The sequence below is a fragment of the Camelina sativa genome, chromosome 11, assembly GCF_030686135.1.
Source record: "Camelina sativa cultivar CO46 ecotype springtype chromosome 11, ASM3068613v1".
NCBI classification, from domain to species: domain Eukaryota; kingdom Viridiplantae; phylum Streptophyta; class Magnoliopsida; order Brassicales; family Brassicaceae; genus Camelina; species Camelina sativa.
In genome coordinates, this window is record NC_141890.1 from 8,388,312 (window position 1) to 8,442,157 (window position 53,846).

Sequence of the window (53,846 nt, forward strand, 5' to 3'; positions counted from 1 at the left end):
CCAATTTAATAGCATAGATAAATAAAATCACTTAAAATCTGTTTTTCTTAAAACTTTTAAGGAAAATGTTTTTTTGGAAGGATGGATGGCAAATTAACTAGTTTTTGCAAAATCGAAAACCAAAAAAATAATATGCGGCCGTTCAAACAGTTTGATTGGTGGAGGGAAAGGCCGATTCACGTGAAGGCCCATTAAAGCGAAGCCCAATTTTAAACGGTACATATACGGCGGCGTTGGGATGTCATCTTCCTTAAATTTAGGAATTTCGGAGCCCTAGTCGATATCGAGATCCAACCAAACCAACTACTCTGCATATATCTCTCTCAGGTAAAATTCTCGCTCCTTTCATCTTACGTTTCTTAGGAAGTTCATGGAATAGATAGAACCCTACAGAGTATATGAAAAATTGTATTTGCGATCGAAAAATTTATCGACTGATTGCACAATAGATAGATCTGTACAAGTTGTATATATACTTTGCCCGCAGGTATCTGTATATGCGGTTACGGCGGCCGTGTCAATCTATTTCTCCGAATTCTTGTCTGATCGATATCGATATTTGATTCCAGATTTGTGATCTATCGATATTTAAAAAGTTGTATTAGACCTAGATTTGAATTTTAGTTTTTTTTTTTGCTTTTAGGTTTAAAGTCTTTGATTCTTGAATGATGGAGGCTCCTCCAAACAAGGAGATAGCGTCGGCCCCTGTATCGGTCTTCTGGGACATGAAGAGGTGTCCGGTTCCCGATGGCTATGATGCTCGTCGGGTGGGTCCATGTATTAAACGGACTTTGAGGAAGCAAGGCTACTCCGGTCCTATCACCATCACTGCCGTTGGCTCACTAGCAAAGGTCCCTCGTGACATCCTTGAAGAGGTCACTTCCACTGGAAGCTCTCTTACGCACTCCCCCTACAGTTAGTATCTCCTCATCCTTTTTAATCATTCCCAATTGCTAGAGTTAAGGTATATAATCAGAGAGAGAGTCTTAATTCTCTTTTTGTTTCTCAAACAGGTGAAAAGGACATGGTTTCTCTTTTCCTGTCTCTTGATTTTGAGATTGAGAGTGAACCGCCATCTTCTATTATGGTCATATCCCGTCCATCAGCCGCCACTCCTTTTAACTTCTCTCCTCATCTTCGCAAGCTACGTCGGTCTGGATACAATTCTATTTTCCCGTATCCATATGATTCTCCTCAAGAAGCTCATCCACTCATGCAAAGCGGCTCTGGAATAGCTTTCTTCTGGCAGGTAAGTGTGTGTGTGTTTTTGTGTTTGTCCTCATCTCTGTCTCTCTCTCTCTCTCTCTCAGTCTTGTTGAATTCTTGTTTCTTTTTTGTCCACAGATCCAGGGGAACTTGATGAGGAAGATAAGTGCACTGAAACGGGTGAACTTGCCACCTGGCTTTGCACTGTGTGCTGTCGCATTGAGGACCCAGGTCCTGCTGGCCTAGGCATTACTGGCCGAGGCGTTGATAATTTCATCACGCATCTCTCTACTCGAGAACATGAAGTCAAGGTAATTAAGCATCCTAGCCAAGTTTTTTCATTGTCTCATCTTTGACTCAATCAAACTAGCAATGCTCTTATCCCAACTAGTGTTTCCCTTTTCTCACTTGTGGTTTTGTTTGCCTAAAATTTGACCCCATATGTTGACTTTTTCCACTTGATGTTCATTTGTTTTTCAATCAGCTTTACCTATGGTTTCCCCCCAGTGACTCTTACGTCCACGAGGAACTCAAGGGGTTCAAGGAGGAGTACCAGGGGTTCGACGAGGAGGACGAGGAAGCCAGAGTTGAGGCTCCTCTTGTTTCTTTTCAGACGCCCATGGTGTGGATGAGGAAAACCAGCAGGGATGCATACTCGTACAACAAGGAAGCGGTTGAAGCCGGAGTTGTGGCTCCCCTTGACTCTTTTCGGGTGAATCCTACAACCATGGTGAGTGAAGAAGCAACCAATTAATTGCCTGTTCTAGTATCTCAAAACGTTGAGATGTCTAATCATTTGGAATCCCGGTGTTTTGTTGATGAATACTAAAACATTGTAGGTTTAAGAGAGAAAGCACAAGAAGATGAGTGCGTGTGAAGAAGAAAGAAGAGGAGGAGGAGTGCATGGCCCCTAGTGCTTTTTCTTCTTTTCTATTGCCTTTCGTATTGTGAATGCTTTGTTTATGTCGCGTTAAAACTTATACTATAACTTAAGCTTATTTTTCATGTCTCGTTCTTTTTTTGAGATCGGACCGGATAGTAAGTTTCAGATGATCAATAAGGTGACAGTTCATTATTCACCTTACAATATGGTTATACATTAATTGACAAATGAATTCGTTTACTAAGATTATGATTATGAAATGGTATCTATTGCATCCGTATTGAAATGGAATCTTCACGACGACTGAGATTTTGAAATTACTAGGAAGAGAGAGAGAGAGAGAGAGAGTGACTAGAGTAGACCTAGAAGAATGAGCACAAAATCAATGGCGTCCGCTGAAGACCTCCGTCTTCTCGCACTCATCGACTCCGCTTTCTCCGATTACCTACTCTATCATCATCAACAACTTCCCGGAATAAAAAACAAGACCGAGCAACCACCGTTCGAGCCCTAGCTAAGCAATTCCTTCCTTTCCTCAACAAATCGATTTCGCTGCTGCCGAAACGCCTCTCCGTCGCGAAATCTGATGACGGAGCTCGCGAATCCGCCTTGGGTTTGTTCCACGTTTATGAGCTTTCGATTGCTTTAGAATTGGTCTCCGCGCAGTTAGCTTGTAAGCCTCATACCGTTCAGTCTCAGAGGCTGCGGATGATTTATTGTCTCGATGTTTGGGGTTTGTATGAGAATGTTTATGCTGAAGGGTTTACGGTTCTGGAGAAGCTAAGAGGCGGCTCTGATTGCAAATACCGGAAGTCCCGGTTGTTACCTGAGGTTCATGATGGTGAGGCGGAGCTGGCTTTGGTCGTTGTTGATGCGGTGAATGCCATTATTAAGGCTGTGGCAATGTGTCAGCACTTAGAAGATAAGCGGTGTAGGAAAGTCCTTCTTTTGCTCGAGGAGGTTACACCCTGGTTTAGGTCAGTGTGGGTCTCTTCTTTGATTATTAGATCAATGCTGCTTCCATTTTCCACCAGTATTTTGAATTTTTCTTTCAAGAGATAGCACAACCTGAAATTTTGTTACTGTGTAGGGTCTTAGATGCTAAGGCGAGTGAAAAGTTGCACAGAGGGATCGTGGCAAGTATGGGTTAAAGAGGCTGAGCATTTCGATGAGGATTTGGTGCTGTCTTTCTGCGACTTAACTGTGAAAGAACACTATAAATCTGCATTGTCAAAAGATCGAATTTATAAGGTTGCTTTTGTCCTTTGATGTCTTTCTTTCTTTCTTGCTGCGGCTTTTCTTTTACATGCTTTCATCTGATATATAGTTAAATCTGTTCCCTGTTTCCAGTTTGCTCGCGAGGTGCTTTCTGTTCTGTTCGGATTGAAGTATAGAAAAATGTCAGTGATCATTGACATTTCAATGGCTTTGTTGCGCAGCTTAACTTGCCAATTTGAGGTTTGCGCGAATTCCTTGCATCTTGATTATCTACCGACTTGTGTACATCAAGTAACTATTTCCACGAAATTTTTTCCATACATTCTAGTGTCACCTGCTCTAGCTTCTCAGTTGATGTTCTACCGCAAACTTGCAATGCCTTATAACACTGCTTCTTTTTTTGTTCAATTTCCTGAACATGCGATCGATCATAAATCTAACTTAGTAATCGAACATCTTTCTTTTCAGATCAGTGCCCATGTAGTTGAAGTTGTAATTGCTAGTCCATGGATCCGATCTCAAGAACTCAAGAACTCAAGTATCTAATTGCGACGCTTTACAATATCGGTATCGTATTGTACAGAGATAAGGAGCTAAATAAGGTGGAGTACATGCTTTTTAGCGCTTATAAATTTTCTGTGCAAGCAAGACTAGAATAAAAGATCTGGTTTTGCGTTACTTGTGCGGACCTTTGCATCTAAATGGTACATTCTTTTACTTCTTTTCCTCATGGTACATTTTATCGAGTAAGTGTTCTACTTTGCAGGCGTGTGAGGCGCTTGAGCTGAATTCCAAGGCATCATGGAGATGTGTTGAACTACATTGTCAGATGTTTGTAAATCAGTCTAGTTCATCTGATACTGACTTGTCAGAAGATGCCATTATGGATTTTGTGGGCGAAGCATGTAAGAGGTGTGCAATCTACCTGGATATACTCCAGCAATGTAGCAGATGTAAGATTAGACAGAGTATTGTTCATATTCTAGAAAATTGGTTGTCAGCTGAACATCTGATTAGAAGGTTACAAGGCCCTGAGGCAATTGTTAAGCAGTGGGTTAAGGTAAATTTTTGATGAAGTACCTTTATACAAATTTTTGAATTACAAGTATCTGAGTCTGTGCTATCAACAGATAGAACGGGAATGTCACACGAATCTGGATGCGGCTGATTCTTGTACAACTTTGTACTCACTGTTATTATCTTCTCCAAAAAAGTCAAAGCGTGGTATCGGAAAAATCCTAGAGCATGTTCGGATCCTAACAACCTTTCAGTTTATGTTTGAATAAAAGTTTGCGCATGTTCTAACTTGACGGGGCATGCTACTAGAAATTCCCTTGGATACTTAATTGGTGAATGTACCTTTACCTATAAAATTGGCGATCCTGATTTGTTTTTAATTTTATTTTCTCTTTTCTATAAATGCTTGCAGGAGCTTATTGCCAATGAAAAAATGTTCTCATTAAGTTCAAATCTAGGTCAAGTAACGCGAATCACGATAGCAGATATCCTTTTGAAGGATGTTTATGTCACTGAGGATATGCATATAGAGAGAGCAAGAATCTTAATATGGAAAGCACGAATGACAAGGACATCTGGAACTGAACATCTAAATGAGTGCATTTGTTTACTGTCAGAAGCAATATCTATACTGGTATATGTCTTCGTACCTTCACAATTAATAGCTCATTAATGGCTTGTATATTTAGTGAACTAATTTCGTATGTATGAAAGCAGGATGAGGTACATCATGGGCCAAACAAAGAGGGTACTCCATCTTCTCACATGTTACCTATTGCGTATTGCTTGAGGGCTTTCTGTACCCAGGAAGCTGAGCCAAACTCGAAGGTGCAAATGCTTATTGCATAGCTTCTAATCATTGACAGTTTATCTTTCAGTTGGTGAATTGTGTTTCACTGTTTACTTAATCTTTCTTGAAACATTTTGCCTCGTCCCTTTTGCGCAGAAAGTTTTTCAAGATATTAGAACTTCACTAAATCTCTGGCTGAGGATTCTTAGCCTAGATGATAGTGGGGACAGTCTACCAACAGAGAACATAATTCCGTTACTGTATAATATGACTGATTTGATGTCAGTGAAGGTAACATTTTTCCTATTATCTAGCTGCACTATGTTTTTTGAGTGGCATACTTTATAGTGCGTTCTTCATATCTATCTGTCCATTGATTACTTTTTTTCCATCTCCAGGGATGTACAGAGCTCCATCATCATATATACCAGCTGATTTTCAGATTGTTTAAGTGGAAGAATGTCAAATTGGAGGTCTGCCTTGCAATGCTGTGGGACTGTAGAAGGCTTAGTCATGCCTTATGCCTTTCCCCCATAAGTGTTACCTTTATCCGGACCTTATCAGAGAATTGTGGTGACAAATCTACATGCATTCATTTCTGGATAGATTGCTTGAAAGATTCAAAAGCAAAGTTAATTGGGTTCCAGCAGAACTTCCATGATTTACATAATAATTTCTTGCGTGCCTCCAATAAAGACGAAGGCCCCTTTCAATCAGACATCACAACTGATGATATTAAAGATGCAGCTTCAGAACTCATTTCAAGTGTAAGAAAGTTAACTCATGTTGAATTTTGTCCTCTCAAAACAATATCTATGGGGATTATCCAAATTTTGCTAATGAATGTCACTGCAGGCTTCACTCTCTGGTACTTCATCTTTTGTAGCTGCATATCTCTATTATGATCTCTGTGAAAGGCTCATATCATTTGGAAAAATTTCTGAGGAAACGTAGTTATACATATATTACATCTATTGCCTCAAAAGTTTTATTGTGAATTACTGCCAGTTTCATTGTTATAATCTCTTGAGTTGATGGTCAACCATTTTCTCTTACAGGCTCTTTCATATGCAAAAGAAGCCTATAGGATACGGACTCTTATACTTCACCAGAAATTTAAGTATTCAGCTGAGAAGCAGTTCGAAAAACACAACGACGCTGGAAAAATATCAAAGATGCGGACTTTTGGCATAAAAAACTTCCAAGTCTACAGCTGGGTAGCAACTGATTTTTGGCCATGTGGAAATTTTCTCTGGGACGTCAATTGCTGCTACCTAAGTCCTTGGAGTGTACTCCAATGTTATTTGGAAAGCACCCTTCAGGTTCTGTTTCTGTTCAAACTTTCTAGTCTAGCTGGGTCCCATCAGTTCTCTGTTTCTCAATTTGGTTTCTGGTGTGCAGGTTGGAATTCTTAATGATCTAATAGGGAATGGACTGGAGGCAGAAACCAGTCTATCATGGGGAAAAGCCATTTCATGCTCGCAAAGTCTATTCCCTTTTGCAGTCGCATTTTCTTTTTTTGAATTTAATGTTAAATTATATTCAAAAGAAAAATAAAACGTTTTTACAACTTGTGCAACATAGTTTGAAGAATAAATGTGTTGAAAAAATTAGAATAGATAAGAGGTGTTAGGCTCGAGAGTACATCCAGAGTTGAAACCCTTCATCATATCGCCGATCCCCCATTAAACCTATGGCAAGAAGCTGGTCTCTGACCTGCCTATCAACCCACGCAATGATGGTGTCCGCAGGCTTCGGTGGCTCACCATGCCTACGACCATTTCGTTCCCTCCAGACCGTATAAACCACTACTTGGAATAAGTAGCGGATTAGAAAACTTTCCACCAGCTGAAGATTCGAGGTAGATATGTGAGCAAGAAGGAGAGACCAATCCGTGGTATAAAATGTCTGCAGCAGGCCTTTAGCGAGAGCAGACCACACAGTCGAGACAAACGGACAAGCAAAGAAGAGATGATCCCGTGTTTCTAAAGTAAGCTGACAGAAAACACAAAGTCCCGCTGCTTGCCCATTCCACGCAACCATACGAGCACCAGTTGACAACCGATCCAGAACCGCCAGCCAGACACAAAATGAGTACTTAGGCGTTGCATGACCAAACTATATTCCCTGATGCCATGACACCGTGCTTGATGTAGTACGAGTATGGTTCCAAGTGTCACGAGTTGAAAACTTATGTCGATAAACATCATTTTTCCCTCTCCAGAGTACTCTATCCTCCTGCTCCTGACGTTGCTGCCACTTAAGTAACAGACTATCCTCTATGCTATTGAGATGGTCTGCTCGGTGCCGCCTAGACCGACGGCAAGACCACGCCGCTGCCACAGAGCTCTGCCAGCTGATCCCCAAATCTAGAACACCTCTGTTCCCTACCACATCAGCAAGCGTACCCAAGCCTGACCAATTATCGAACCAAAAAGATGTGTTTTCCCCATTCCCAATCTCCACTTTACAGAAAGACTTTGCAAGATCACGGTACTTTAAGAGTTTTACCCATATCCACGAACCCAGACTTGTAGTATTCTTGATTGACCAGAAGGAATCCTGCTTCAGCAGATTTGCAGAAACCCATTGAACCCATAGAGAGCCTTAGGATGGATGGATGGGAGCCTTAGGATCCTCTTGATTCTCTTCCCTAGACTGCGGAACAGAGACCCCAACCTCCTGCTGATCAACATCCCCTTGAACCTCTACAGAATACTGGTTGGCATCCTCTGCCTCCCGAAGAACAGAGTAAGAGTTCTTTAGCAGCGAACCTGCTCCTAAATCCGACAGCTCCTTCTGCTTAATAGGACTAACCCTGCCAGCTGATTTCGGCGTAATCCATTCATTTGTCACAGTGACTTCTCCTGAAGCCATGTTAGTCGCACCCTGAGGCACCCCTAACAGACTCACAGAGCCGGGAACTAGAGGCTCTGCTGTCAAACTCTCAGAAGCAGGGATCAGAGTCGCAGTAATGAGAGCCGGAAGCACCACCTCCCTCTTAGAGCCAAGAGCTGAAGGAGGAAAAGAGGATTGAGGCTCAGTAATCCTGATGGTAGGGGCCATTGATTTAGTTTGTGGAGAGGGATCTGCCCCGGGAGACAAACACGTAGTGCTAAGATGTCCCCAGCGATGACAGTTAGAACAACGAGGTGGGAGCCAAGGATAACTGTACAGAACAGTAGTTTCAACTTCTCCCTCCTCCTCACCCGAGATGATGTACTCTCGAGGCAAAGCCTTTGTGAGATCCGCTTTCACCATGATTTGAGCTTCATCAAAACTAACACACTCGTCAGTGTTGGAATGCAACCGAATCGGCTCCCCTACTGCACTCGCAAGAAACTCCAAACCCTTCTCTGTAAACAAAGTGGGTGGAACGTTCTTGAGCTTGACCCATAATGAAACTGATTGCATAGCTGGCTGAGTCTCCTCAGTAAAGGGAGACCATTTTGAGACAATCATAGGTAGATCCGCAATGTTCCACATGCCACGACTCAACACCCTATGCCACAAACCCTCACTTCGTATCCGGAACTTGACTGTAGACTCATTCACAGCATAAACGTCAATCAATGATGTACGATCCCCAAGCCTCCAGATCTTATTTACTATCATATGAATCTTGCCAACATGAGGAGCCTTTGCGTCTGCAAATTTCCCCACCAGAAAATCCTCCCACAAGGGCTTTGCGTCCTCAAAGACCTCCCGCGGTACGACAACCTTCGACTTTCCATCGACCTCCGAAACTGGAAACTTTTGTTTAGTAAACATTCGTTTTTGTGCAGCTTGCAGAAAGGTTCGCTTTCCAGTAGGAGCCCCCACCACAGGCTGTTGCAACGACACTGCCTTAGAACCCTTAGAACCCTCTTTTACTTGACTGCCCTCCGACGAGACTTCCACAACCTTCTCAGAGATCCCTTCTCCATGATCTCCCTCCTTTTCGCCCCCGCCCTCCACCGGAAGACGGCTCGGGGAAACCGCCGACGGCACCATACGTGACAAGAACGCAAGAAACCCTAATCGCCTCTTTTATCGCCTTTCCTTATTTAAATTTTCCTTTTTAACAGTAAACCCAAAAACCCAATCTTTGCAGTCGCATTTTCTTCTGCCTTAGGTATGAAACTACTCCTTTATTCAATGGGTATAGTCTTTTCTTTTAGGTTTCCTTAATCATTTTGTTAATAAGCTGCTTGATTTGTTTTCTTTCTTCTTTCATTTCTCAAGGAAATCTTTACTACAAAAAGCAGTGTCTGGGTCTGGCAGAAAAGGAACTCCAAAATGCAAAGGAGATATTAATTGCTAATCAGCGAGTTTTTTCGTGCGTCAAGTGCAAACTGAAGTTGGAAGTTACATTGGATAAACAACTTGGAGACATATCTCGGAAAAAATTTGATAGAGTTTCCCAGACAGATGGATTCTTGCATGCTGAAAGCTTGTTTAGTACTGCCCTGGGAAAAGTCTGTTGCTCAGCATGGAAAAGCTGCATCGGATCACATGGGGAAGAAATTGCTGAGGAAATAGTGATTGATAGAAATGGAGGGGAAGTTTTATTTAGGACATAAATTAAGTAAAACAAAACTCAATATAAAGGAGCCTACAGGAAACCGAGCCTCCAGAAGGGGTCGAAGAGCTATCCCAACTTGTTTGTCAAAGGACAAGGATTTGATATCTGAGCCAACGTCAAGGTTGACTCGATCTATGCGTCAGTCACTTAAAGAGCAATGCCAAAACCTTTCCAATGTGCCTGAAGTTATGTCAAATAACTCTAACTTCTGTGATAGATCTGATGGTACTAGGGGTGAAAGGGTGTTCTTGGACACAAAAAATGCATTCCTTGGCTTTTGCATTTGCTACCAAGAAAAATGTGAGCAGTGCCTCTCCGAAGAGGCAACATGATCTGGGTCTCTCAACAATTTAGTGAGTTTGAAATGGGAACTCTGCCATAGGAAGCTTGCGTCCTCAATACTTGTTAGCCTTGGTATGCTTTAATTCCTTATGCATCTGCTCACTTAAATGTGCATATGAAGTTTAGCCTTTTGACATTTTCCTGTTGAAACAATCTAATAGCTTAATAGTTAAGATGACAACTGAGATCCAGTAACCTTTTGATTCATCCATTGTCGATAAAAAAGTAATGGGTATGAAAACCCTTGAGTGAGTTTCGAGGCCAAATGAGTTTGATCATATTCTCCCTTTCCATGCTTTTGTTTTATGTTCTGACCATTCTCATGTTGTTCATGAAAATTGTGTTGGCTATGAATCTTTGCTAGAAGATGAGTATCTCTGCTTACAGTTTTAGTTTTCCAATTCAGGAAAATGTTTGGCAGACTCTGGGAGAGTTCATCTAGCTCATGAGGCTTTACTGCATAGTATTTCTGTTTTATTTAAAAGCAACTGGTCCAGCCACAACCAGCCTTCTGTCAGTCAGCTGCTGGAGTTTATTAGGAAAGAAGTTGCAAGAGATGTATTCGCTGTTGATCGTGCAGTAATACTATACAACTTATGCTGGTTGAATTTGCGGAATACCACTGCAGGGAGAGTAGGTATGTGAGACATATATCGGTTGTATACCACTTGGCCATGTAAAACATCATATGCTAAATTGATTAAGTATGCTCTTTAGAACTGTGTACTAATCATCCTTCTTAACCTCTTAATTTTTACCTTTAATAGGTCTATTTGCTGTGATCTATCTCATATTCCTTTCACAAAACTGGTGTCATGGTTAATGTTAGCAGTTGTACTCAGCAGAGAGGTTCCAATATTATTTCAAAAGGTAAAAGCTTGGGTTGTTCAACAGTAACCTGTCCTTGCCTATTTTCTTTCAATCTTAAAATCATTATTGTTTGGTATAAAACTGTTTTTTTGTCCCTGATAGGTTTCAAGATTGCTTGCCTCTTTATATCTGCTTTCTTCATCGAGTACTGAATTCTCATTCGAATATGATGGAAATGAGCTGTCAGCAAGTCATTGGGTCTCATTTTTCCATCAAGCCTCGCTTGGTACCCATATCAGTTACCATTTCATTTCAAGTTTGAGCGGAAAACACATATCACGGTGCCTCTCAGATAAAGAGGTAACGGAGGTAGGTTGGATACATTTTTTCAGCTTCTCAATTTGTGGATTGACCTCAGTGTTATTGATGATATTTTGACGTAGTTATTGATTGCTTTTTTCAAAGTAGTTGTTCCATCTTCTATCTGACAGCTTTTATTTTCAGTGCACAGAGGCTACTTGCTCGAGCTGCATGGTTCCTGAGGATTTGGACTTACCCAGGTATGAGGTAATTTAACTTAAGCAACCAGGCATGCTTTATAATTTTCTGCTGGCTGACTCTGTTTCTCCTTACTCTCCACTGTAGGCTTGCTCCTGACCGTACTGAAGATCTTGTACAATTTGCTAAAGAATTTTTCATCAATCTTCCAAGCTCAACAATCATCTGCATTAGTTTGCTTGGAGGTGGTTTAAACCAACTGTTACAGGAGCTAATGCACATTCGTTCACCTGTTTGTGCCTGGGTGCTCATATCACGCCTAAACCCAGAAAGCCAACCGGTTGCCACACTTCTACCTGTAGATTCAATTTTAGAAGGTAATATGAACTGCATACTTGTTGATCAATGGCGTTTATATGTTGTACTCATGATCTCATTGATTCACTAGACATGTCAGATGACAGTGCAAATCGTAGCTCTACGGGAGCGACTCAAGTCGAGAGTTTTAAAGGGCCCTGGCTTTGTCCATGGGGTGCCACCGTGGTTGATGAGGTAGCTCCAGAATTTAAATCAATATTGGAGGAAAGCTACGCATCATCTTCTACTCCTAGAGAAGACACAACAGAGAGTAGATGCCTGTGGTGGAAAAAGAGAAAGAAACTTGATCATCGCCTGGGAATATTTCTAAGGTATGATGGCTCTCTTTTTATAACACGTGCACATGTCTGTCTATTTTACTGGGTAAGGGTCTGCATTTGTGTCAGTGTAAATAACATCAGATAACCATTTTTTTTGTTCTAGGAATCTAGAAGCTTCCTGGCTGGGTCCCTGGAGGTGTCTGCTTCTTGGAGAATGGTCGAACTACAAATTGCCTGACTCAGTGCACAGAAAGCTGGTGAATAATCTCTAAGTCCAAGTGCAAAATGGAAGTAAATGAGATGCTTTTGAAAGTTATTCTTGGTGGTGGTACGGAAAACTTAAAAGGAGAAGCATGTGTTGCTCAGCTTTCTTTAAGAGATGGTTGCTATGTAGGTAGAGGGGGATATCTTTACGAAGAAGATAGCTGTAAAACTCCTACTGCTGCGTCTAAGATATCTGAAAGTAGGCATGAATTGGCCTTAAAACTGATACATGACGCAGCAGCCAAACTAGGGCAACAAGACGAACAAGAAAACAGAGAACCTATCATTCTTGTGTTAGATCCCGAGGTTCAGGTTCGTCAATTATATCCTTATCATTTTCCTGCACATGAATTAGAAAGTTTGACTCGTTGGTTTATCCATAGCGATTCTTGCTGAAAAACATAGATCTTTCTCGTGAAGACTGCTGCTAATTCATGCATGATATAAAATATTGGGTTCGACGAATATGAAATTTTAAGCTATTGGTCTGATGATTAAGCTGTTAATGCAAATTTAACTAACCTTCTGATTTTGCTTAGATGCTTCCTTGGGAGAATATTCCAATACTAAGGAAACAAGAGGTGTACCGCATGCCTTCTGTAGGTTGCATATCTGCTGTGCTAAAGAAGCGCAGTCTCCAAGGAGAGCCAGCAAGATCTCATCTTGATTCCTTCCCTCTTATTGATCCGCTAGATTCATTTTACTTGTTGAATCCTGGTGGTGATCTCCCCGAAACACAAGACATGTTTGAGAGTTGGTTCAGAGATCAAAACTTTGAGGTAACATACAAAAGCATATACCAAACCTTATTGTGATGCTTTGTTTTCAAACTTCCATGATTGTGTATACTTTCAGGGGAAAGCTGGATCAGAACCAAGTGCTACAGAGTTGACAGAAGCATTAGAAAATCATGATCTCTTTCTTTACTTTGGTCATGGAAGTGGTATGATTCTTCTAGCACTTCGGATTTATTAACCGTTTTTGGTGCAATCTTCGTTTACTTGAGATTGATTTCTAAAAGATCCTCTACCTTTCATGATACGGCAGGAGCACAGTATATACCGAAGCGTGAAATAGAGAAGCTAGATAACTGTTCTGCAACTTTCTTGATGGAGGGATGCAATAGTGGTTCACTATGGCTAAAAGGCTGTTACATTCCAGAAGGCATACCACTCTCTTATCTCCTAGGTGGATCTCCAGCCATTGTGGCGACTTTATGGGACGTAACACAGACCGAGACATTGATCGGTTTGGGAAAGCTTTGTTGGAAGCATGGTTGCAAGAGAGGTCAGATTCTTCATCAGAGGGTGGTTGTAGCCAGTGTGTGTGAGTCATTAGCTAACGAACTCGCAGCCATGAATCTAAAAGGAAACAACACCAGCAAGAGGTCAAGAATACCGTCTTCGCGGAACAAGCCAGCTCAGTCAGATGTTGATGATGGGTCAGGGAAGAAGATTGAGTGCAACCACAAGCAGAGACGTAAAATCGGTTCATTTATAGCCGCAGCTCGAGATGCGTGCACGCAACACTTGATTGGGGCTGCACCGGTCTGTTATGGTGTACCAACAGGTATCACAAGGAAAAAAGGAATCGATTCTCTTCTTCCTTCTTCATCGTGTTAGTTTGGTTAGAGAGCATTTCCTAATAAGTCCATTCTTAACTTGGAATCCCCATTGTCTGGTCATATAACGATTTTGAGGGATATATATTTAGGACTTGGGAGTTAGGACTTTTTAATCATAGGATCATATGACAACACAAGAGACGAGAAGAAAAGAGACTCTAGAGATATATGTTTTCATCCCTTCTTTGATATAACAAATTGTAAAAATAAATCACATGGTGCACTTCGAATTTTATGTTATATAAGTGTTAGTAATTTACGATCAATTTCTGCGTATTTCAGACATTACTTGTTCATTTTATATCATCATTTTGACATGAATATAATTTTTGTTTTCTATCTTTGCATAAAGGAAAGAGGGCAGTTCAAACTGTTAACAGAACTGATTCCACTGTAGTAAAGTATTCTCAAACATATATAAACTGATTCTATTTTAATTGAATAATTTACATCTGTAAGACTAACATACTAACATATGACAAAAGAGAAACAAACCATCAAATTCAAAAACCATCTAATTTACCTATCTTCTCTACATATAAGTAAATAACCTTTATCATGGTAGAGAAGTGATAGTTGCGGTACAAGACACAAAGTTCATCTTCGTTAAGCTCATCTTCCAAGTTAAAGAGCCTGGAGGAAATGAAAGATCAATAATTATTAAGATATAATTAGCCAATGACAGAACATCTTCGTAAGCAAACAACACAATCACGCACCCCTCCCAAGTTAACTGACTGGCATTATCTTCAAGAATTCTTTGATCAATTCACCTGAAAATTCAACCATGGTGAAGTTTTCTTGATCAACTTAGGAAATGTATGGAGTTATTTTTATCCACAATAGATATAAAAATGCATGTGTATGAGCTTACCCTCTTTTTGCGTGAGCCCATTTACATCTGAGGATTCAGACAAAGCCTCCTCTACTTCATAAGAGTCTCTGTGAGTATCAAAACCAGGCGCTTCCTTTTCAGATAATGTCAAGGCTCTTAACAAGGCTTCTTCTTCTTCAATATCTCCCTTTCCCAATCTACCATGCTCTGCAGACGCAGTAACCAACACAGCAATATCAACAGAGCTTTCTTCACTACTTTTACTGCTTGGAGCCTTAACAGTCTGTGTATCCAAGGCAGTCAGCTCAGTCATTAGAGCATCATAAGTTCTGCCTCCAATTGCAGTAGCGATTTCCGAATCCTGGAGGTATAAGCAGAGGAAAAGCAATCATATTTTAAAACTTTTCCAATACTAAAGAATTGAAAGATAAGAACAACAATCAAAATGATGTACCTCAGGATCAACTATCCATCCATGATAGAAAGGAATACCAAGTGTTCCAAACAAAGCAAGCACAGGTGTAACCACAAAATCCTTAATGCTGCAAACAAGTAAAAAACATTATGATATAGGAGATTAAACAAAAATTTGTAACATATTTACAGAAAAAAAAGGGATTAACCTCTCGAATTTAATATCGACATTTATTCCCTTTGCAAGGCGTCTGAGGAGCTCAACATCAATACACTCATAATCATTTCTCTGCCATGAGAAACAAAACTAGAAGTTAAATCCTCTCACACTTGTAAACCAGAACGACACTGTTCTGAGGCTAATGAACATAAACAGGAAAGAAGTGAAGAAGTAAGTCAAGGATTATTACTTCACAGAGTACGTCGGCCACATGATTCAGCAAATCATCTTCAGATACATCCCCACACACTTGTGATTTTTCATACAACCCCACACACTTGTGATTTTTCAACATATTTATTATGAGTTAATGTTTGGTATCAGGAGTGTAATTGTAAGATTTGTTTGAAAACTTAGGGAATGGCAGAAATAGCAAGAGAGAGCTTAAACTTGGGGTCTAGCTTGGACGATGTAAATATGGCCACCTTTGACAACACCTTCGATGTCTTGAGGAGAACCATAGAGCGTCTCTATCACATTTCCAGCTTCTGCAATTGTTGAGAACAAGCGCATTTGAAAGGCTTTGTCCACTATTAGTGGCTCCCTTGAGTAATCCACCACTACTTCCTCTGCTTCATCCATTATCACACTGCAGCAATTACACCCTTTTTCAGCTTTTGAGTTCCGAAAAAAAAAAAGACTGAAAACAGAGAAACACACATAAACAAACCTGTCGTAAAGTCCAGCGCCTGCGTTTCCCTCGAGATCCTCATTGTTTGAGTCTGACCGGAATATGATTGAGGGTTTAGAATACAGAGCTATCCTCTTACTTGGGTAGCTGATCACCTGTACAACCCAAAATTTACCACTCACTTTGTTAAAATTCTATTCATTTATAACTGAAACCTAAGAGACAAATACAATCTTTTTGTTTCTTACAGTTGGAGACTTTAGGTTCGTTTTTTTGGTGATGAAGCTCATTGCTCGTCCTGGATATGCTCCAACCAAGGTCTCTCCCAAACCCTTCACAACCTGAGAAAACACAGTTTTATGATAATTGGATTTTTACTTAAATTTTTTAAATATGGAGCAAGTTCTATAGTTTACCTCTGTGTATATTTCTGTAGAGTCACCAGAGACAGGATTGTTTGTGTGGATGACAAAAGCATAATCGCCACATATGACTTCTTGAATTAGCACCGCCATGCAAACGGCATCATGGTCAAGCCTAGTTTTTTTGCAACTGACATAAGCTCTCTCATTCCACTTTGAAGCCCAGACCTGTGGAGATGTGAAGATCAGGAATGTACTTGGTTCTTTTCATACTTCACATACATTCAAAAAGATTCCTACCTTCTTGATTGCCATCCACGATCGGTTCCAACCAAGTTCATCTCCAAGACTCGACATTCTTTCACTTCTCAATTTGTTGATCAGTTCATTTCTCTACCATATATTTTAAAAGCCAACATGTGATACATATAAAACATGAACAGAGAGAAAGAAAAACAATTATATGACCAAATTACCAGAGCCATTGGAGCGCTCATTTGTAAAATAGCTTCTTGAATCGCCTTAAGTTTTGTCAGATCTCCTCTGTTAAGAGAATCCTTAAAGGCAGAAATCTTGCGTGCTACATCCTGAAAGCAATGGATCCGACAAAAATAAATTTTTTGAGAGGGCTCTGTATCACAAAATCAATGAGGATTTGATTTGATCATGTGGTAGCCATTGTTTACAAAACTAATTAAGAGTTTCAAGAAAAGAGAAATTGATAAGCAACATGATTTTAGCTATACCTTATTGGAATGATCTGAGAGTGCATTCTCAAATGTTCCAAACGGAAGAGCAGCTGAGGTAGGTATCTTGATCCATGATGGAACTCTTTCTCGTAGAAATTTGATATTGTATGATTTTGAACCAACCTAAAAAACTCAGTCAAATGGTATTCTCAAAATGAAACTTTTTATCTTCACGAATCTGGTTCTTACTTACCATTTCATCAGTGAATTCCTTGGATGATATCACATAGTGGCCACAAAACTTCTTCCCCTTAGAGATCACTCCCCGTGGAACCGAAGAAATATAAATATGACGGACAGAGACATCAGAGATGTTGCCATCACTACAAGTGATATAAACTCAGAGATATTAGAAAACCCATCTTTTAGCGTAAAGAACAGTGACGACATAAGAATTCGATTACCTGATACGTAAACCAGTAGACATTGTATGAATAGATATTGCCCTCCCTTCCTTCGACTTGAGATTCCTAAGAACATTCTGATCGAAGCATGTAGCAAAGCATATCTGCATCAGACAAACTTGAATTGAGAAGCGGACATATGTAAAATGTGAACATCTTGGTTCCTATTTTTGCAGCATTGTGTAATGATATATATTGGATCAGAAAATAGTACATGCCTTGCTGTTTCTTGCTCTAATAGAGACATGAGACAAGATATCAATCATACTAGGAGTCAGCACAGCAACAACGCCATCAGGGATCTCCTCTTCTCCTGTGACTTTACTAGCGATAATTACAGTTGGCTTCGAGTAGACTTTATTTTGAACTACAATCAACTCATTCACACAAACCAAAAACCCATATGCATCCGCTGAGCTGATAACCTGCCAACTTCTCAACCAGATACAATTGGATTAGAGCAAAAAAAATATAAAAAATAATAAAAGGTTCAGTAATTACCTTCTACATGAAATAAGTCTGAATTATAGTCTGTTTTCTCAAGCTCAAAAACGTATCTTACCAGCCTAAATTCGCCATTTTCCTGAGAGAAGGGTCAAATCTGTTAACAAGAGTTGATAGAACTCCCCCTGGTCCTGCTCTTATAACCTCTTCAGTGAAAACATCAATCTGAAAAAATAAAACAAGAAACGGAAATGAATACAGATATCAACTTTTAGACTTATTACGTAAAGAAGAAGCTGGAGTTTAATTGAAAAATACCCCATGCTTGTCAACACGTAACAGTTGACCAAGATATTTTGCAGTAGGCTCTATTAATCGAAAATAATGCTGACATCTATCTGCAAGTACTAGTTGTAAACGGTCAAGGACGGCTTTTGTTTGCAATGCCCACTGAACATCATGAGGTCTGTAAGTCTCGCTGACACGGTACCAATCCTGGTCATGAAAGAGAAGCACAAATATTATTGCTTTAAGAACACCGAGAGTCAAACTTTGAAAGAGATACAACGGGAAAGAGTTAGAAAAAATAACATGCCTTTGTACAAAAGATAATTTCTTCATTGTTAAATGTAGATAAGCACAGATTCTCAAGCACCATGCAGATGACAAATATAATTTCCTGTTCCAAAGAGGGAGAAAGAAGATCAATCCACACCTCACTTTTAATTTTAAGGACTAATATTTGGCTACAAGGAAAAGTAAAATAATTTTAAACTAAAACAATAACAGATACCGGTGGGTTATTGAAGTTTAAAGAGATGAGTCTCTTCTCTATTGTTGTTTTAAAACACGACTCCAAAGCAATGTCCAAAAATAGTAAATCTTTAGCCCTCGGACGAGGTGCTCGTAGTGCAGGGTGTAACTCAATGCGAGCATCAACTAACTTCTGAAAAAGTGCATAAAACAAAGCAAGCATAAGGATTTTAAAAAAAACACAATACGGAGTAAGACTGGCAATAGGAAGGATATGTGCTATTAGAACCTCTATTAGGGAATCAGTGTTCTCTTCGTGGACAAGCCTCTTCACTAAATTCAGTAGATCCTACCATACAATGGAAGTGGACGCTCTGTTAGGATTTTGGATGTCTTTATAATGTACAATATATCTTACTGGAAAGATACTATGAGGATATTGTACCTGCAATTTTGGTGACAAACCATTGACAGCAAAGACATGATGACCCTGAAAAAGAAAATGAAAGGATGAGGTATTACTCTAAACAAGGTACGGTCGTTGAGGATATGTGTCCCAAAAATCAAAATTTTTTGGATCATGAACTATTTACCTTAGATGGAGAAAGGAACGTATCAATAGCAGACTCAAGGTCTGCACCTGAATGAACTGCCTACAAAGGCAGGTACAAAACAGCTCGTTTAGATAGATATTCAAGATACTGAAACTCGAGGATGAAGCTAAAGGTTGTTGTGTAATGTGTATATTCCTGATATTATCGGTCCCAATTTCAAAGCAATCATAATCTAATGAAGGCCATAGGGATATATGTTCATCATCACAATAGTGTTGGCTTTAATTACTAAGCTAATTACAGTTTGCGCCAAAGAATTCTTTAATGGATCAGGAAAAGAAAATTAGGCTGAAAGTGCTAGCAGAAAATAGGGATACAATTGTTATTAAAAATACCTTTAATGTTTTTAAGTACATTGTAAGGTCACGGATGAGTCCTTCTTTGCCATCACCTCTGAAACGAGGCTCTGATACTATAGGGCGGTCATAACTTGCAAGCCTTTCTTTTGTTATACCATTGGACTTTAGTGTTTGCCAGTAAGCATCGATCCTAAAGTCAGATCTCACATAGTTTAAGAGAGCCTGTGGCAGAAGAATAAAACTCATCAGAGATTCTCCAGGTGAAAATATAAAGAGATATCACATCTCTGATTTACCAATCCCTAGATGTGAGTATCTTACATCTCTGATTTACCAATCTCTAGATGTGAGTATCTTACTTCATTTTCATCATATATATATATATGTACCTCGCAAATTATCACATCATCTGCGCTACTGTTGTTGTGCAGCTTTTGATGCCACTCTTCCATCATGCCGGATTTGCAGTGGTTATTTCTCTAACAAAAGATAATGACAATTAAAGGTTAAAGACGAAAAAAGAAACTACTCTAACAAGACTATGAAAGGTTTTAGCTGCAGAGATGTTGAACTATATACCTGAATAACAAGGATTTCGTCACGGATTCTCTGCCCAACATCACCTTGACCTCCACGTCCCACAAGTGCCATAGTTAGTCTCACAATTTCTCTCTTTATTGGTTGCTGCAAATATATTTTCTCCATCAAATTGGTGAATCTTTCTAGCGCTTCACTAATTTCCCTGCATAAAAAGACTTGAGGCATAAAAATTCTGATCTAAAGGAGGAAGACATATGATCAATTAAAAGTAGCCAACGAAACAATAGCTCTACCGAGGTTTCACGTTATAGTTCTTATTCCAGGTGAGATGTCGGGTGGCCATGAATCTCATCCACACCATTATAGCAATACAACCACCTTCTCCTTCATCCTTACAACGCTCGGTCAACTCTGTTGCGATGTTGAACCTGCCAAGCTATGCATATCAGAAACTTCACTAACATCTAAGGAGGAAAATTAGGTTTCAGATATTTTTACTTACCTGTGCATCAGTGATCTCTCAGCCTCTTTCTCTCGCTCAGATATTTCATCAAGCAACCATTTGAGAATATACTTTTCATCCACGTCAAGCTGATCAGGAGAATAAATATGTTTTAAAAGTGAAATATAGTGATAACATCCCAACATTATCATTCCACTGACGGTGTGATGCCTTTGACTCACCTTACCCCTGGTACTGTCTGTTGATTTCAGGTTTACAACGAAGTTGGCTCCATTATTGTTAACCCAGTAGCCTCCAGACCATATCACAAATTGGATACCAACAAAACCGACTTGTTTTAAATTTATATCAATAAACTTTTCCAACGCGAAAAAAATGAGAAGCGTTAGTAGATAAAAGTAATAATAGAAGTACTTTAAAACAAAAGACGGCAATCGCTGTAAAATATTCAATGCATGTTTTACCTGATAAGAGTGTGAACTGTTCGACATATCGGTAAAATGTGTTTGACATGCTCCATGAACAAGTTTTGATTTCTCAGGTAACACATCAGGTGGTGGAATCTATTTAGAGTTAGAAAAATCAGTCTTTTATTGAGAAGATTGTGATAAGACATATCTACAGAAGTAAAAACATCGTACCAACCACTCTCCTGCTGAAGACTTGGCGACTCCCCAATGGAGAACTGTTGGACCAGCCATGTTTGTGGCAACCCATAAGCAACAATCTCCCTTAACATCTCTCTGGAGAACCTAACAAATTTACAGAAACCAGAAATTATCTAGCAGTTATTAAAAACTACCAATAGTGAATTGACTGTATAAACAAGTGGTATTACAAACCGTGATCTCATAGTTTCTGACATGAAAGATTTTCTGTGAAACTACATTTTCTAGGCCGATAGATCTCTTGGAGAGTTCTACAAGGACTGAACTTTGCACACTTCCATTTCTGTTGATTGGTTCGGCATACTTCTGTAACCATTTCTGAACATCATGCTTCCGCCGATATGATTGGTTCATTGATTGATTTGGCTCACTGGTTACTTCTTTCTCCACTGGTACTGTAGAGTTAGCGTGCAGGTCGTCCAAAGATATTCCTCTAGCGAGCTCCGCTTGGAGCTCTCTTATTGCGTTGTCATAGTCTATCTGAAATTAAATACATGCAAGATACAAGAGACAGCACCGACTTTACAACTCATAAAGACAGAGATGAGTAATTTAGAGCAGGAGCTACACAGCAAAGCAAGTAAAGAATTACTTAATAAAAAGATCAGCGTATCTACTAAATGGACCAATTTTACCTGTTGTTCACGTGCAGAGCTTTGGGGACGGCCCTTCTGGTCCCATATCCTATGTGCTCTTCTTTCTATCAGATTATTTGGAATCCGATGATGAGCATGCAGATCATTCCAGGGAATCTCAACCCGGAAGTTTCCATTATGTTGTTTCAACCTGAAATTTCCATTGGCCATCAAGGTAGAGACGTGAATTGCACCCCGTTCATCCCTCAGAAGACACAAGTATCAAGTATGACTCAATTATAGAAAAGAACAAATTACGCACCATCTGTTATGGCTACCATCTTTCAACACAAATTCAATCGCACGTACCCTTGGATCCCGCAACTCAAGGATCACTACATAAGCATTCCCACTCTGCAGTAGAGAGAAGAAATACTTTGCTGAAAAAAACTGACTTCTAGATAAAACCTTGTAGATAAGAAAGAAATGTAAGGGTTATGTAGACCTTCACAAATGGTGTCTGCAATGCACCTTGCTTTGAGGAATGTTCAGATGGGACAAACCAGTTGCTGTAGATAACATAAGTCAAAACATACAGATATTTAAAGTATAAACTCTGTCTTAAAGATCATTCATCACTCACTTATTCCCTTGGTAGATACAACCCCAATGGAGAATCCATGTGCGAATGCAGTTCTTAATGTGTAACTCAGCTCTTACACTGCTCCCATTCGGTAAACCAGTGACAGTGATCTGAATTGATACCAAGATTTAGTCCAAAATCTGAAATTATAAATTCCAGCAGGACAGCAGAAAGAACAGACCTGCAGCTCCATCCCTTCTATTAGCTGGAATTGTTGGACTTTAGAGGTTGCCATGACAGCTATTCATAAAAAGAGTTCACAAGTTAGCCTCAACTAGAAATCTAGAATTATGAATGATCGCCGATAGTTTCAAACAATAAAACTCGAATTTCCAGTTGATGGACCACAGTTCACTACTGTCATCTTGAAACAGCATCAGAGTAACAACAACACTATTTATAAATCATTTCTATTGAGTATTGACATGCCATCTTCATGCATAACACATCAAAACACGTTTACCTTTTTCTTTCACCTTTGGCTCTCTTCACGAAGTTGGGCTGTTTATATGCGTTAAAGTAATCAAGTCTACACTAGCTCTTCAGGAAATTACGCAACTAGTTTCCTGTATCAAAATATATTTTGTAAACAGTATCAATTACACAGGTACAACATAAGAGAGAACTTGAGAAAAGCAAAGACTCAGTTCCATTATAAATCGAGGGATTCTATTCACTTGGCTCTCAAATGACCACACAAAGGTGCCAAAAAGTGCCGTGTGGGTGTAGATTTGAAACAGGGGAGATAAAAAGGGACATTAACAGCTATGCTTCAAAGTTCCAGAATCATAAAAGAATTAACGCTGAAAGAGACTTACAGGAATCCTATTCTCTTCTGCTTTGATGAAGAAAGGCATCTGTAAAGGTAAAGAAGACATACATACCAAATAATAATAACTCACATCATCTTCCCCATAGAAAAGACAGAGAGTGAAGAGAGCCAAGAAAAAGAAGTCTTAAGAGTAACCAATGGCTTTGACACCAATATGTGTTCCACTGAGACAAAGTTCTGTCCAAAGCCACTACATATCCATAATTCAGTGTGTGATTTGGAAGTCACAGATAATACAAACAAAGGTTAAACTTCAAGAACTTTCTCATAGCAACAGTAATATCCCATATGTCATCGGGCCGAGAATTTACATATAAGTTAAATTGATGGCTGCAGATGGAGCTCAACATATAGCAAGTGCTGAGTTTACAAAGTGAAAAAACTCAAAATCTAGTACAAAGGAAAGCATATTCCCTGCTGAGAACTTGCATCTCACTGTGTGAGCAGCTTAGAATCACATGCCACTATCTTAACCCGGCTCACATTCTCTTGACGATCTTCACTCTTGAACATCGCGTCCTGTAATATGAAGGTCCAGACGTTGTCACAGAACCTGTAAGTGTGCAGGTGCCCCTGTACGAGAAATAATAAATAAGAAAATAGATTATCTGATTGTTTCATCTGCCAAAGTTTTCTTCAGGATATTCAGAGATGAGGAAAAAGGGTTTTCCGAGTAAAGAATAAGTTAAATTCTTGGTTTTGCACAATAGAGTGTACAACTAGCAAAACTCATAGCAACAGGACGAAAGATATTTAATGTCAATCATCAGAAACAGTAGGCAGAAAATGTACATAAGACTGTCCAGATCGGTGAAAAACACCAAAATCAATTTGTCAATCAGCATCGAGAAGAACACAGAATGAAAACTGAAACTACAAAGGATATCATGAGAAAGAGCTATTTTCAAGGACAGATGTTCGTTGGTAGGCAGTCAATAAGCTCCTAATAATGAGCCAGATAACTGAATTCATACAGCTTAATCTCAAGATGAACTTATGTCATTTGAGGGTCAGCTTCAACGTATCATTAACTTTATCACACCCATAGACACTCTAAAACTTAAAGAGTATTCATGAAGTTGCTAGTATCTCTCGATGTGAGCTCTTTTCTTATAAGCCAAATAATCTAAAGTTGAACTTTTAAATTTAAGAAATCATGTATGGGAAGCTTCAACCTATGATTCATATATGACATCCAATGAAACTATAAACTTGATTGAATTCATGACAGTGTTACTATTCCATGAGCTAACAAATGTATGCACTAATTACAGCTTAATTTCAAGTTGAACTTCTTAACTCTTAAGAAATTATTTGAGACAGTTTAGAACTATAAATCGTCTACTACCCATAACGTTGACTATCATTCACAATTTCACAAAAAGGATAGAAAGTAAAACAGATTTGAAAATCACCTTAATCGACACCTTGGTCTTCACTTGGCTCTCCAGAGCTTCAGTCATAGACTACAAGCATACACTTATCAAAATAGGGGGAAAAGAAAGAAAAAAAAAAAAAAAAAAAACCAGAGAAACGAATCAAAACGCCAAGATCAGTCAAATAAAGTTAATTGAAAACCTTGTCAAATTGAACAAGGACTTGGATTGCTAGCTCAGGGCTCAGCGTACCGCTCTGAACCATCTCGTCCAAAGTCTCCGTCAGACACATCCCGATCGTCGATCTCCTATACAGCTCAAACGTCGCCATTTTTTTTCTACTTCCCAACGATCTGCCGATTCAAAATTTGGGCAACCAATTTCGAAATCAAATTGGCAACTAAAAAACAAATCCAGAATCTGAAACTTTCGACATATATAAAAAAAGGTGCTAGGATGAATCTAAGACCTTAATCGGAGACGAAGAGATAATTCGCCGGTTTACCGATCTCCGGTGACGTTAGAAGAGAGATTTGACGGTTAACGCAGGAGCTTCCGTTGCTCGATTTCGAAGGATTTTTGTCTCTTGGGCGGAGAAAAAATTAGGGCCTTTTATACCCTAGATTTTGCAGGCGACTATATATATAGGCAGTGATAGATCGGTGATCTCAAATTACGTTTTTACCCTTACCGTCTCTACTAAAGTCAAATCTGACTGAGATTAGAAAGTAAGCCCAACACTAAAGCCCATTTAAATCATACTTTTTTTTATTAATAGCAAATATATTATTACTACAACAACCGCGTACGTATTATCTTGTCTTAAAGAACATAAAGGCAACAACTTTTATTAGTGAGAGTTTGATAAATCTAAAGGAGGTGCTTCCAGGCGGATATAGTCGTACATGAGACCATTGAAGGCTCCAGTGGTAGTCATGGTTTGTGTCAAGAACAAAGTATTGTCTCCTTCTATAAGCTTCTCACTTGGTACATCTACATTATAAAGCCTATAGATTCCACGTATCCCATGTCTTGTAATCGCGTTGTCGTGTCCGATTACACCCGTTGTGAACATCGGTGTGCTCTGATCACTGTCATCCTCATTCATCCTCACCTGTAACTCTGCTATATTTGCCATTGCTAGCGAGATCCGGATTTTGTATGTGCTGTTGTTCTGTACCTTCTCTAGCTTAAATTTAATTTGCCATGTCGTTTTTGCATATGTGTCATCGTCCAGTTTCCTATAATACCAATTTCATATATTTGTGAGGTTCCTTTGTTTTACTCTTCTTCTTAGAATATTGTGAAATGGGTTCAAATATGTGTTACCTGGTAACTTGTGCAAAGAACCAATCTTTTTTGTAATCACTGACGCCAATGGTGAACACCAAATCTTCCTTAGGATATAGTTCTGTGTATCTTTCCCATAGCCCGTATTGCCTAAACCTGGTTTAGTATAAAAAATTGTTAAATAACCGATTCAAACCACTAATGTTGTGATATCTTTGATCCATGGATTACCTATCAGGATGACCAATATAAAGTTTGTTGATGTATTTGGGATTTGGGTCTGGAACAAAGAACTCAGCTGCAGACCGGTCAGGTATCCCTATTTCCCACACCGTTGGCCCATCTCGAGGCGGTTCATACACGATATCGCCAACGTCAATGCCGCATCCTGGTTTTTGGGTACAGAGTGTGGCTATTGCTAAATATACATGTACGTACTTCTTGACACAGAGTAATATATAATCTTGATTACAATGTAAGTTTTCAGAAAAAATAACCTGCAGTAATGTTAATTGACTGTTCGTATTGATAGTCTCCAATAAATCCTGTCACATAAGCATTGAGATTATATTCGCCTTCTCGGATATTATTTATTGCAAAATAACCATCTGTATCTGCTTCTGTCCAGAATTGATAGCCCTAAGTAAAATTGATGCAAGCATGAGTTCATTGCTTAATAAATATTGTTGTATGGTCCTCCAAGAATATAGAGTTCAGACTCACCTTAGATTCTAACTGCCAGGATCCAACCTCTCCTGGTGGAGCTAAACCTACGAAAGCACCATTTGCCGGTAAAAGTTCATCACTAAGGAATCTGCAGGAATTCAAAACCATGAGAAAAAATAAAATAAATGATTAATGATGAAATGAAGAAAAGCAGAGCAAATGATGTTGAATGTGAGGCTTACTTGTCGCACACTAGTAATCTACCACTAATGGAACCGCGCTTATCGGACACTGGAAAGTCTTCTGAAGCAGGGAAATCGTAAGGCCAGCTTTGAACTTCAGTTAACATCTATATACACACCACTTCCTACAAGGTTAGATATGTTTTTAATATGAACAAAGTAGAATGTTACGTTGGTTAATGGATGAACCTGGTTTTTCGCGTCTTGCCATAGAGAAAGAGGATCAGAGGTTTTGTCAGGCAAGCAATTAAGGTAAGTGAAAACAGGACCAAACACTTTCTTCCATGACTCCCCTGCTTTCAGCTTCAAAACCATCTCCTCACCCGCGTAGTGAGCACTCAAAAACATCTGTGATTACATAATCATTAGCAAGAACACAACATTATAGATTGTTTCCATGATGTCTTTAGAAGGAAGAACGAAAAAAAAAAACACATACAGCGAGACTGATGGGACCAACATGAGAGGTAAGGTTTTGTTTGGACAAGCCACCTGATCTGAACTCGTTACTAGGAATGATTTGCCAGCAACCCAAATTGAGGTTATCTGAGATCCATCCATGCACTTTAAGATCTTTGTTCTCGCATGAATACTCGTACTTGTCATCAACCTCTCCTTTAAACTCTTCTTCAACAGGGTGAACAAGAAGAACAGCTTCAGGAAAATCCAAGGTTCTTCCTCTTTTACCCAATCTATCTTCTGGGAGTGGCATTTTCCTCTGCCTGTTATCAGCAATCGCCATATATTTAAACCTGCAGAAAACGTTTCATCATAAGTATACTAATATAAAGTTTTTTTAAGGGAAAGATTGATTTTGAACAATAGTTACTTGTCTTTACGAAGCTTGTAGACAATCCTTATTTGAGGCAAGTTAACAGCCGGCCATTCGGGTAGATGCTCAAAAATTGCATATGAGTAGAATCCAGTTACATTTTTACGCATTATGTACCTGAATGATACAATATCCAAATCAAAATTTTCTGTCACTCTCTCACAAATATATGCATGTTGTTGTATATTAAACTGAGATACCTCATATCGACATTAATGGGAGCAATACTGTCTTGGAGAGAAAAATCCCATTTCCTTGAGAAGGAAACCTCAACCAGTTCTTCATTTTCCACTACCACTTCAAAACTTGTGCCTTTGGTCCTGCCTCAACCAAAGTATATAAATATTACATAAAGACTTGACTTGATTGTTTTGTTATATGCTCGATAGATCGATGCATACTTACCGCTCAAATGTCCCTGTGGTTCCAGTTGCTCCTTCTTCGCTCCACACAAGGTCCCAATACCTAGTTTGGTTTACAACATATGAAGTTTGTATAACTAATAATAGACTGATCCATGCATATATGTATATAACGTATCTACAAAGTACAAAAATTCAATTTACTACCCTCGATCGTGATCTTTGTTGCGAATTTCTAGTAGATTGTCGACTCCTTGGTAAGAGATTCCGGTGACACAACCATCTGGTTTTGATATAGCCACTTGGACTATACCATTTCCAATCACCACCTGCATTTGCCATATTCATAAATTTATATATATATATATACATTACATATAACATATGGACAAACATTTATAGAAGAAGCTGTGTTTAAAAGGATATATGTTACATGGTTCTCGTGGACATCCAACTGAACAGAATATTGGTTCGACATAAGTTTCTCTCGCTCTCTTGTTTTCTTGGGTTTTTTCAGAGATATGAGGTCGAAGCTTTTGTAGATAAACAATATGTGGATAAGTTTGATTAATCTTCGGCTTGTAGAGATATTTTGATTCTTCTTCAAGTTTAGACAAGTGGTATCTTTTAAGCTTAAAGCTTCTTTTTCTTTTACTTTTTGGGTAAGTACCGTATTCTAACATATTCCCTTGGTTGGTCTATTCTCAGTTCGCACGCAAGATGTTACATTTGTAAAACGTGTTATTGAAAAGTAGCAGGGAATTGAACATAGCGATCATCATCACCCAGGTTCATTCAAACCCACATATCACATGTACATAAGATGAAACCAATATTTTCAAAATTGTGTTTATGTGAATATGATTTCTATGTTAAAATCTATTATTCGGAAACCATGGTCCCACAAATAAAAATAACATTATCATTTACGCACACTAATGATACATTAGCTAAGTTACATAGTCTCATTTGGTAGTCAGAAACTACGGAAGATGACAAAGATTACGCTAGTAATGAAGTGATTTATTATCAAATCTACAAGTAACCTCTTAATGCTTGGCGTTACGTCATCCATTCCTTTTGTTGTTTCCTGTTGCAGCATGAAATGGATGAGCGAGAACATCAGTGACCACAAGTCAAAGGTTACACCTTCCGTCCACTTTCCTCTTTTATCCATATATACACACTTGTGCTTTATCTTACAACCTGTTTCTGTCTTCTTTACTTCTTGCAAAGGCAACAAAACCTATTCACCTTGCAACAAATTCACTACTACATCCATCATTTACATTAGTTTGAGTAATGGGATGATGTACTCAATCCCCAAAAAGCTTAGACAACTATACTTGGAAACATCACCTGTGTTGGAGGATCCATTGGCCTGGAAATTATGCAATACAACAAATTCACAAGCTGAAAATCTAACCCATTTTTTAGGAATTACCATTACTATCTTGGGAGCTTCACAAATTCATGAGAGTCACCTCGCACATCTAGACCATCGATGAGAAGGGAATATAACCAACCACCTCACCAATCCCCATTTTTATTTCTTACGAAACTAGTGTAGCTACTAGCGTAAGACGATACAAATTCTTAGTTATCATGTCCATGGTTTACTAAACGATTTTATATGAATTCGAGAATCATCTTAAATTGACTTGGAACACAAAGGAAATAAGGAAAAGCCACTAATGCACTTTTATCTACTTACTTTTAATATTTAAACATAGCTTCTCAAGGATCAGATTTTGATGGAAGAAATAAAACACGTTAACTATGAGGAGTGCGGCTCTAATAGCTGTGACCTGCAGAGTAGAGCTTTCTTATGGATGGGGATCGGCTAAAGTTCTCTAATTTCTTAAAGTTTTGGTAGCTCGGGAATCCTACACAGTAAGAGAATATCTAGAGGGGTACAGAAGAAACTAACCCTGATGTGCCAAGAGATTACATATTCGCACAACAATGCATTCTAGGCTAGGAAAGCATCTGAAACATAGGATTGGTTTTAAAAGTGTAGTGTGAGAATAATACTTAGTGCAGATTTAGAGATTGGTGGGGTATTGGTGGAAACAAAAGATCCCTTCTCACAAATGGTCTAGACAAGAGAGATAACTCGAGCAAACCTGCCAAGTCTTCCGCTTAATCAACTACAGCGGCCCCATACAAAAATGGATTTGCGCCGCATCTCAGTCAATCTTATCTCGATTATATGTACCCGTTTTCAACTGCGTTGACAAAGGAAAATGAATATTCAGATTCAGATTCAAAATTCATATTGTGACATCGAACAGCATACACTTAAGTTGATATAAACCTGAAATTCATGCATTGCAAAGTAGCCTTTTTAATTTTGAACTTTATAATTTAAAAAATGTCTTGCTTACATTCAATCAATGAAATTCTTAAATATTTCGACAGTAGAAACAAGTTTTCTTTACTTTCTCTTTGTTTGAAGACATTGTGCAAAAAAAGCATCCAACATCTTCAATGAACTGGAGAATCTATCATAGCCATTTTGCTTTCTCAAAGAAATGTCATTGCAAAGCTGTGGCATCCAGAGACAGTGAACACAGATGGAAAACTATCCTATATTTCAGGTCTAAAAGAGGCTGTATCACTCCAAAGGGTGTTTTCAACTCTCACCCTTGAGCAGTTGTCTGAAAGTATTGGCTTAAGGAAACACAGTAAAATGGTGACAAGGAACTCAAAGATCAAGTTTAAATTCTCAAAAGCTTGCAAATAGATAAATATCCATATCGCGAGCCATAGTAAGTAATCAAGTTGATTATAAGCTATGTTATAGACGTCCCACCGAATCCCATTTTACCTTGAACTGTGAATCTAATGATGTGTTGAAAAACTTATTAGGTACAAAACTAAAGAAGATGCAAGAAAATGATATCAAAAACTACAAGAGAGAGTCAATTTGTTATGTGTGTTTCTATAGACAAATAGAGAAAATAACAAGTCTTTTATTTTATGCTCATAACTATTAATTAAGCTGTTCTTAAGTAAAAAAAAAAAAAAGCAACACAGAAGAAGTATGATCTCAAAGGTATGACACTAGCAAATACATCTAATAAAGATATATATATATATATACAGTGAAGATGAGAAACCAAACCTGAAAACAAGTTACAGATCCACTCAAGACTGAAAAAACTCTCTCTCTCTCTCCCACCCAATGGGCATATCAATCTGCACATGCAAACCAAAATTTAGTTAGTTACTAAAAAAAGGGATTATCCTAAATGATGATTTCCGGAGCAGGAAAATCGGATCTGCAGCTCAGGAATTCCTAATAAGTAAAAGCTCATGCAGCTGATCATTCATCACTAATAATTCCTATTTCAAGCGGAAACTTATGTAGAAATCATCAGGGGGGGGGGGGGATTTTCACAAAATGTCATATCTGTTAGAATCAAATCGCAAAGTTAAGAAAGATACACTGAATTCAGACTAACCGTGGAAGTAATCGACGCTACGAATAACAAACATTGAGAGCTTAGGATTAAATGGCGATTCTCCGTCACGAGATCCCACCGGAGAAAATAAAATCAAAGGAGAAAAGCCGGATAGAAGTGATTGACAGGAGTAGATGAGAAAAGCTAGGGCAAGAGAGAAATGGAGAGGGGAAGAAAAGAGAGAGAGAGAGCACTGAGGAGGATTAAGATGAGGAGACGAACGGGGAGAGGGTTTTATATAAGTAATGGCAAGGAAGAACGAGCTTAATTCTTTTATAAACTACTCTACTTAATTAGAGTACTAGTATTGATTAGTGCGTCGTTAATCGGAGAGAAGTAGTTTAATTGAATTGGGAAGGGGGACATGTAGGTCTCGCAGCTGAAGCGGCTCGCTCGTGCGTCTTTCTCTATTTTATTTATTTTTATTTTATTCTAGTAAGTACTTCCACTACTTTCTATCATCGGTGACGCTTCGGTTTCGTCGACTCTATGACGGACTTCCTCAGTCCGACTATCATCATACCATGGTGTATATCTCTATCTTTTATGCTAATACATAAATAATTTTAAACTAAAGCATAATTTTTTCCCTATGTGTGTTAGATCATTTCTAATGTATATTTTTATTTTTTTACTCTATATTAATATAAAAAGTATAATAGAATTAGAGCAGCAAATATTGCTTTATATTATAGTTTTGACTTTAGAATAGAGTGAAGTTGTAGATGCTCTAAACTGCATTAAATTAAAAAAAAAAATACTCTTTACGTTTTAAAAATATAAGATGTTTTAAATAAAACATCTATATTAAAAAATAGTTACTTTAAAAAAGTTTAACCAATCATAATCAAAACTGCATAATATAAAATATAAAATTAATCTAAAGTTGCATAGAATTGAAACTTGAAAACATCCTATATTATAAAACTAAAATACTTCTCTAAACATCCTATATTATGAAACAGAGAAAATATATATTTTAAAAAAAAAAAACTTAATTTGTACATTAGGGAGATATATTACTAAAGCAAATTAGGAAAGCCCATTCTATATCCATTATTAGAATGACCATATTTTCTGTAATTATTTTATACAGTAAATTGTAGCTATAAACTTGTTCATCGTCAGTCACTGAAATAACATCTTCTTTTTACCTAAGTTTTTATCATAATTAGCACCCAACATCCCAAACAAAATTTCATCAAAATGTTTTCAATATGTAAAATTTGAAAGGGTTTGAAACTTTGAATGGTTATCGTGGTTGAAAACAAACCTTTTTGTGGAGTGAACCCACTTTTAATTTTATTATTCATCAGATGTTGTCCATTAGTAATAATACTATAGACTAAAAAATAGAAAAAAATAACGTGTTGAAAACAATCGAAATTGATATCTATTTGCTGTCATACATTGTTTGTCTATTTTACGTATCTATATTAACAAATAAAGGGTTATTACCATTTATATAAAGAAAAGAAAAAGTTCTGCGTATTAGCTTTATAGAAATCCACTATGGAAGAGCAAAGAAGAAATAAAAAAGGTTGACTACTAGGGTATGTCGGCCAAGCTGAACGGAGGCGAAGCCATTAGATGACTAGTGAATTGTTTTTTTAATATGAACCTAAATTTTTTAAACAAAAGAGAGAAAAATACTAGAAGAAGTGTCGCGAAGGAAGAAGAAAAAGTAGAAACGACAGATGTCCAGCTCCAACTTGACCATTATGGACCAAATACAGTTAAAAGCTTTGATTAGTTGTCTCCTTGAATGAATACAAATAATTCACGTTTCTTTTCTAGCTCCTTCCGGATCTGTCAGGCCCCTATTTTTATATATTCCTTCGAGTACATTTTTTGTTAGTTTATTTTAGTTTATTCCATATCAGATTTCGCTAGTTACTTCTTTGATGATGATGGAGGACCACGGATTTATAGATTTACTCGTAGATCAGTTTGTATATTTTATTCAAGTATGAAAATTTCATTCGATCGAGTTCTTGAGAATGTGTATTAAATGTAAGTGCTTCTAGAACAAAATATATTTAATAATACAATTGTTTTATTTACCAAGTATAGTGTAAGTTGAAACCATCCGATTTCTAACAAAAAATGAAAGACATCCGAATTTTAACCGACGTGCAAAAAAAACGCTCAACAGAATCATCGATCGTTTAGAAAAATAGAGCTGTGAAGTGAGCACATATGTTTCAAAATATCATAATGATCATAGAGAAATTATTGCACACCGTTGTCTAATTCTCTTGTTTAGCCAAACCCTAAGTTTTATATAAAGGAACTACTAAAATATTAGTCATAATTATTTCGAAAATGTGATCAAATTCAAAAAGAATAAATAATAAGTTAAATATATACATACAGTATAAGAGATGCATGGTTCCGATGTTTTGTAACTTTATAATTAAGTTAGTGACCTGATTTTCTTTGATTTGAAAACTCAATTCGATGAACGCGAAATAATCCAACTTTCCCAGCTTTTATTGAAATAGTTAGAAATATTGTTTATGGCTGCGATGCATGCATCATCCCTACATTTATACAAAAGTTTGGCTGTATTTTGTGGTCGTATGTACTTATGATAAAAATTTTAAAAAAAATCATGATGAAAACTGTGGATGAGCACATAATATTGTAATGGCCTGACGCTAGACGGCTGATGATATACAGTTTAAAGAAAAAAGAAGTGGTTAGTCTTCTTCTACAAATCTCTGTAAATGCAAGTTAAGAGTTAAGACCATTACATTAGGATAACAATAGATTCATTCCAAATAAATGCATGAGTCGACTATACAGATTTGTTTCAGTTTGCATGCTTCTTTTGAACCAAATTCATGTTGGCACAACAAGGCCACCAAATAAGCAACTTGCCGTATGATCAATATGTAAAGAAACTTAGTTGATGGAATATATTATTGTTAATCATTTCTAATATTATACTGTTAAAAGTTTTCAAAAGTAATATGGAAACTTTAGTTAAAAGAACAGAATCATAGAAAGATGTGTTGTAACTTGCAATAGTTTAAGTAATGAAAAAAAAAATCAAATTGTTACTGGATTGAATTTCTTCGTTGACATTATCAAGGGGAAAAAAAAGAGAACTGTATAAAATACTAAGTATGAAGTACCAAGTTGCAGCTACTTGGTTATGTTTATAGTGTTATGGACCAACTTATACTCGTCTTTTTGACATAAAACAACATTAGATTTGTCAATTCGGAAGAGTACGAACACTATAGTAGGTTGAAGCTGTGAAATAATATAAGAAAATTGATGACAACGATGGTGGATGGTTATCACGATCGATGATGATGGTTATATTAGTTTAACATATAGGTAAATCTCATATAACGACATGATTTTGCTTATAAATTCTATATACGAACATGAACGGATATTTTTTCGTAAAACTAAACCAATTTGTGAATTATCTAATTAATAATTTGTGAATTTTTTGTTATTTTACGTAAAATGAGATTTGATTACTCACTGAATTTTATTGCAGTAGAACTCTAAGATGGATATTTCATATTTAATTATCATGATTGATTTTTTGTAGGATACGGATCCGGTTTTATACTTATGGTTTAAAACGCTAGTTACAAATCTTAGAACACTATAGATCAATTGTATTTCAAAATTTCCAGTCAAAATAATAATAAATAGTTCGGATTATATATATTTGGTTCACATCTTATAAACACCTGGAACACTCGGCAAGTTATATAATGAAAGATTATATTCGGGTGTCAAAAACATTATGCTAAATAAAGTTGGTGAGTAGTATTGTTGTTTTTACAAGAAGGAATAATTAAACTTTACCAAAAAATAAGGAATAATACAATGTCAAACGTAATGTATCATTTTTTTATTCAAAATCAGGGTTTGACGAATCATATTATTCAAGCCTAAGTGAATAATTCATATATTATATTGTTGTAGTCGCACTAAGGAATAATAAAATGTCAAACTCAATATCACACTTTTGGTTTTACATCATGGTGGACGAATATTATTATTTAAGCCTAAAATGAAAGAGATAAAAATATTCGTGCCTTTTGTCGATACGGAACCACTATTATGTACGAATTGTAAGAAGAAAGTACTCACCACTTAAATGGTCAGTAATAAAACGTCTTAATCCATGTGTTGATCTCGTCTTACTGTGAAGTCTGTGATCACTTCACTATACAAAGGTGGTTAGCATATTACTGAATACCCAATTGGAACAGCATGGAATCGTGTTTAATAATTAATTTGCTGCAAAGATTATCCCAAAACGTGGCACGGAACAAGCTAAGCTATCAACCAACCTTAAAGAACGAGCAGAACCAACTAATAAATATCTGTCGTCCCTAGCAGTACATATATACTCGAAATGACAAGATTGAAAAAGTGATGAGAATAATGTTAGAAGCATGCATGGATCCTCCAGTCGAGCACCAGACCGTATTCAAGTGATCAAGTCCTGTTTTCTCACAGTATCGAGCCTTATAGAAGCTCACGGTCACTGTACATGTGTGAACGATATGCATACGGTAACATTTTTTGTTTTTTAAGTATTGTGGAGAGGATGCTGATACGAACCGAGAATTTGCATGAATATAGTGGCGCAAATGAGGCAAAAATATTTTATAATGAACTTTAGTTTTTACTATGAGATGCAATGAGATGGTGCAAGGTGTTGACGTACCTACTTAATTAGGTAAATTGATGTTTACATAATTGGTAGTATATTAGTGATCATGGCATGTTCGCGACTTAGCGAACTAATTTGTCACTATACGAATCGAAATCCAAGAATATGCATGTTGATGACCAGAAAAAAAAAACCGTTGAGGGGATTACAGAAATCAGGAGAAACTGTGAGCAGTTTTCTCTTCATTTAGTCTTGGTACCGTATAAGTTTACTACAATCTTCTATTTCATTAATTAAACACAAATCAACAAGCTTGTACATTACATATTCATTCGAGTGAAGCAGTTAAGAAACAATGATACACAGAGAGTTACATAATTGTTTTTAACTCTGTTCTGTGAAAGCTCTGCTTGATTAATAACACATATATGGATTCAACGTCGATTTTTACTCTTGGCCTTGGTGATTCGATTTCTCACAGATGCATCTGGCGGCTTCCAAATGATGTCATCAAGCTTACTACAAAAAGTCTTGTAGAACTGCAAAACATAAACTGGTTTTACTATTCTGAGACGAGTCACACAAACCTAGTGACACTTATAACAACTAAGGTCTTCTTTTGAAACTAACCTTAAGGTATTCTTCTGCGTCTCCTGCTGCGTTTTGAATGTCTACCATGAGAATTGATGGTGCAACTTTGAAGACCTTCAGATTTGAATATAGTTCAGGAGAGTTGAGACATAGAGAGAGCAAAGTAAAAAAGATAGACTGGTATTAAGAGATGTAAGAGAAATTACTTCTAGAATGACGGAGAAATGAGACGTCTTATTTGCAGATAATCCTTCTACTCTCATCTGAAAATAGAATTGGAGCCCAAAGACAGGTTTAGATGATGAATCTAAATAAAAAGGAGACTCTCAAGACATATTAAGCTACACATCACCAAAAACAATGAAGCAATTTCAACCGATGAGAATGCCTTGCCTAAGAAACTCTTGCTCTAGTTTCTCACCTTGTAATTACGAATGTGCGTCTTAAAGCCCATGGACTGCGACACAACTTCCATGCTTGAAAGAACCACGTTTGCTGGCTTGTGTGAAATGAACCTTGTCTGATGCTTCATGGAGTCCTGTGATACACTTGAAAAATTAACGCCATGATTGTATAACATAGAGAAATGAGAAAGAAAAAAACCACTGAACAAGGAAGAGGAATGCACACAGCCGGTCATGCCCAGCATTGTACCTTTCCACGGTCAAAAAGAGTTGCGAGGTTCAGGCCCTGGGATAGAACAATTAGGTCAAACGCATTTAGAGTCAATGGACCGGTGTCCCCTGTTCCATCCTGTGCATATATTTGTTCCTGCAACGTGCAGGCAGAAAGAATAATCTCATTAAAATTAGAACAAGTGACTCTGGAAACACATGCTTTATACACAATACTCAATAGCAAACAAATAGGGGACAAAGAATTGTGCCAACTGAATCCTACCTCCGGATCGTCAAAAGCAGCATATACATCATCCAGGTTTACATGTTCGTAATCAATAAGTTGTACAGGAGCGTAATCCTTTAAAAACCAGTCATCTTTCCTGATTTCTGCAATTGTAATTCGCTGCCAGAAAAAAATGAGCAAGGCTACATTTGTCAGACTTTGCAACTTGAGATGAAAAGAGTAATTGTGGAAAGGAAAACTTCACCCACAACTATGTTATGTAATGCATTCAATTGGCATCCATAATGTATAGACCATCCAAATGATCCAGGACAGTAATGGAAGAATATGCTTAGACTTTCAGGGTCTATTTGAGTGTAGTACATAATGATATGATTCAACCGATTATAATGTAATCTACTCTTTCAACATGTAATACATCTCTCAAGTACAGCAGCCAGGATTAAATTTTAAGCAAAGATCTCCGTAAGGAAAGTCAAAACTTACAGTTTCAGGATTTGGATCCAAAATTCTATTAATCAAGGACTTTGCCCCCAAAGCAAAATATGAAGGGCAAGCGAACTCAGCTTTGTCGATCTGAAAAATGTTGGAAAATAAGAAGAAAAGGATACCATATCAGAAATATAGTACGTTACACAAGCACATAGCCACATAACACGTTAGGTTTACAGAAAGGACTCTCTTGACCATAGTGAAAATAATTAAGCCATAGCAATTTCTATTACAGGTTCTATAGATATTCTTTGTTCAATCCTAATGCTACATTGGAATAACTAAACTTGACAGAAACAAGAAACTTAACAAATCGAAATAACAAAGAATCAAGAAGCAACAACAGAAGAGCTCATGCCTTACTATATAAAGTTGGCAGATCAAGTTCATCAAATGGAAGATATCCTGCCATGAGAACATAAAGTATGACCCCACAGGACCATACATCTGCCACAGCACCATTGTAGCCCTTGTGACTGAGAACCTAAAACCAAAAACGGACAAGAGCACATAAGCTACAATCAAAAACAACACATCATATTTTCAAACCATTATAATACCTCAGGAGCAACATAATTGGGAGTTCCACATGTTGTCTTTAGGATGGTAACTCCCTACAGATCAAAGCAAGATAATTTAGATCATAAAGATGCAACAACAAACTAAGTTATCGAGATTTAAAAGAAAACATGAAAGAGAAAGCCCCATTACTTGCTCAGGTAAGGCACTGAGACCAAAATCAGATATCTTCAGGTTTCCTTGAGAATCCAGCAGAAGATTTTCCGGCTGCAAATGAGGAAAAGACAATCATCAGATCAACAAACAGGTGATAAAAGGGTGTTAATCCTAAGCAAAGAACTCACCTTTAGATCTCTATGGTAGACACCTTTACTGTGGCAGTAATCAACTCCATCAATAAGCTGTTGAAAGTATTTCCTAGCTTCTGATTCACCAAGACGCCCATTACGAACCTGTTAGCAATGGAAACAAGTGAAATCCGAGATAATGTCTTACCGAGTTAAAAAAACGCGTACTTGAGTTGAGAGCAGTACTCACAATCTGATCAAACAGTTCACCACCAGTAATGTACTCCAGGATTATATAAATCTTAGTTCGGCTCGCCAGAACCTAATAAAAGGAACAAAGATCAAGTTCCCATATGAAAGAAAGAATCTTTCAAACAAAAAAATTAAACTTGCCTCATAAAGACGAACAACACAAGGATGACGAACAAGCTTCATTATCGAGATCTCTCTCTTAATCTGCACAAATCGTTGTGTTTGTTTAACAACTGAACAAACCTCAACCAAAAATCAAATCGAAGAGAGTAAGAAGAGAAAGCAGAACCTGATCAACCATCTTGCGCTTGAGGATGGTACTACGATCCACGATTTTCATGGCGACGCTCTCACCGGTCTCCGTATTCTGAGCGAACTTGACTTTAGCGAAGGTGCCTTCGCCGATTGTTCTACCTAATTCATACTTGCCAACCTTCCTTACCACCATCTCTTGCTTTACTCAAATCTCCAATTTCAGTTTCACTGCTGCATTCCAAGTCTCTCTACTAAAGAGAGAGATAGAGAGAGAGAGAAGAGGAAAGGCAATAGAAGAAAAGAAAAAAAACAAAAGTAGAGTTTGATGATTCTTTTGTTTTCGAATTTTAAAAATTAAATTATAACGACAAATATACAGATTAGAGAAGATGGAGAAATTAAAGCAAAGCTTTTTAATACTAGGAATGTCCCAAATATGGGAAAGAGATACGTGTTTAAATGATCTTAATTACTTCCTCTATCATGACTTTTTAGGATTTTCACCAAAATTAAGTAAAATAATAAATGTTGAATTATTATTAATTACTTTTGTTTTATATTTTTTTAATATTTATTTAGTCATATTTTTATTACACTTGTCATTCAACTGCACATCTATTTTTATTTAGTTATTATAAAAATAAAAACATTAATTAGTTATTTGATTTTAATAATAAAAATATATTAAATACACAAAAGAAATCATCTTTTGCACTACAAGAAAAAATCCTAGAAACATGGTACAGATAGAGTACAAGAAACGGAGTACTATTAAAGAAGGAATCTAAACCAAAACAATTAAGAGAGTTAAAGAGAGGAGTCAGAAAAAGAGACTTTGACGAAGAGAGAGAGAGAAACGTGTTCGGCGACTACTTGCCACATTCTAAATTCTACTATTTTGGTTTACACGTCATTCTTTGTAGGGAAGGGTCAACATTTATACCATGGTTTTCACACATATACGACTCCCCTTAAAATACACTACACACGTAACACACCTGTCTTATAGAGACTTTTATGACCGATTTGTAGTTGTTATAGCAAGACTACGAAGTTAAACGTATACGAATGACCCGTTCTGTATATTAAATTAACTTCGGAAAGCAGCTTATTTTGAAGTGATCCATATTCTTCTAATTATTGCCTTTTCAGAATGTTAAAAATCATATTGTTATTTGAAAGGGATAGTTGTATCAATAAGACAGATATGCATATCTCTCTTCAAAGTTCAAACCCATTAGAATGTAGATTAACAAACGTTAATAAATAATAATGGCAGTAGACACAATAGTGATCACTGTTGCCTTCTCGCTGTTATTGTCCTATGTTATATGACTTATGATGTGCAAAAGGCCGCAATGGAAAGCCCAAACTTAATTATATCCTGGGCTTCCGGGAAGCCTTCTTTAATATGATCTACGTGACGCAATTTTGGCCATATTAGATCAAGCAATTGCAAGTCTTTAGCGGGCATAATCTTCTTTCGCTGGTTCTATCATTTTTTGTTTCTGTTTCAAAAACACAGTCGAAAACTCCATGTCACACAATTACAAAGGTTTACGAGAATCGTTATAAGAACATATAAGACCAAATATAATATAGAGCCCCTCGAGATCTTTAATCAAGATTTACGTCTTAGTGGAGACTATTCTAAAACATTACAAACAGTGTTCTAGTTTTTTCTTCACGTACCGTTTGTTAATAATATATGCACAAACAAGACTAGAAGTGGACTTAGCCACTTTAGGTATATGTGAAGTTCTTTTAAGCTTCTATGATTTCAAAACACTAAAAGTTCCCCACCAAACATTCATTTGAGCTAGGTATAAAGTTAAGTTGGTTATCTAATTTTTAAAAATGGTTTATATTATTACAAAAACATTACTAGGAATTTTAATGAACATTGTACAACTTCCAAATAATTATTTCTTCCTCTAAATTTTATGTGTAAAAAAAAAAAGTTGATAGAAATTGGAACAATCATAACTAAAAAAGAAAAAGGATAAAAGTGATTTTGTACATAAGATTCATTTTATGAAAACAGTACAAAACATCCTATTTAAAGAATTTGTTCGGATACAAATTTAACATGATTACCAGAGTTAATCTCTGTAAATATGTCACCTGTCACAACTTAAGGGGGAGGTATTGGTTTAGGATTTAGAAAGAATTTTAATGACTTTAAAAGTTAGGTAAAATATGTTGTTATTCAATCAAGACTTTTAAAAACTCTTTAAAAATTTGGTGTTATTGGTTGTGGATTTGTAAAAAGTTATCTAAAATCTTGATAAATCTAGTGTTATTGGATTAAGAGTTTTATAAAGTCATTAAAAGTTTTATGTTATTCAAGTAAAACAAAAGAATCTTGGATTGTTAATGAATTCAAATTTTATGTTATTGGTTTAGGATTTTATATCATTTCCTTCATAACAAAAGTCATGAAAACTCTTTCATCAAATAGAAAGATTTTACAAGATTAGAAAAAACAAATCATCAAGATTTTAAAAAACTTCCTAAACAATTTCTTAGAATCTTTCATTTTTAACTTTCAATTTTCTATGATTCTAACAATTAGCAAGAACATAAAGTCATTAAAATTTTTTCTAAATCCTAAACCAATACCTCCCCTAAATATTTCAACAAGGACGAATGTTTAAAAGCGATAAAAAAAATTGATGTTTGTTTTTGCCCCTTTTGTCAAAAACTTTGATCATTCTTTTACTTGTTTCCTTTTTCTCTTTTCATTCATAAACAGTGCTACAAACATACAAAAGCTACAAACAAATATATATATTTTCTTTTATAAAAAAATTGGGAAATAGTCTCCCAAATAATGGAGGTGAAGTGGAGAGAGAGACCAAAAACTCGAAAGAACCAATGCTTCTTTTTTTTTACCCATCTCTCTTCTTCATCTGAATCGGACTTTTGTATATCTGAGAGAGAGCACAGAAGCTGATAGATCATTTTGTTGGAAAGATCAAGTAAAGAGTGTTTTGTGTTCATTTCAACTTTTATGACAGAAGAAGAAGATAGCTCAGCAAAAATGTCAGAGGATGTTAAGAGATATCTCAAGTTGGATCCACGCTCCTCCTCCGCCGCTACTTCTGAACCACCTTGCTCCTCCTCCTCCTCCTCCTCTGCTTCTGCATTGGCTAACAAGTCCCGAAATTTCAAATCTTTCGAGCCGCCCTGTCCAGACCATGTCCTCGAGAACGTTCTTGAAAACGTGCTTCAGTTCCTCACTTCCAGATGCGATCGCAACGCCGTCTCATTGGTCTGCAGATCGTGGTGGCGGGTCGAGGCTCAGACCCGATTCGAGGTTTTTATCGGTAACTGTTACTCGCTCTCTCCTGTTCGGCTTACTCACCGGTTCACGCGTGTTAGGTCTTTAGTGCTCAAAGGGAAACCTAGGTTTGCTGATTTTAATCTCATGCCTCGCAATTGGGGAGCTCAGTTCGCTCCTTGGGTTGCTGCCACGGCCAAGGCTTACCCTTGGCTCGAGAAGGTCCATTTGAAGCGCATGTTTGTTACGGACGATGATTTAGCGCTTCTCGCTGAGTCGTTTCCTGGCTTCAAGGACCTTACTTTGGTCTGCTGTGAAGGTTTTGGAACCAGTGGTATCGCTGTTGTTGCTAACAAATGCAGGTAACTTTGTAGATCTGTTTCCTCTTTGATTGAATTAAAGTTGAGTCTTTTCAGAAAAAGTTTTAATTTTTTTATCTCATTTACTTATCAAGTGGGAATGTGTTTCAGACAGCTAAAGGTCCTTGATCTGTTGGAGTCAGAAGTCACCGATGACGAGGTGGATTGGCTCTCTTGTTTTCCTGCTGGTGAAACGCATCTGGAGTCTTTATCTTTTGACTGTGTTGAATCCCCTATCAGTTTCAATGCATTGGAAGAGCTTGTGGTCAGGTCACCGTTCTTGAAGAAACTTAGAACGAACAGGTTTGTTTCCCTTGAAGAGCTGCATCGGCTAATGGTTCGAGCCCCGCAGTTAACGAGTCTTGGGACGGGATCATTCAGTCCAGACAATGTGCTTCAGGGTGAACAAGAACCGGATTATGCAGCTGCTTTTCGTGCTTGTAAATCCATATCTTGTCTCTCAGGATTCAGGGATTTAACGCCGGAGTATCTCCCAGCTATCTCTCCAGTTTGTGCTAATCTCACCTCTCTTAACTTCAGTTATGCTAACATTTCTCCTGACATGCTCAAGCCCATCATACGCAACTGTCACAATATCCGAGTCTTCTGGGTATGTTATCTTTCTTGATCATTACTGTATGGTTTTCTAACATGTCCATGTGAGGAACTTGAGTTACATGCATATCTTGAAAACGCAGGCTCTTGACTCGATATGCGATGAAGGATTACAGGCAGTGGCAGAAACATGCAAGGAGCTTCGTGAGCTTCGGGTTTTCCCTTTTGATCCTCGTGAAGACAGTGAAGGTCCTATCTCGGGAGTAGGCCTCCAAGCAATTTCAGAGGGATGTAGAAAACTAGAGTCTATCCTGTACTTCTGCCAGCGGATGACTAATGGAGCTGTAACAGCCATGTCTGAGAACTGTCCTCAGCTTACCGTGTTTAGGCTTTGCATAATGGGTCGCCATAGGCCTGACCATGTGACGGGAAAGCCAATGGACGATGGATTTGGCGCCATTGTTAAAAACTGCAAGAAGCTAACCAGACTTGCAGTATCTGGGTTACTAACAGATGAAGCTTTTAGCTATATAGGAGAATATGGGAAACTGATCCGTACGCTATCTGTAGCTTTTGCTGGGAACAGTGACAGGGCCCTGAGATATGTTCTTGAGGGTTGTCCTAAATTGCAAAAGCTTGAAATCAGGGACAGTCCCTTTGGGGATGTTGGGTTGCGCTCTGGTATGCATCGGTATTGCAATATGAGGTTTGTTTGGTTGTCGTCATGTGTCTTATCCCGAGGAGGCTGCAGGGAAGTTGCTCATGCGCTGCCTAATGTAGTGGTGGAGGTGTTTGGGTCAGATGATGATGATGACGATGATACCGTCACTGGGGATTATGTTGAGACATTGTACTTGTATCGGTCCCTTGATGGCCCAAGGAAGGATGCTCCAAAGTTTGTAACAATTTTATGAAAAGAAAAAAACTTGGGTGCAAATGAGGCCATGTTTGGAGAATTTGTTTGTAACTGTTAAGTGTTTGAGATACACTGCATGATTGTTTTGCTGTTTGGTTTGGTTGTGTTAGCCGTGAAGGAAGAAAAGATTATGAAAAATCAAGGAAAGAAGCAATCGTCTTATTATTTTTGTTTGCGTGTTACATTGCCAGATATTATTTACAACCATTTTCAGGATTATTTTTTCGAAAGAATCATTCGTCATCATAAGACTTCAATTTCGGCTTACTATCAGTTTCTTCACCATTCTTCTTGTCTTCCTCCATCACTAGATGCTGCTCTATGGTCTCGATGAAGCCAGTAACTTTCTCCAAGCTTTTGTCATCAAGCCTCGGGACGGTATGGCCTTTGGGATGATGAACGACAACCGGATTCTTGAAGAATTCTATCAGCTCGGTTCCGTAAGGTTTCAAGAAATCAGTCTCTCCTGCAACCACCAGATACGATCATCAAAAGAATGAGCCTTTTTTGAAGAATTTGGCAAAACTAGAGTTGAGAAATCATATCAAATATACCTAAAAAGTGGAGGGAGAGAGTGTCCAAGGAAGAAGAATACGCATCCTCTATCAGCTTCGTGGATTTCAACATACCTCCTCCAATGATTATGATGAACTTGATCTTTGGCACTTTCTGAAGTGCAACTCCCTGCAAAATTTGCAAATTTTCAAATCAGACAAAAAGCCTTATGTTAATACAATAATGATTATTAGGTGAATGTTATGTTGTAGACACGTACCTTAGCTTGCATTCCTGGTAAACCCCCAGACAAAATTGCCCCCTGAGAAAACCCAATGAGACCATCAAAGGGACCAAGCTTGATCATACGATCTTCCAAAAACTCCAAACATTTCTCGAAGTTGGTATACTCTGTGAATTCCTGAATTTTTTTTTAAAAAAATTCCAACGTAAGTAAACACACACACGAATCCGAGAGTTATCATCAACAAAAGAAACATGTGGGAGAGAGAAAAACAAAAAAAAACAAAAAGGACGACCTTGTTAAATTGAAACCACTCGTAATAAGGAGAATCGAAGATGCCATCAACATCAGATTTGCCTTGACAAGGAAAAGGCGCGTCGAGAAACACGAGATCCAACCGATCAATTACAGATTTAGGCCACTTGTTAAGCTGTATCTTCATTATCTCTCCGCTCGTTCGAAATCCATGGAGACACAAAAACCTTGGTTTCCTCACCATCGACGATCCTCCTTCGCTTCCCATTATTATACACAAAACTCACAATGTATTTTGTTATCGTTGTCTTTGTCTCTCCCCTCCCCCTTCACAGAACCTTTTTTTTTATAAAGCTCTCTGTTGCAAATCTCTTCATTCATCTTCTAGGAACCATCGTGGTTCACATTTGTATCGCACATGCGAAAAAAATACCAAAAGGGTCGCTAGATTGGGCTAACCTGATTGGTTGGCAAATTTTGGTCAAATATCAACGGCAATGAAACAATCAGTGTTTACAACGGACGGTCGCGATTAAAACTTATGTCACACGTGTGAGAAACGCCATTGTGTGTGCCCGCTAGTTAGGCGTCGGTCCAATTAAATCGAACCAGTTCTAAACCGGTTTTATAGTCTATAATCTCTAAATCAAAAAAAGTCAAATCCGGTTTTTGTGTGTTTTTCAATTAATTTTGTCAACAGAGTCGAGAGAGAGAGAGAGAGAGGGGGGAGGTGAGGAGAAGAGGCAAGGAAGAAGACGAAGTGGAGCTGTTGCTTCAAGCTGCTCAAGATGAGATGATACTCAAGCTCTCTGTTGATTCTCACGCTTCTCGATCTTCTTCCGATTACTTAGATCCAGATCTCCATTCTAGATTCCTCGCGCTCAAATCTCAGAAGAAGAATAAAGATCATCAGAAACGACGGCCGAGATCGCCGACGAAATCAAAGGATGTGACTGAAGAGACGCCGGAAGATCTAATGCTCATATTCTCGGCTCTCAAGACTTCTCTCCCCTCCGCGTCTTCGCCTTCGTCCTCTGTTTCCAAGCCTGTTCTTCTTCAGGATGAGATCGGAGAAGATGAAATTGGGGAAGAAGCTGAAGTGGAGAAACTGATTCAATGGGCTATTGACGCCGCTCGTCTCGATCCTTCTCCTCCTTCTGACGATGATGACAATCAGAGTTCCGATGAGGATGATTCAACGAGAGTTGTAAAACGCTAATTTTATCAACTTACTTTTGGCTCTCTACCTGTAAGGTATTTTCTAATGTTTTCGCATTCAGAGTTGTATATCAGATCAAGTGTTTTCATTTGCTTAAATACCGTATAGTGTCATTGTTACGATCAGTAGAGAACACATAGGTTCAAACATACATCATGATGATAGGTTGTTACAAAGATAAGAGATTAGGACAGTGGGAGCTTCTTAATGAACTCGAATACAGCTTTGGCAGTGTTAGTGGCAGCCAAAGATCCAAACTTATGAACTGTGTTAGCTCCTCCTACTCCAGCTAAGTCTGATAATCCCCTTATCACGATTATTGGATACCCATTTGATGCGCACGTCTAGGTCATATCAAACACACAAATGTATCATCACTTAAACAATCAAAATGAAAAGTGTAAGTTAATGATTCAAAGATGAATAATTTACCATAGCCACTGCAGAGCTCTCCATATCTGAGGAGGAAACTCCAAAAGTTTCGTGTAAGAAATTTCTATAAGCTGCATTATCCACAAATATGTTAGCTGTAGCTGCTTTTAATCCGACCACCAATTTTGGTTTCTTTGGAAGGCACAAACTTGCATTCACACAATGCGACAGCTCCATCTTCTGCACCCATATACCATAGATGAAGAACAACCCTTTTAACAGCAATGGAACTATTGCAAAACTCCTAAATCTAATCAAAAAAAATATCATTGTTAACAACAACCTCTAGATCAGCTGCAAGATGAAGCCATTCTTGAGTTGTGTTGATCCACAACACGTTCTGAGGTGAATTGATGTGACCAGTGACTGAATAAAGTTGCTCCTGACCGTATCTGAGACTTCCTAACTCATTGTTGCCATCTCCTTGTGGAATATTATAGTTCCCGATATCTAAGGACGCTGCATCCTCACCTCCCTTTGCGTTGTTTGGATTCTGGTTTTACACAGAGCCAAAATCATCAGAAAACATGAGAAAAGAAGAAGCAATTAATTCTAACATCAATATTATAGTAGTATCTTACCAGCCAATCCCACAAGCCAGCATTGGTGATTTGCTTAGGAATGCTCACATCTCCTATGGACATTGAGTTGTTCATATTTCCTGCAATACCAAAATGCACAATACCTTTCACATTGAACACATCTATCATCTGTTGTGTTACTGCTGCTGCGTTCACCTGCAAAATATTTCTTAATAACATTTACCATCTCCCTTTTATAGAAAGTTAATAGAAGAATAAATATGGTCTAAAACATTTATAAAAATTAATTGAATTTTTGTTTTTTGTTTTTTTTTTCCTTCATTTATTCTGTGATGTTGATATAAGTTTTTTGTTGTTGTCATTTCCATACTTTGTTTTATTTGGGTCAATATAATGTTGTGCTTATCTCTAGTGTGTGTACTAGTTTTTTAGATAAGAAATATAATAACCAGATAAACTCTGTTTCTTGTTGTAGTATTTTGTTTGGGTCATAGTAATATTTCTTTGGGTTACTCACCATTCCTCTCCCACATCTAACATACACAACCTTTTTCTCGTGAATCTTCCCTATTCGAAATCGTCTTCCTGCATTTCATATACGTACGTTAGTCATAAAATCAGAAACTAATTTACATTTTTCAACCCAAAGGAACTTACGTCCAATGGACCTAAACAAGAAAAGGATCACTCTCTTAAGTTAGAAAATGGTAATTAAGCTCAGTAGATAGATACCAGAGAGATCCAAGAAGGGACGAGTAGGGTCGGGTCTGAAATCGACGCTGCGGAGAAAAGCATCTTCTTCGGTCTCAATGACAGTCACGAGGCCGATGTAAGTTCCTCTGCGGTTGAGTTTTCTGATGGGAATGGCGGATTCTAGTTTGATGGAAGGTGTGGGTGAAACAGGCAAAACGTGGAAGGATGAGACTATGATGATGATGAGTAGAGCAAGAAGACAATTAAGAGTGTGGTCCTGGGAAGCCATCTTATTGTTTGGTTTGAGAGAATTAAATCCACAGGCTCATATGAATACATACGCATATCATTGATATATAGAGATTAGAGTCCAAGTCCAACCTCTACGAGAGGCTGCTATGAGCAGAAAACTAATAGTAGTAAGATATTTCTTCTTTCCACGTCGTTATCGTTTCGCTTCATTATACCCTGCGGCTGCGCGCTATTATTATTTTTTTTTTTTTCCAAATACAAAATTTTTTCAAAAAAAAATCAACCAATCCCGTAATGACATATAAGGTGTCTTAAGGGTTCTAAACTGTTATTCGGTTACACTCATTAATTTTTTTTTTTTTTAAGTTAATAGCTAAAGACGCCCCATTATTTGTCTAATGGAGGTGCTATTAGTTTCTTCAACATTCTTCTTGTCTTCCTCCATCACTAGATGCTCTATGGTATCGATGAACCCCGTAACTTTTTCCAAGCTTCTGTCATCAAGCCTTGGGACGGTATGGCCTTTGCTATGATGAACGACAACCGGATTCTTGAAGAGTTCTGTCAGCTTGGTTCCAGAATGTTTCACGAAATCTTTCTCTCCTGCAATGCAACCAGATAAGATCATCAAAGAATGAAGCCTTTTTGGAGAATTTGGGCAAAACTAAATCACAGATCAGTGGGGAAACCCTTTGTGAAGATAGTCAATGACCAGATTTCTCTATTGGATGAAGGTTGCGGCTACGTGTAACAGGCACTTTTGCTCGTCCTACATGGCATTATGCTATCTTTAGGAAGTTAGGTCCCCTTTGTTTACCTCTTAGTATCGATGGTATTAAGTCAAGCTCTAAAGCTTGGTTGTTGTTTAAGTTAAGACTTTTATGTTTAGCTTACTTTTTCGCCTTTGTAAGATTATTGGTGTTATATAATAGAATTTATATATAAAAAAAAAATTACAGATCATCAAATAAATATACCCAAAATGTGGAGAGAGAGAGTGTCCAAGGAACACGAGTACGCATTCTCTCTCATTTTCGTGGATTTGAACATAGCTCCTCCAATGATTATGACAAACTTGATCTTTGGCACTTTCTGAAAAGCAATTCCCTGCAAAATTCAGATCAGAAAAAAAAAAGCCTTATGTTAATATAATTATGATGATTAGGTGTATGTATGTATGTTATAGACACGTACGTACCTTGGCTTGCATTCCTAGTAAAGCCCCAGACAAAATTGCCCCCTGCAAAAAAAAAAATTGGAGTTTAAAAAGAGTGTACAACAAAAAATCAAACTCTGTTCATGATGCAAATTTCAAATGTAAGATTATTACATACCTGGGAAAAACCAATGAGACCATCAAAGGGACCAAGCTTGACCATTCGATCCTCCAAAAACTCAAAACATTTCTCCAAGTTGGTATACTCTGTGAATTCCTGAATTTTTTTTAAAGAAAATATCCCAACATAAGTAAACACACACACACGAATCGAGAGTATCACCAACATATATAAGAAACAGGTGGGAGAGAAAAAAACAAAAGTCAAAAGAAAGAGGACCTTGTTATATTGATACCACTCGTAATAAGGAGGATCATAGATGCCATCATAATCAGATTTGCCTTGACAAGGAAATGGTGCGTCGAGAAACACGAGTTCTAATCGATCAATCACAGATTTAGGCCATTTATGAAGCTGTTTCTTCATTATCTCCCCGCTCGTACGAAATCCATGGAGACACAAAAACCTTGGTTTCCTCATGATCGACGATCCTCCTTTGCTTCCCATTATACACAAACTCACTCGTAATGTTTTGTTATCGTTGTCTCTCCCTCTCTTCACAGCCTAATTATAAAAGCTCTGTTGCAAAATGCAAATCTCTTCCTTCTTCACATTTGTATCGCACATGCGAAAATACCAACCAAAAAAAAGAGACAAAGGTCGCTAGATTGGGATAACGATTATATGGACAGTATTTTTTGTGGACCATTGGGCGTGTCAATATAATGTTGTACTTGTCCCTAGTGTGTGTCCTACTGTAGTTTTTTTTTTTTTAGGTATCCCTAAGAAATATTAACTCTTTTTCTTGTTGTTCTATTTTGTTTGGGTCATAATATTTTATTTTGTTGACCAAAAAATAAAAAAGAAGAAGCTAAAGATACCAGAGAGATCCAAGAAGGGATGAGTAGGGTCGGGTCTGAAATCGACGCTGCGGAGAAAAACATATTCTTCGGTCTCAATGACCGTCACGAGGCCGACGTAAGGTCCTCCCCGGTTGAGTTTCTGATGGTAATTAATGTTGGATTCTATAGTTTGTTGGAAGGTGTCGGTGAAACAGGCCAAACGTGGAAGGATGAGATTATGATGAATTGATGATGATGAGCAGAGCAGAGGAAGAAGTCAAATAGTGTGGTCCTGGATAGCCATCTGATTTGGTTGGTTTGAGAGAGAATTAAATCCTCAGGTCATATGTATACATACGCATATCATTGATATATAGCATCCAAGTCCAACCTCTAAGACTACGAGAGGCAGCTATGAGCAGTACGGTATTTCTTCTTTCCACGTCGTTATCGTTTCATTTAACATGCGGCTGCGCTCAATAACTTCTTGTTCATTTTAAAAAAAACATACGTATCTTTTATGTTTTTTTTTCTTGAAAATATTTGTTAAAACAAAAACATAAGATTAAAGAAGAAGCTGAATTAATTGTTTTTTATCATCAAAAACAGCAAAGAAGCTGAACAACTTATTTGATAAAAAAAAAATACAGAGATTTAAACATTCATAACAAGAGGTTACGCGTAGGGATTAGTGTTGTGGGACGATGGGAGCTTCTTAATGAACTCCAATACAGCTTTCGCAGTGTTAGTGGCAGCCAAAGATCCAAACTTTCTAACAGTGTTATCTCCTACTCCAGCTAAATCTGATAGTCCCCTTATCACAATTATCGGATACCCATTTGACACGCACGTCTGGTCAAATCAAAACACAAACAAACAAAAATATCACTTTAAATAAAATTTATTGACATTAATGAATAAAACATGAAGTATCAGTCGTCTTACCATAGCCACGGCAGAACTCTCCATATCTGACGAAGAAACCCCAAAACTGTTGTATAAGAAAGTTCTATAGGCTGCATTATCTACAAATATGTCAGCAGTGGCTGCTTTTAATCCAATCACCAATTTTGGTTTCTCTGGAAGACACAAACTTGCATTCACACACTGCAAAAGCTCCATCTTCTGCACCCATGCATATACCATAGATGGAAGAACAAACCCTTTAACAATGGAGCTATTGCAATACTCTAATCTTAACCAAATATATATCATTTGTCAACGACAAACCTCTAGACCAGCTGCAAGATGAAGCCACTCTTGAGTTGTATTGATCCAAAACACTTTCTGAGGTGAATTGATAGGACCATTGACTGAATATAATTCCTCGTAACTATATCCAATAGTCCCTAGCTCGTTTTTGCCATCTCCTCGTGGAACATTGTAGTTCCCGACATCTAAGTAGGCTACATCCTCACTTCCCTTTGCTTTGTCTGGATTCTGTTTTTAGTCGTACCATAATAGTCAGACAATATGAATTGAAGCAACTAGTTATACATATCATTATCAAACTTTGTATGATTTATAAAAAAAAATTACCAGCCAGTCCCACAAGCCAGCATTAGTGATTTGCTTAGGAATGCTCACATCTCCTATGGACATGGAGTTGTTTATATTTCCTGCAATACCAAAGTGAACGATCCCTTTCACATTGAACACATCTAACATCTGTTGTGTTGCTGCTGCTGCGTTCACCTGCAAATATTTTTACAGAATTAACTTTTACCATCTCTCCCTTATAAGATTAAGAGGGTTGGTTTTATATATTTTATATGGATTTAAAATTATTTAATTATACTAATATGTCCCAATCAATATTTTTACTCACTATATTATTACGAATTTAATTCAAAATGTATTAGCTTCTGACTTTTGAGTCCACTAATTTGGTATTTGTTGTAAATAATTTTTACAGTATGTGTAATATTAATAAATATCTTCTAAAACATTTAAGAAAAATATTTTAAAATTATATATTTTTATTTTATTTAATATATTATATGCCCACAACTTGATTTGGCATGTGCTCATCCCCACTGTACACTATTTTTTTAGGTAAGAAAAATAACCAAAATACTCTCTCTTTTTTTTTAGTTTGTTGGTCAACTTAATATGTTGTGGTTTCTACCAAAAAAAAAAAACTTAATACAATGTTGTGGGTTACTACTCACCATTCCTATGCCACATCTGACATACACAACCTTCTTGCCATGAATTTTCCCAATCCGAAAACGCCTTCCTGCATTCATGTTACTCATAATCAGAAACTCCTAGCTTAGATATTTTCATCTCAAAGGAGTTTACTTCCATTTAACTAAAAACAAAGGAATATATATAAGGTAGAAAACTTGGAAAACAAGATGCATTCAAGAGGTAGATTAAGTTCATTAGATACCAGAGAGATCCATGAAGGGGTGAGTATGGTCGGGTCTGAAATCCACACTGCCGAGAAAAGCATCTTCTTCGGTCTCAAAGACAGTCACGAGGCCGATGTAAGGTCCTCTGCGGTTGACTTTTCTGATGGTAATGGCGGATTCTAGTTTGTGTAAAGGTGTGGGCGAAACGTGTGAGAAAGAGATGAAGATGACGAAGAGAAGAAGAGGAAAAAGACAATTAAGAGTGTGGCCATGGGAAGCCATCTATCTAATTGGTTGGTTTAAGATTTAAATCCACAGCTCAGGTATACGCATATATATGTAACATTTAAGACCGAGACTATACGAGCGAGAGGCTGATCCGGAAACTTGTATGATGTTTCTTCTTCCCACGTAATTCCCGTTTGGTTTGATTATTTTTTTTCTTAATTGATATTATAATCTTTATACAGACATTAAACATGCGGATCCCACTATTATTTTTAACGACGGAGTTGTAATTAAGTGATAACATATGAAGACAGTCAACACGTTATATATCTATGAAATTTACGAAAGTATCATAAGTTTATATGTATAATTTGCTACAATGTACAGCAAATTCTTGTTCATTTTTCGTAGCTAGATCTAATATGACTTCACGTAGGGGAGAGCTATATCA

At 37.6% G+C, this 53,846-nt stretch overlaps 12 protein-coding genes, 1 long non-coding RNA gene and 1 pseudogene across 30 annotated transcripts; 4 read left to right on the forward strand and 10 right to left on the reverse strand.

The window, feature by feature from the left end:
* Positions 1-245: 245 nt before the first annotated feature.
* Positions 246-2,285, forward strand: LOC147933758 (uncharacterized; annotated as a pseudogene). Its single transcript, XR_015571877.1, has 6 exons — positions 246-327; positions 644-915; positions 1,014-1,249; positions 1,345-1,517; positions 1,691-1,936; positions 2,046-2,285. The product of XR_015571877.1 is annotated as an uncharacterized LOC147933758 (transcript).
* A 40-nt stretch (positions 2,286-2,325) lies between these two features.
* On the forward strand, positions 2,326-13,981 carry LOC104722544 (separase). The gene is given in 34 exon segments (XM_087472314.1): positions 2,326-2,535; positions 2,538-3,066; positions 3,180-3,236; positions 3,238-3,340; positions 3,440-3,547; positions 3,776-3,826; positions 3,829-3,909; positions 4,074-4,367; positions 4,438-4,554; positions 4,737-4,958; positions 5,042-5,152; positions 5,271-5,405; positions 5,513-5,881; positions 5,970-6,057; positions 6,171-6,436; positions 6,516-6,647; positions 6,866-6,975; positions 9,182-9,228; positions 9,339-9,661; positions 9,663-10,092; positions 10,427-10,633; positions 10,636-10,657; positions 10,788-10,890; positions 10,993-11,199; positions 11,335-11,390; positions 11,476-11,705; positions 11,777-12,017; positions 12,130-12,235; positions 12,237-12,542; positions 12,770-13,009; positions 13,086-13,173; positions 13,278-13,456; positions 13,459-13,551; positions 13,553-13,981. Coding segments are annotated over 34 exon segments (6,027 nt in total). The 5' UTR covers positions 2,326-2,459; the 3' UTR covers positions 13,853-13,981.
* Positions 13,982-14,225: 244 nt separating this feature from the next.
* LOC104722546 (uncharacterized) lies at positions 14,226-15,654 on the reverse strand. The gene is made up of 6 exons (XM_010440739.3): positions 15,514-15,654; positions 15,313-15,392; positions 15,144-15,231; positions 14,729-15,050; positions 14,574-14,627; positions 14,226-14,487 (listed from the first exon to the last, which is right to left on the reverse strand). Exons 1-5 carry the CDS (start codon positions 15,616-15,618, stop codon positions 14,584-14,586), a joined length of 639 nt encoding a protein of 212 aa, XP_010439041.1. The 5' UTR covers positions 15,619-15,654; the 3' UTR covers positions 14,226-14,487; positions 14,574-14,583.
* LOC104722545 (alpha-glucan water dikinase 2) lies at positions 15,488-23,206 on the reverse strand. 9 transcript variants are annotated; one of them, XM_087473403.1, is made up of 33 exons: positions 23,146-23,187; positions 22,932-23,034; positions 22,650-22,708; positions 22,469-22,578; positions 22,331-22,394; positions 22,148-22,239; positions 21,886-22,036; positions 21,425-21,730; positions 21,224-21,334; positions 21,047-21,145; positions 20,804-20,938; positions 20,622-20,710; positions 20,413-20,547; positions 20,159-20,321; positions 19,969-20,058; positions 19,616-19,801; positions 19,260-19,319; positions 19,112-19,156; positions 18,956-19,015; positions 18,707-18,859; positions 18,509-18,592; positions 18,232-18,408; positions 18,032-18,138; positions 17,688-17,901; positions 17,470-17,573; positions 17,259-17,388; positions 17,063-17,188; positions 16,793-16,903; positions 16,617-16,709; positions 16,371-16,544; positions 16,203-16,295; positions 15,994-16,109; positions 15,488-15,912 (listed from the first exon to the last, which is right to left on the reverse strand). In XM_087473403.1, exons 3-33 carry the CDS (start codon positions 22,701-22,703, stop codon positions 15,708-15,710), a joined length of 3,837 nt encoding a protein of 1,278 aa, XP_087329529.1. In that variant the 5' UTR covers positions 22,704-22,708; positions 22,932-23,034; positions 23,146-23,187; the 3' UTR covers positions 15,488-15,707. The 9 variants fall into 9 exon arrangements, 4 of the variants coding, with proteins under 4 accessions (XP_087329529.1, XP_010439039.1, XP_087329528.1 ...); XR_015571538.1 differs by having other exon boundaries at positions 17,688-17,894; positions 22,932-23,206; XR_015571535.1 differs by having other exon boundaries at positions 16,793-16,947; positions 22,932-23,206.
* Positions 23,207-23,546: 340 nt separating this feature from the next.
* On the reverse strand, positions 23,547-25,346 carry LOC104722547 (transcription initiation factor IIA subunit 2). Its single transcript, XM_010440740.3, has 4 exons — positions 25,146-25,346; positions 24,879-25,029; positions 24,716-24,766; positions 23,547-23,873 (listed from the first exon to the last, which is right to left on the reverse strand). Exons 2-4 carry the CDS (start codon positions 25,005-25,007, stop codon positions 23,733-23,735), a joined length of 321 nt encoding a protein of 106 aa, XP_010439042.1. The 5' UTR covers positions 25,008-25,029; positions 25,146-25,346; the 3' UTR covers positions 23,547-23,732.
* An 80-nt stretch (positions 25,347-25,426) lies between these two features.
* LOC104722548 (uncharacterized) lies at positions 25,427-28,677 on the reverse strand. Its single transcript, XM_010440741.3, has 13 exons — positions 28,502-28,677; positions 28,276-28,397; positions 28,112-28,171; positions 27,907-28,026; positions 27,704-27,823; positions 27,314-27,626; positions 27,064-27,222; positions 26,875-26,981; positions 26,690-26,780; positions 26,464-26,605; positions 26,198-26,354; positions 26,006-26,122; positions 25,427-25,917 (listed from the first exon to the last, which is right to left on the reverse strand). The coding sequence occupies exons 1-13, from the start codon at positions 28,544-28,546 to the stop codon at positions 25,527-25,529; spliced, it is 1,944 nt and encodes a 647-aa protein (XP_010439043.1). The 5' UTR covers positions 28,547-28,677; the 3' UTR covers positions 25,427-25,526.
* Positions 28,678-28,932: 255 nt separating this feature from the next.
* Positions 28,933-32,039, reverse strand: LOC104722550 (uncharacterized). Its single transcript, XR_757208.3, has 3 exons — positions 31,536-32,039; positions 31,196-31,269; positions 28,933-30,296 (listed from the first exon to the last, which is right to left on the reverse strand). It is a non-coding gene; the product is annotated as an uncharacterized LOC104722550 (long non-coding RNA).
* Positions 32,040-36,453: 4,414 nt separating this feature from the next.
* Positions 36,454-39,880, reverse strand: LOC104722551 (CBL-interacting serine/threonine-protein kinase 8). 5 transcript variants are annotated; one of them, XM_010440742.2, is made up of 14 exons: positions 39,481-39,880; positions 39,333-39,395; positions 39,190-39,261; positions 38,997-39,104; positions 38,845-38,919; positions 38,694-38,747; positions 38,492-38,617; positions 38,128-38,217; positions 37,678-37,800; positions 37,432-37,548; positions 37,199-37,315; positions 36,984-37,040; positions 36,817-36,891; positions 36,454-36,725 (listed from the first exon to the last, which is right to left on the reverse strand). In XM_010440742.2, exons 1-14 carry the CDS (start codon positions 39,637-39,639, stop codon positions 36,621-36,623), a joined length of 1,341 nt encoding a protein of 446 aa, XP_010439044.1. In that variant the 5' UTR covers positions 39,640-39,880; the 3' UTR covers positions 36,454-36,620. The 5 variants fall into 5 exon arrangements, with proteins under 5 accessions (XP_010439044.1, XP_087330548.1, XP_087330547.1 ...); XM_087474422.1 differs by having other exon boundaries at positions 38,497-38,617; positions 39,481-39,878; XM_087474421.1 differs by having other exon boundaries at positions 38,997-39,076; positions 39,168-39,261; positions 39,481-39,859.
* A 2,139-nt stretch (positions 39,881-42,019) lies between these two features.
* Positions 42,020-44,726, forward strand: LOC104722552 (F-box protein FBX14). The gene is made up of 3 exons (XM_010440743.3): positions 42,020-43,091; positions 43,200-43,698; positions 43,787-44,726. The coding sequence occupies exons 1-3, from the start codon at positions 42,460-42,462 to the stop codon at positions 44,555-44,557; spliced, it is 1,902 nt and encodes a 633-aa protein (XP_010439045.2). The 5' UTR covers positions 42,020-42,459; the 3' UTR covers positions 44,558-44,726.
* Positions 44,696-45,932, reverse strand: LOC104722554 (uncharacterized). Its single transcript, XM_010440744.2, has 4 exons — positions 45,594-45,932; positions 45,335-45,475; positions 45,114-45,243; positions 44,696-45,025 (listed from the first exon to the last, which is right to left on the reverse strand). The coding sequence occupies exons 1-4, from the start codon at positions 45,819-45,821 to the stop codon at positions 44,793-44,795; spliced, it is 732 nt and encodes a 243-aa protein (XP_010439046.1). The 5' UTR covers positions 45,822-45,932; the 3' UTR covers positions 44,696-44,792.
* A 414-nt stretch (positions 45,933-46,346) lies between these two features.
* Positions 46,347-46,870, forward strand: LOC104727779 (uncharacterized). Its single transcript, XM_019231807.2, has one exon. It carries the CDS (start codon positions 46,347-46,349, stop codon positions 46,770-46,772), a length of 426 nt encoding a protein of 141 aa, XP_019087352.2. The 3' UTR covers positions 46,773-46,870.
* On the reverse strand, positions 46,843-48,760 carry LOC104722557 (bark storage protein A). Its single transcript, XM_010440750.3, has 6 exons — positions 48,479-48,760; positions 48,264-48,331; positions 47,786-47,941; positions 47,488-47,697; positions 47,205-47,384; positions 46,843-47,116 (listed from the first exon to the last, which is right to left on the reverse strand). Exons 1-6 carry the CDS (start codon positions 48,726-48,728, stop codon positions 46,958-46,960), a joined length of 1,023 nt encoding a protein of 340 aa, XP_010439052.1. The 5' UTR covers positions 48,729-48,760; the 3' UTR covers positions 46,843-46,957.
* Positions 48,761-48,890: 130 nt separating this feature from the next.
* LOC104722556 (dihydrofolate reductase) lies at positions 48,891-51,156 on the reverse strand. 5 transcript variants are annotated; one of them, XR_015572116.1, is made up of 6 exons: positions 50,248-51,156; positions 50,026-50,124; positions 49,890-49,931; positions 49,669-49,798; positions 49,381-49,475; positions 48,891-49,294 (listed from the first exon to the last, which is right to left on the reverse strand). XR_015572116.1 is itself a non-coding variant. In XM_010440748.2 (6 exons), the coding sequence occupies exons 1-5, from the start codon at positions 50,473-50,475 to the stop codon at positions 49,396-49,398; spliced, it is 564 nt and encodes a 187-aa protein (XP_010439050.1). In that variant the 5' UTR covers positions 50,476-50,792; the 3' UTR covers positions 48,891-49,294; positions 49,381-49,395. The 5 variants fall into 5 exon arrangements, 4 of the variants coding, with proteins under 4 accessions (XP_010439050.1, XP_010439048.1, XP_010439049.1 ...); XM_010440748.2 differs by having other exon boundaries at positions 49,381-49,460; positions 50,248-50,792; XM_010440746.3 differs by lacking the exon at positions 49,381-49,475 and having other exon boundaries at positions 50,248-51,149.
* A 228-nt stretch (positions 51,157-51,384) lies between these two features.
* On the reverse strand, positions 51,385-53,565 carry LOC104722555 (bark storage protein A). Its single transcript, XM_010440745.3, has 6 exons — positions 53,206-53,565; positions 52,982-53,049; positions 52,350-52,505; positions 52,041-52,250; positions 51,756-51,935; positions 51,385-51,662 (listed from the first exon to the last, which is right to left on the reverse strand). Exons 1-6 carry the CDS (start codon positions 53,447-53,449, stop codon positions 51,486-51,488), a joined length of 1,035 nt encoding a protein of 344 aa, XP_010439047.2. The 5' UTR covers positions 53,450-53,565; the 3' UTR covers positions 51,385-51,485.
* Between the last annotated feature and the right edge of the window lie 281 nt (positions 53,566-53,846).

What these genes read in the sequence shown, in the direction of transcription:
- LOC104727779 (XM_019231807.2), top strand. Translation starts at nt 46,347, where the DNA reads ATGATACTCAAGCTCTCTGTTGATTCTCACGCTTCTCGATCTTCTTCC.
- LOC104722552 (XM_010440743.3), top strand. Translation starts at nt 42,460, where the DNA reads ATGACAGAAGAAGAAGATAGCTCAGCAAAAATGTCAGAGGATGTTAAG. An exon ending in GTTGTTGCTAACAAATGCAG is followed by an intron (nt 43,092 to 43,199) that starts GTAACTTTGTAG and finishes AATGTGTTTCAG; the next exon opens with ACAGCTAAAGGTCCTTGATC. An exon ending in ACAATATCCGAGTCTTCTGG is followed by an intron (nt 43,699 to 43,786) that starts GTATGTTATCTT and finishes TTGAAAACGCAG; the next exon opens with GCTCTTGACTCGATATGCGA.
- LOC104722547 (XM_010440740.3), bottom strand. Translation starts at nt 25,007, where the DNA reads ATGGCGACGTTTGAGCTGTATAGGAGATCGACGATCGGGATGTGTCTG. An exon ending in TCCTTGTTCAATTTGACAAG is followed by an intron (nt 24,767 to 24,878) that starts GTTTTCAATTAA and finishes GTATGCTTGTAG; the next exon opens with TCTATGACTGAAGCTCTGGA. An exon ending in AGACCAAGGTGTCGATTAAG is followed by an intron (nt 23,874 to 24,715) that starts GTGATTTTCAAA and finishes TTTCTCGTACAG; the next exon opens with GGGCACCTGCACACTTACAG.
- LOC104722545 (XM_087473401.1), bottom strand. Translation starts at nt 22,703, where the DNA reads ATGGCAACCTCTAAAGTCCAACAATTCCAGCTAATAGAAGGGATGGAG. An exon ending in TGTATCTACCAAGGGAATAA is followed by an intron (nt 22,395 to 22,468) that starts GTGAGTGATGAA and finishes TGTTATCTACAG; the next exon opens with CAACTGGTTTGTCCCATCTG. An exon ending in CTACAGAAATATACACAGAG is followed by an intron (nt 16,296 to 16,370) that starts GTAAACTATAGA and finishes GTGTTTTCTCAG; the next exon opens with GTTGTGAAGGGTTTGGGAGA.
- LOC104722556 (XM_010440746.3), bottom strand. Translation starts at nt 50,475, where the DNA reads ATGGGAAGCAAAGGAGGATCGTCGATCATGAGGAAACCAAGGTTTTTG. An exon ending in TACTAGGAATGCAAGCCAAG is followed by an intron (nt 49,799 to 49,889) that starts GTACGTACGTGT and finishes TGAATTTTGCAG; the next exon opens with GGAATTGCTTTTCAGAAAGT. An exon ending in TCTCTCTCTCCACATTTTGG is followed by an intron (nt 49,295 to 49,668) that starts GTATATTTATTT and finishes GTTGCATTGCAG; the next exon opens with GAGAGAAAGATTTCGTGAAA.
- LOC104722555 (XM_010440745.3), bottom strand. Translation starts at nt 53,449, where the DNA reads ATGGCTTCCCATGGCCACACTCTTAATTGTCTTTTTCCTCTTCTTCTC. An exon ending in TCAGATGTGGCATAGGAATG is followed by an intron (nt 52,506 to 52,981) that starts GTGAGTAGTAAC and finishes AAATATTTGCAG; the next exon opens with GTGAACGCAGCAGCAGCAAC. An exon ending in AGAGTTCTGCCGTGGCTATG is followed by an intron (nt 51,663 to 51,755) that starts GTAAGACGACTG and finishes TGATTTGACCAG; the next exon opens with ACGTGCGTGTCAAATGGGTA.
- LOC104722554 (XM_010440744.2), bottom strand. Translation starts at nt 45,821, where the DNA reads ATGGGAAGCGAAGGAGGATCGTCGATGGTGAGGAAACCAAGGTTTTTG. An exon ending in TACCAGGAATGCAAGCTAAG is followed by an intron (nt 45,244 to 45,334) that starts GTACGTGTCTAC and finishes CAAATTTTGCAG; the next exon opens with GGAGTTGCACTTCAGAAAGT. An exon ending in TCTCTCCCTCCACTTTTTAG is followed by an intron (nt 45,026 to 45,113) that starts GTATATTTGATA and finishes TGGTGGTTGCAG; the next exon opens with GAGAGACTGATTTCTTGAAA.
- LOC104722546 (XM_010440739.3), bottom strand. Translation starts at nt 15,618, where the DNA reads ATGTTGAAAAATCACAAGTGTGTGGGGTTGTATGAAAAATCACAAGTG. An exon ending in GTCGATATTAAATTCGAGAG is followed by an intron (nt 15,232 to 15,312) that starts GTTAATCCCTTT and finishes ACTTGTTTGCAG; the next exon opens with CATTAAGGATTTTGTGGTTA. An exon ending in TGGGCTCACGCAAAAAGAGG is followed by an intron (nt 14,628 to 14,728) that starts GTAAGCTCATAC and finishes TTGAATTTTCAG; the next exon opens with GTGAATTGATCAAAGAATTC.
- LOC104722557 (XM_010440750.3), bottom strand. Translation starts at nt 48,728, where the DNA reads ATGGCTTCCCAGGACCACACTCTTAATTGTCTTCTTGCTCTACTCATC. An exon ending in TCCCTTCTTGGATCTCTCTG is followed by an intron (nt 48,332 to 48,478) that starts GTATCTATCTAC and finishes TATGAAATGCAG; the next exon opens with GAAGACGATTTCGAATAGGG. An exon ending in ATCTTGCAGCTGATCTAGAG is followed by an intron (nt 47,385 to 47,487) that starts GTTGTTGTTAAC and finishes ATATGGGTGCAG; the next exon opens with AAGATGGAGCTGTCGCATTG.
- LOC104722548 (XM_010440741.3), bottom strand. Translation starts at nt 28,546, where the DNA reads ATGTCGAACCAATATTCTGTTCAGTTGGATGTCCACGAGAACCAT. An exon ending in GGCAAGACGCGAAAAACCAG is followed by an intron (nt 26,982 to 27,063) that starts GTTCATCCATTA and finishes GTGTGTATATAG; the next exon opens with ATGTTAACTGAAGTTCAAAG. An exon ending in TTCTTTGCACAAGTTACCAG is followed by an intron (nt 25,918 to 26,005) that starts GTAACACATATT and finishes TTGGTATTATAG; the next exon opens with GAAACTGGACGATGACACAT.
- LOC104722551 (XM_010440742.2), bottom strand. Translation starts at nt 39,639, where the DNA reads ATGGTGGTAAGGAAGGTTGGCAAGTATGAATTAGGTAGAACAATCGGC. An exon ending in TGGATCCAAATCCTGAAACT is followed by an intron (nt 37,801 to 38,127) that starts GTAAGTTTTGAC and finishes TTTTTCTGGCAG; the next exon opens with CGAATTACAATTGCAGAAAT. An exon ending in ATTTCTCCGTCATTCTAGAA is followed by an intron (nt 36,892 to 36,983) that starts GTAATTTCTCTT and finishes TCAAATCTGAAG; the next exon opens with GTCTTCAAAGTTGCACCATC.